Here is a 66,992-nt window from a genome sequence, read left to right as displayed (position 1 = left end):
CTTCCCACAGTTCAGTTTCAAGAGCAGCAAAATCAAACTCCCATTCTCCTTCGTTCATATGGTACAAGAATTTCATGATCAATGTATAAGTGTACAAATTACAAAAGTATCACCATGATAACAAAACAAATTGAAAAGAAGGAATTATCAGTTCCATGGAGACCATAGGTGGAATTGGATGAAAGTGGCCCGACATAGGTCTACATGGTAACAAGCTTCCCTATTTTCTTACTCTTATTCTTTCTGATTTCACTTTTCACTTCCCAATCTGCTACCCAAAAGAAAAGAAGAAGAATCAATATCATAATTTTTTGCTCAGAGATTAATGGAGAGATAACCCAAAAGCCAGTCTCCATGTAAACCCCACAAGACGCAAGGCCCCATTCATCAATCTACAGAGCTATGCAACCATATCATACACTTGCAATTTGAATAAAAGAAACCCAGTTCTAGACTGAGAAGAATCAGCCAAAACCAAGCTTAGAAATAAAAACCCATATAGCATAATTGAGCAAGAGACCAATAAAGACACAAACTTGCCTTTTGAAGCAAAACACTGACAGAATCTTGAAAACAAGCCATCTCAAGTCAAAATTGAATGAATCAGACCCCAATTTAAGAATAAGAAACAAGAATGACGAAACCCATATCTCAAATTTGCAATCTAAACACCTGAAATTATCATACAATCGTGAATTAAAAAACAAATTCTATAACAACCCTAAATCAGATGGATACCTTAGATTAGGCAGCTGGATTCGTACATAGCTGAGAGGCCAATCAACGCCTGCTGAATCGAGTATGAGATCTTGCCCTTCGCGAGGTTACAATCAAAGTGGTGGAGGTCGTCCCGACGATAGTGCGTAGCGATGAGGTTGAACACAGTGTTTTCGGGATATTTGGCGGACATCGAATAGGCCGATGGTGGAGTCCAAGGTCATGGCGATATCGATGATGAAGGAGGCCAAGCAAAGGACAAATTTGGGAGGAGAGACATAAGAGATTTGACGGGGGAGAGAGAGAGAGAGAGCAGAACGAAAATCTATCCGAAGATTGAACCCAATCAAAAAACTAAACTAAAAAACAATTGAAACCCTAAATTGCTTACCAATATCCGAATCAAAAATAGCTCTATTTGTTGCTGGAGAGCTCCATTAATCTAGATGCAAAAGATGAAATAGAGACTAAGAAGAAGAAGGAGAGACAAAGAAGAAGAATCCAGAGAGTGAGAATCGAGATCTGAGAGAGTTGAGAGAGAAGGAGAGAGGCTGGTGTTTGAGTTTTTCGTTTTTCGCGGGTTCTAACTAGGTCAAGCTGAGAGAGTTGAAGGACGAGAGAAAATGACTTTAATTGGGTGTCGAGGTCTATCTCTAGCTATATCAAAAAGTACAAGTCAAAATAACTTGAAAATTTTTAAAACAAGCTTCACACTTAGACAACATTTAAATGTTGTCTGAATGTTGCAACATTTTCAGTCAACTAAGGCTTGGCTATTTGAGAGGGAAAAGACTGCTCAATCAACATTTGGATATCCATCCAAATTTGAGATAGGAAATCACCACCTTCTACAACTACATAAATGTGTAGTTGAAAGCTCACCTTCTTCACACAACACAATTGTGTTGTCTGAGTATCACCCCCATTGACTAGCTAGTCAGCTAGGGTCTCACCATTTTGAGAGGGAAAGGACTAGAACTTTTTGGAGGGAATTCCAAATATTCTCTTAGGGTTAGATTTGAAATATCCCCATATTTTACAACAACATATAAGTGTTGTCTGTATCTAATCATATTTTTAAAATGAAACGATCTTTGAGATAGGAAATCATCATCTTTTACAACTACACAAATGTGTCGCCTGAATGCTCACTATTTTTTCCAATTGAACGAGTATGGTTTTAGTCTATATTCAGACAACACAAAAAAAAATTATGTCGTCTGAAAAACTCAGACGACATAAAACAAAACTTATATCGTCTGAAGTGTGTCGTCTGAAGCACATTTTGGCATAGTGTTATCAAAAGAAGAGAGTACAATGCGGAGGACATTATGTTTACTGAATTAGCTAACTATCTAGTTTACATCTCAAAATAGCCATATTTTCATTCAGTCACATTGTAAGTTATCTCTGATTCCATCATATCTACATTCCATGAAGAGTGAGAATCTGGTTGCTTTGAAATACCTGCCCTCATTCTGTTGGTACATTGGAATTATGTTGTGTACCGGTTTCTTTCATCCAGTGGTGTGGAATCCTTGGGGATAAGAAGGCAAAGGCTATGGCTGATTTTGGAGATAATGAGTACAAACATGTGCTCTCTGTGGAGTCTGCTGCTATTGAGAGACCTATCACATTGAAGCCTGGAGACGAGTGGAGAGGGCGACAGCAGCAAGGTGTGAAAGGATTGCTTTTTGCACCTTTATCTTTTGGTTTTACACTATTATTCCTTATCAAAATGATAACGTCTGGAATTAAGATCAACCCTAGGAGAGTTTTCCTCTCACCCTAGTTTTCTTTTTTTCTCTACGGCTCCCTAGCCTCCATCCCTTGCCTTGCTATCTCTTCCTTGCCTCTCCATCCCTCCATGGCCTCCATAGATGCTGTCACAACAAGTTTTGCTGCTTCTCTCACTATTGCTTCGGGTGGTAGCTCCCCGGATCTGGATAAGATTGGTGGTGGTCCGGTGCGCAAGTCATCTCAGTCTTTTCTACTTGGCAAGCCTCTGACTCGCAAGCCGGTGGATCCCAAAGCTTTCAAGGCTCACTTCCACTGTACTTGGATGGTGGATAAGGATTTTCGGGTTCAGGAAAAGGAGGGCGATGTCTTCTTGTTCTCCTTTGAATCACTTCGTGATCGGAACAAGATACTACGTGGAGGAGTTTGGTCTTTTGATAGAGCCCCTGTGTGTTTTGAAATTTATGATGGGGTGAAGCCCCTGCATGAAGCCCAATTCAAGCATCTACGTGTTTGGGTTAGGGTTTTGGGGATTCCTCCTTTGTATGAAGAACCTGAGAATTTTACTCTTATCGGTAATCTTTTGGGTGGTTTTTTAGACTATGATAAGAAGGAATTCAGGAAGGGTGGGATTTGGATCTTCTTCACCCATGATATCTCCAAACCATTCTTGCTTGAGTGGAAGATTTTCTTGGATGTCGGTGTCGAACCGGTGCTTCAATTTCACTTTGAACATCTGAAAGGGAGATGTTCATAGTGTGGACTGGTCACGCATGCTGGGATTGCATGCGAGGAGCCGCATACTCCTCTTCCGTCATCTAGGGTTTTGAACTTTCCAGGGTCGTCAACCTCAGGAGGGTCGTTTTCTTTTTCGGCTCAGAACAAGCGTGAGTTCCTCACTACTTCCTCATCTATCCCCAAAAAGAAGAACCCAGCCTTTCGTCGTGTTGAACGCCCTCACCCTCCCTCTACTTCTCCTTCCGGGTCGTCTCCTGTTTCGGATCCGGCTGATGGTCTTAGCAAGCATATAACTTCGGGGACGGAGTTTGCTTTGGAGCAGCCCTTGCATTCTTTTGTGGCCCATAATGGTGCGACTGGTTCTGGTACAAGTGAAGCTGCAGCCATAGTGCAGGATATGCAACAAATGTCATGGCTTCCAAGAAAAGGGATAGGAATGGAGGTTGTGATCCCTCTCCGAAGAAGTTCAAGACCATTTTGGGTGGTAAAATTCCAACTTTGCAAGCCGATGCTTTGGGTTTGGTTGGAGACGATAATGATTTTCCTCTTGTCACTCTCAAGAAGAAGATGGGTGGTCACTGGGTAGTAGGAATAAGAGCCAACACTCTGGGAAGAAGGCCGGAGCAGCCCCTCTGAGACTCACCTACCCTGCAGCCGGTGCTTCAGGCTCTAGCCCTAGAGATAAGGGCAAAGGAAACCTTTAGACTTTCCTGGTTCCTTTGCCTACTACTGGAAATTGGGTTCAGTACTACTTTCTTCTTAGTCTACTTAGTTGTACACCAATTGAGGTTTCTAGGCGACTAGGTTTTCTTTTAAAAGGGGGTTAGTAGTGTGAATTTGATTTCTTGTATTCTAGGCTCAATAAGTGAGCATATGTGTTAACAGTGAAGGTACTTGTCTTTTGCTTGGTGGCTTGTGCCATCTAGATTTTAGGTATGAGACAGCATCTGATGTATGTGCCTTCTGGCCTTTAGTTAATGAAACTATCCTTTTATCAAAAAAAAAAAAAAATGATAACGTTTGGAATTGGTTCCCTTGACACTATTATTTACCTGTTGTAAAACAGAAAAATTTCTGAGAGAGAGAGAGAGAGTTTGGACACAGAGAATCAGATTGTGTGTCTTATTCATCTCACCATAAGGAGCCTTATATAGGACTGCATGGTGTACACGAAAGGGTAATGCTTAATTACAATCCAATCACTCCTACAATTACAACCTATCAATCACCAATCTATAGGGATAGGCACCTATTACTCATCATCTATTTACATGATTATCCACAAATATTTACAACACTCCCCCTTGGATATTCCATGTCAATAGTGTTGCATAGGTTGAGCGCTTCTAAGTTGCCTCGTCAAAAACCTTGCCAAGTAATAAAAACCCTGTGGGAAAAAAAACAATCTTGGTCGAAGGAGAAAAAGAGCACAACGCGCTTGAGTGTGGAGTAGCAGTATCACAGCTTCAGAGATAGGTGAAGTCTTCTTATCAGCACCATAAGTATGTAGTATGTCTATGAGAGGGATGCATTAGAGTTGCTACACCAAAACCTTGCCCGGTAAACCCAGTGGGAGAAACCCGTGGTCGAAGGGAAAAGATGAGCAAATGCATATATGTCAAATCAAAGCATCTTCAGGATGTACTATAATTGGGGTGACCATGCTAAAGATGTGCCTCGTTAAAACCTTGCCAGGTAACAAAACCCAGTGGGACAAAATAACCCTGGACGAAGGACAAAAAGAGTACACGATGGTCAAGTGGGTATGCTTCAGGATACTCCCCCTGATTTCGACTCCCCCTGAAAATTACATGTTATGTAATTCAGATAGTTTACGTAGACCAATACCTTGAACATGCTTCTGGAATGCAGACTTTGGTAGTGACTTGGTAAAGAGGTCTGCACAATTGTCTTCAAATCAAATATGCTTAACTTCAATCTTCTGATGCTCCTGTTGTTGCTAATGGTCTACCTCACTTCAGGGTAGGGACATATGACTGGTTAGCCGTCATGGTCGTACCTCGTCCATCTGGGACGACACATCCTACAGGGACATCTATCCTTGCAGGCACATTTGCAGCAGGTATATATGATCTCGTCACTTTAGTTAGATCAGAGAAAGCGTCTGGCATATTTTGGGCTACACTCAGTAGATCTAGAATTCTCCGCACTTCATTATCACATTGTGTGGTTCGGGGATCAAGATGAGACGTAGTGGGGACATGCCACGTCAATTCACGTCGTTCATCAGGAACGGTAACGTTCTTATCTCCCCTTAACGGCGGGAAGACTGTCTCATCAAAGTGACAATCCGCAAATCTAGCGGTAAAGAGATCGCCTGTCAAGGGCTCTAAAGAGCACATAATGGATGGGATTCATAATCGACATGTATGCCCATCCTTTGTTGAGGACCCAATTTTGTACATTGTGACGGCACAATTGGCACGAGGACTGCATACCCAAATGCGCGTAAGTGCGAAACATCAGGTTCGTACCCAGTCACCAACTGTAACGCGGAGTAAGGTTGGGTAGCAGTGGGCCTCAACTGGACCAACATAGCTGCATGCAAGATTGCATAGCCCCACACAAAAACTAGGAGCTTGGTGCGCATTACCAAGATTCTATTTGCGAGACCATCTTGGGTGTGAACATAGGGAACTATATGTTCAGCATCAATCCCAAGGGATATGCAATAATCATCGAAAGACTTCGATGTAAACTCTCCGGTATTATCAAGTCTTATAGACTTTATGGGATAATCCGAGTGGTGAACCCTCAATTTCATGATCTGGGTGAGAGTTTAGCAAAAGCAGCGTTTTCTTGTGGACAATAGTGTAACATGTGATCACTTTGTCGATACATCAACCAAAACCATTAATATTTAACTGGTCCACATGGTGGTTGGATATGTCCACAAATTTCCCTTGCATTCTGTGTAGAAAAATGTTGGTGTATGTACTAGTCTTTGCATATGATGGTCTAGTATGGCATAGCGTGTCATTATATACAAGATCCTTATTCAGAAGGGGGTGCACCTGCGATGAATTGAGGATACGGTGCATCATACTTTGACCTGGGTGGACCAAACGGTCATGCCATAGCAAGCAATTGCTTGAATTAGTTAGCTTCTAGCTAACAGATTTCAATTTCTCCAATGTACGCTTCTGGCCGCACACTCGGAGGTTATGCAAAGATATTACACTCATTTTTCTCAGTGGTTTCAGCGTGATAACCGTTGGTTCGAATATCCTTAATACTCAATAACGTTCTTCTGGAACGTGGAGATTATAAGGCCTCATTAATGGTAGGTTCAGTACCATTGGACAACATATAGTGGGTTTTGCCATAACCCTCTATCAGGTTGGATTGGCCTGATACGGTTGTCACAGAGGTATGAATAGACAATAAGTTTGAAAAATATCTCCGATCTGGGAGTATGGTGTGCATAATAGCACTTTTAACCAGACAACAAACTTCCCCACAGAATATGCCTATTCATTTATTTAATTCAATGGATCACATGTATGAATAAGTTTATTGAATTAAATATATTCGAACATAACCACATTTCTATAATCCAAAATAATTGAAAACATAAATCACCAAAATCTGAAGATGTTTCATTCATTAAGATGAAATAGATATGACACAAGGGATCAATTATACCCATGTCTTCGAGTTCTAATCCTCGGTATTCAGTATGTTCAATAACTGCCTGAAAATCCATGATCTCTAGTGTGGAATCAATAGAAAATGACTCTTTAATAAAGTTGGTATTTCGAGTTCCGCGACCGGCGTAATACTCATCTACTGCTTAGGCTATCGCACAACAGGTGCGGGACCAGCAGTCAATTCCTCCACATTGATAACAAAGATCATGCTGATTCTGGTGGCGACGGGCCAGACCAGTGTTCCTTTCAACTCAGGCTTGTTGAGTTAGGGCATCACGGTTCCCACAACGTGGGCCTTGGCCACGTGGAGCTGGATTACATGCACCTTGGCCTTTTGGGACTTGGCCACGTGGCTGACGGTCATATGGGTTATTTTTGTTCTGCCAATCATGTCTTGCTTCAAGCAAGAAAATGGTCATCTGCTGGTGAAAGTGCTCTTCCAGAGCAACCCAAAGAGTCTGTGTATCCTCTTAATCGGGTACTTAACTTGGAGTGCTCTCTCCATATGTTTCTTTATGAACATTATGGCACTCGCCTCAAAAGCCTCATTGACGACATTGTCAATATCGATTGTTGATCTCATCTTCTTTGCAGTCAGATGAATTTTCACATCTTGAGTTCACTTTAGATAGTTTCTTCTGGAGATCCAAAGCAACAAAGTCAAACATGTTGAGATTTGACATTTCTTACAGGAAAGGAACAAATAATATTAGTGCTTTGGGTAATATCATCCATAAGCAAGTAATGAGAACTTCAGGTTCTATAACATGGTATGAAAAATCGGATTAGACATGTAAAATCTACTGGTTTTATCATGTGTGGTGAATTTATGAAGGAAACTTCAAGTTTCTTAAATGGCATTATCGAAACTACAAGTTCGATTTATGTATGAACTACTGGTTCATCAGATACCTGCATTTTCTACACATATATTCTAATGCGAAAATTTAGACAAGTAACACAATAATATTGAATTGAGCAAATTTGAATAATCTCACAAATTGGATAAATAAAAATCACAAATCAATTGAGATATTAATTGCATGCTAGTAATATAACAGATTAATTATCATACAATTATGTAAATAAATGCTTCTGGCAATTAATTACACATATTAGATATGGAGAATTTATTTACAATATGAAATCATTTTTCCTTTTATTTTGATTCTGCTGGACCAAAGAAGGAGCGGGCTTGATAGTGAAGCCTATCGAGCTTAGTCTGTGGGCTCGTGACCTAGGCTTTCAGGTGCTGGTCAAAGAGTATGTGAGGCCTGCTGGGCTGCTAGGTCCTGCAGAGGGAGAGTGGGCCTGCTGGGCTCAGGCTAGTCTGCCAAGGAATGAAAAGTTATTACTCAACCCTTTCGGTAACTCCAATTGAATACGACCAGGTAAGGAAAGATGAGGTTTAGGTGGAGCGAGGCTCGCTTAAGTACACGGCCTCATCTGAACCTTTCCTTGACATCGCATCCAACTGGATGAGCCTAGTTTGAGAAGATTCATAACTTTTGTCATGGTAATATGTAGTGAGCTTCTATTCTGGCCTTGCAACTTGGGCCTGAGCTTCTGGCTCGAATTTGTTGCTATGACTTTGGGCTTGATTTGAGCTTCTGACTCAGCCTCTATTAATATTCACAATTATAACATAATCAAATTCAATATATGTTATTAAATCGTAACATAAATATATTAATGCAGCGGTTATATACCTAAGGAAATGGGTTCAAATCCCATTAATGCTTCTGGCATTACGTACAGGTAATAAATTTGGCAAATGCTTCTGGCATAATGTTTATGTAATAATCACGTAATAATTTAGCCAATAATGCTTCTAGCATAAAGAATTATAATGGCATAATTTAAATTAGTGTAACCAAAATTTAAGCCCATAATTCTTCTATCATAATTCACGCAATAATTCAGAATTGTCTCAAAGTGATAATGAAGTGATTGTGGTAATGAGCATAAATTACTATGGTAATTGCTTTGGATAAAATCAATCAAAATCAAATCACAGGTTGAATCAATTGATCAATCACCAATTATATGGAGTTGAATCTGCTTATGGCAGTATTAATATTAAATGGTGTTGATAAATTCCAGCTAACCATAGTGGCATAGTGGACAATGTGCTAGGCTAATGCATGATGTGGCTGGGTTCGAATCCCAGGAGCAGCAGAATCCCTTTTCTTTTTGCTTGTTTTTTAATTGGTATGCACTATATGGTACTACTGGACCAAATGCTTCAAATCCAAGAATCCTAACCCTTTTTTTTCTTTTCCAACCAAACAATCCAAAGCCAAAGAAACCAAGACACATAAACGAATATATATAAATATGTATATACCAAATATTAGGGTTCATGCATCATGGTGATTGTTCATATTCAATCATTAGGCTCAATAAACATGAATATGAAATTAGATTTTGGAAAACATTACTTGATGAAGAACGGATGAATCTTCAGCTTATGTGTGCAGAACTGAGAAGGTTGTCTTCTCAGCCAATCCAAGACCTATTCGCCTCTTTTGGTAGGAAATCCCGAATCTCAAAGCTATTCGATCCAAATCTTAGAGCTAGTCGTGAACACGGAGCAGATTCTCTTCTGAACAGCTGCCACTTCAAATGGTGTACAGGTCTCAAAACGACTCCAATATGGCTGAAATTTGGAGGTCAGAGAGAAGACGCAGAGACGAACAACTTTGATGAAGGAAAAATTTTGATTTGAGGTCCCGATCAAGAGGTTTCGGGGCATGCAAACAGGCTGCAGCAGGGGGTTTTTTTTCTGGCTAGGGTTTGGGTTAGAGCTTCGTGCTGATAACGTGTTGTAAAACAGAAAAATTTATGAGAGAGAGAGAGAGAGTTTGGACACAGAGAATCAGATTGTGTGTCTTATTCATCTCACCATAAGGAGCCTTATATATGTGTCTTATTCATCTCACCATAAGGAGCCTTATATATGTGTCTTATTCAGATTGTGTGTCTTATTCATCTCACCATAAGGAGCCTTATATAGGACTGCATGGTGTACACGAAAGGGTAATGCTTAATTACAATCCAATCACTCCTACAATTACAACCTATCAATCACCAATCTATAGGGATAGGCACCTATTACTCATCATCTATTTACATGATTATCCACAAATATTTACAACATTACCATCTATTTTTATGTAAATGCTATAGATTATTTTGGACTAATTTAGAAGTATTGGTATTTTTTTTTTTTTTGAGAAGAAACGACAATTTTATTGAAGCGAAGAGATTAAGTACATTCTCTAGAAATAATCTCCTCTATAAAGGGAGGTGTAGAAGTAAAAACAACATTGCATGACCTATTACATAATGCCCAACGAGCAAGAGAATGAGCAGCAGTATTCCCTTCTTGATACAAGTGTGAGAAAGTACTTCCAGGCAGCTGAGAAAAGAGAGCCAAAACATCCTCATAAACAACCCGGAGCTGAATAGAAGAATCTTGGATAGAATGCATAGCTTGTACTAACAATAAGGAGTCTGACTCTAGACGAACTGGACCCAAACCCTGGTCAAGAACCAGCCTGCAAGCTACTCGACCAGCGAGTGCCTCCACTTGAGCAGGAGAAAAAACCTGATCAAAACTAATGGCCATCCCACAAATAAAAGAACCATTTGAATCACGTACCACAATTCCTGCACCACCAGAATGAGAGTGCACATCAAAAGCTCCATCCATGCAAACACTAAACCAACCAACAGGAGGCTTCGTCCAGGCATGCTGATTGCGTGGGACCTTGGGGGGGGGTGAAATATTTGCGTGAAGATAATTGGCATGCCAAACTTGAGCACCAAGGAGGAGAGATCGAGGCTCACAATTTCTATTCTCCCACACTTTATCATTCCTTGCTTTCCACAAAAACCATAGTTTCACCAAAAGACGGCAAAACGATGATTGAGGTAATTTCTCCATACAATAATTCAACCATTCCTTAAGAGAAAGTGAGGGAGAGAAACCCAACATACCAGGCAAGTGATGAGTCATCTGCTTTGCAATTGGACAATAACGAAAAATATGAAGAGGGGTTTCTTCCTCGTTTTCACATAAGGGGCAAAAAAGCTCCACTTCCATTTTCTTCTTAACTAGATTAGATCTGGTAGGGAGAAAATCTTGACAAGCTTTCCATAAACAAAGTTTCACTTTACCCGGCACCTTGCACTTCCAAAACTTCTTCCAAAAAGTATCAATAAGCTGATGAGGAGAGGAGCTAGAAGTAGCCATGACTGGGAGGATCAAACTATCTCTAGCCACAACATAAGCACTACGCACTGAAAAAACTCCCTTACTATCATAATGCCAAATCAGTTTGTCCTCAGGACATCTAGAACTCAAAGGAATTGAGCTAATAACCTCCACATCCTCACTAGGGAATTAACTCTCCAATAAAGGGACATTCCAACAACCATTAGCCACATCAATGAGCTGGTGAACATACCTCAAAGTAGTAGGGCTCCTAAGTGGTAGCAAGGGCCGAAAACCATGAGGCCTAGGCAGCCACCTGTCCTCCCAAATAGCAATTGTAGCACCATTTCCAACTTGCCATCTTGAGCCTAGTTCAACCACTTTCCTTGCAGCTAAAATGCTTCTCCAAGAATAAGAAGGAGCTCCCCCCAAAGAAGCCTCCCAATAAGTTTTGGAATGAAAATACCGTGCCTTGTAGAGCCTTCCCACAAGTGAGTTTGGATTTTCTATAATTCTCCAAGCTTGTTTGGCCAACATGGCTAGATTAAAAGCATAAAGATTACGAAAACCCAACCCTCCTCGGTCCTTTGGGGCACACATATTATTCCAAGAGCTCCAATGAATTTTTCTCCCATTCGCTGAGTCACCCCACCAAAAATTGGCACACATTTGCTGCAGCTCATTACAAAAAGTTTGAGGTAATAAAAAGCAGCTCATAGCATAGTTTGGAAGAGATTGAGCCACCACTTTCAGCAATAACTCCTTTCCTGCACCACTTAAAAATTTTCCTTTCCACCCCGCTAGCCTCTTCCTCAATCTATCCTTCAAATATGAGAAAGTATCCTTCTTAGAGCGGCCCACAAGAGTAGGCAACCGAAGATATTTTTCATGGTACGGCACCAAATCAACACCCAATAACTCCGCTAAATCCTGCTGCCCTTCTAGTGATAAATTACGACTAAAACAAACACTACTCTTCCCAAAATTAATCAACTGACCTGAAGCAGTAGCATACACTTCAAGAACTTCCTTGATCTGAATACAACTGGCAGGAGTAGACTCTGCAAAGAGAAAACTATCATCTGCAAATAAGAGATGATGAAGAACCGGGGCCCTTCTACATATCTTAATCCCCACTAGAGAACCATTATTGTGCATCCTTTGAATGAGTGAGGAAAACCCTTCAGTACATAAAAGGAACAAATAGGGGGAAAGAGGGTCTCCTTGCCTGAGACCTCTTGTTGGAGTTATGTAGCCTCTCAGATTACCATTGATAAGAAAAGAATACCGAACATAAGTCACACACTCCATCACAACCTGAACCCACTGACATGGAAAGCCCAACCGTAATAACATAGCTCTCAAGTAAGGCCATTCCATCCTGTTATAGGCCTTACTTATGTCAAGCTTTAGAGCAAAGTGACCTCCACCTCCATCTCTCTTATTCCATAGGTAGTGAGCCACTTCATTAGCAACCAGAGTGTTATCTGTTACCAACCGACCGGGAACAAAAGCACTCTGATATGGGGAAATTATCAAGAATAGGCTTCAAACGATTTGCAAGCACCTTGCACAAATCTTGTAAACCACATTGCAAAGGGCGATTGGACGAAGATGGGACATTTCAATAGGATTTTTCACTTTTGGAATCAAACAAATATGAGTGAAATTAACCTCTTTCAACAAATTACCAGTAGATAAAAATTCACGCACAGCAGTCACAATATCATCACCTACAATATGCCAATATTTTTGATAAAACAGAGGAGGAATACCATCTGGACCTGGAGACTTTATAGGATACATCTGAAACAATGCTTGTTTAATCTCATCCGCAGAGTATTCAAGTAATAAGGAGGCACCCAAGTCTAGCGTTATTACCGGTACCACAGAAGAAAGAACCGGCTCCATTTGCACATCAGAAACATTTGTAGATCGAAACAATGAATTATAATAATTCAAAACAATTGTTTCGATACCTCCTGGAGTATCTTGCCAAACTCCAGTTGAATCAAATAAGCCCTTTAAGTAATTTCGCTGCTTTCTGTTAGATGCTTTTTGATGAAAGAAACGCGTGTTCCTATCACCATCCTTCAACCAAGTAGTTTTCGACCTTTGCTTCCAAAAAGTGTCCTCCAGCTCCAGCAAAGTATCCAATCTCTCTTGTAGCAATCGTCTTTCAGGAAGGTCAGACACTGCAAAGGGAACGGACAAAAATTGTTCCAGCTGCTTGCCAATATAGGCCATCTCCTCATGCCGGGCACCAGAAACCTGCCTCTTCCAATTGAGTAAACCCAACCTCGTGCTATAAAGTTTTCCCTGCAACCGAAACTGCTCGAAACCATCCCTATCCGTCTGCCACTTCTTCCGGATCACATCTTCACAAGAATCATCCTTCGTCCACATCTCTTCAAACCGAAATCTGGTTCTGCGTGATGGAAACTGAATTGGAGCCTGAATATGTGCTTTAACAAGAATCGGGACATGATCAGAACAAGAGGGTGGAAGGTAGAGCACCCTATTCAGTCCATACACTTGACACCAACCCTGCGTGGCAATTGCACGGTCTAATCTACATTGAGTCTCTGAATTATGCCATGTGAATAGACTGCCCTCAAACCCTAAATCTGTAAGAGTATAGTCATCCAATACTGTTTGGAACGCATCCATTTTCCTTGAGGGACGAAGACCTCCTCCTGATTTCTCCCTTGAGCTGATGATTTCATTTAGATCACCAACCACTAACCAGTTAGGAGAACCTGGCATGAAGGCAAGCAGACGCAACAAATCCCATGACTCAGAGAGGAGATGAGCTTCTGGATGCCCATAAAAACCTGTGAGTCGCCATCTCCCTCCCTCAGATTCCGGTAGCACAACATCTACATCAATGTGATGGGGTGAGTACGACCGGAGATGAAGATCAATTTCATCCACCCACAATAGCATCAAACCTCCTCCACCCGTATCAGAACACTCTTGCATTATGCCATGATGGAAACCCAAATCGTTGCGGAACCGTTTGAATGCTGGCTTGTCTCTACACTTTGTCTCGATCAAGAACACAATACTAGGACGTCTCTGCTGAATAATTGACGCCAAAGCCCTGAATTTCTTAGGGTCTTTGGTACCCCTGATATTCCATGATAGAATCTCCATTCCCAAACCAGTAAACTGAGCAAAGAACCCTGATCGAACTCCTCTAACCCCCTCCGGATTAAACAGAACCAGAAACTGTGCAACCGCCGGCAACGTTGATACAAGTGCGCCGTACAACAGCGGCCAAGAGAAAAACCTCGCTAGGAGGATTGGGTGCTCGGAGAGCTTGCGCTGCCGAGATAGAACAGCGACCGCCGGAGACCCGGTGCCGCACAATGCAACGGGCGGATGCCCGATATAGGTTTTCTGGGAAGACCCAGACTAGGGTTTGCTGAGAGCTTCAACACCGCTCAGACGTCAATCCTCTAGAAGTATCGGTATCTGATATGAATACAATGTGGAAATGGCTCTCTTGTTAAAGTACCTATGCTACATAGGGTGCTAAAGCATGAAAAAGTGGACTCGAGTTTTCTGAGAAAGACCATCTTCTTAAAAGGATTAAACTTACATTTAAGTATCTAGCGTCTTTCTTTATGCTTTCATTTGCTTTTCAATGAACAAAGAGACCAATGCCCTTTTGCATCTTTGGTAATTAAAGTTTTCTCATTAGAGCTATAATTAGTCTTCGCGTACCTTGTTTTACACAAAATACCGTCCTTGTGTCCTCTGTACACGTATCTTGGTCATTGCACTGAAACTAATTCTACAGGCTGTTTCAGTTAGAATACAAGGATGTGCAATGGTTCAGAGTAGCAACCGCTCTTGGTGCTACAATTCTACATCTGCTGTCTGATAACTCATGTGATGACTGTAACTTGTGCTTTTGTATGTGTGTAGTTAATAGCATATGCATATGGGAGATTAAACTGTTGCATTATTAATGGTGTTATCCTATTTGCTTTCGCGTATCAGTCACTTTTTAACTCCATAGTTTCATGTTTGAATATGATACTTATGAAGAAGCTAGTTAATTTTATAACCTTTGTTGAATCAGGCATATCTCAGTGCAATTCTCATATACCTGTATATTCATGATGTCAAGCAAGCAGAAAAATGCTACAATGATTGCTCCCAGTAAGTAAAAGCTCTAATAGAAACTTCTAGTATAAGATATAGAAGTTTTGTACTTTAAGTGTTATTACATCAGCTTTATTTACTATATATTATAGACAATTAATCAAGGCAGAGCCCAAAAATTATGGTATTTTTCAAAAATTATGGTATTTTTCTACCACTACTACAATAAGTTAATCAGACGACAGTCATTTTGTGTTGTGTGATGACCAGCCTCACTGTGGTCTAAACGAGTGTTGTGTGATTGAAAAATCACACAACGGTGATTTCACCGTTGTGTGACAATACTTTGCTCAACAGAATACCTGTTTCCGTTGTGTGAATTCTGCGCAGGCATGTGCCTGCCATGACATGCGCGGGGATGTGTCGACACATTCAGACAACAGAAGAAGGAATTTGCCGTTGTCTGAGATTCATAACACACAACAGATATAATTCATTATTTGTTGTCTGAGATTCATAACACACAACATATATTACTCATTCTTTGTTGTCTGAGATATGCAACACACAACTGAAGTGAAATTATCTCCCTTGTCTATTGATTACTCAGACAACAGAGATGATTTCATTTCTGTTGTGTGTTACGAATCTCACACAACAGAACTTTGTTTTCTTTTGTTGTTGGTTGTTAGTTCACACAACCACTATATTTGGTTAGCTGTGGTGTGAATATTGTAATCATATTGAGTAATAGTCAATTACTGTTGTAGGAGAAGCCTTAATTTTGAAATCGTTTACAGTCATACAATACATTATTTTGTATTGTGTTGTATGAGATCAATGCTGGGTGAAATCATACAAAATCAATGCTAGAGATTATTACCAATGAGCTATAATTTTATATTAATGCTAAAAGTAACTTTGATACATCAAAACAAACTCCAATCGATTCACTATATACAATTTTATAAGCATTTAAACATTTCATTGAACTAAGCCTTCCAATTTCATAAGCTATACAAGATTGTGTTCGATCCTCACCCATAAGCAATGTTGCAATACGAGCAATCCAATTTCCATCTTGTGCAGCATATGCTTGAGGATTCTGATGGAAAAGTTCATTATCTAGTGCAGCATTAGTTCTAGATTCATCTCCTACATGGAATCTTAGGCCTGAATCCACACCCAACTTGGATGCCAAGGACAGTTGCAGCAGCTGCCTTTGCTGCTGTTTCAGCATCATATTTCTGCATAAAGTATTAGCAAAGACGCATTGTGAAATCCTTAGAAGAAGCCTAGTCAAAGTCCCAGGAAAATCCTTCATTTTTTGTTTCTCTAAAAAATCCAACGAAGTATCAGATTCTTAATTGGTTTCAATACCTCATATCCTTTAGTCCTATATAAATGTGTAACAGAAAACGCATCACCAAGGGCTTGATCAAATTCTGTTAGTCCTATATTAATGCAATTCCATATGCTTCATTATTCTATTCATGCAAATTCCAACTAATAGACGCTTTCAATCAAATCGATTCTACTCTTTCTTAAAAGAATCCATGAAACAAATAGATATCATACAAGCTAATAATTCTTTTGATATCCAAAACAAATATCAATATAAGATAACTATTGAAGCAATTAGTTCACCAGAAAAAAAAAAAAGTAACAAGAAACCTAAGTTAAGATTCATACTTGAGACAAGAAGAAAGAGTGTGGAAACAAGAAGTTCTTAACATACGCCTGCACACAGAGGATTAATAGATAAACTGTTAGAAAAATTTAAGAGACAATGATACCAACACTATCCCCAAAAGAAACAAATGATGCATCCATATCTAAATAACTGAGATATGACAAAAGTACCTGCTTTACAGCCTGCCCATTCATTTCTCATGACCTCTGGGATATGATCAAACCAACATCGTTCAAGTTCCTTCTGAAGGCATTCACGAGACTGCTAGTATGAGACCTGTCCAGATAAACTAGAACATATAAAACTTCAGAAAATTTGGGAAATGTAAATACATGAAAGACAAGATCGTGAGGGTAAATGTGCATTTCAAACAAAGATCTAATCCTACCTCAAAGACCAGTTAGTCTACATCAAACTCTATATAAGTTTATTGGCTACATATAGGTCAGAGAAACCTTAAGGTTTGTCATGTCAAAGTCTGAGCATCTTCAGACCTGAAGCTTAACAACCTGCTCACTGACTAGAGAAAAACTAAATAAAAATAAACTTTTTTTTCCAAGACAAGTTCCTATGCCTAAGAATAAAGAACAAAAATTATCTTCTTTTGTTCATCACTAGTTCACTACAATCATTGATGAAAGCTTAGAACAAGAAGGGAAACTGCTAATACACGACCTACTACTAATGATTTGTATTAGTATAGAGAAAGGTGTTGACTTGCTAAAACCTTCAATGATGCATTTAAAATCTGCAAAATGAAAATTCATGATCCCATAAGAAGAGGACTTGATACAAGGCCATAAGAAGAGGACTTGATACAAGGTATAGGATGAGGGGAGGACACCATATGCATCCGTGACCCCAGACCAAGCTGCCCTTCTCCTCCATATCCCCATCCCCACACCTGTCCCATATCTGAACATATGTCAAACTTTACATAATAGAGCTTCAAGCATCTAAATACCATTCCAGATGGAGTTCGTACTTCATTGATCCTAATTCAAACACTCTTTGATTTCAAAATTTCAGATAAATCAAGAGATGCATGTGCTTTAGGAGATGCTTGTGCTTTATGCTCTTCAACTGTTTTAAGGATGATGCTTTTTCTCATATCATCCTAATTTTCACAAATGGAAGTGCTTGGCATCCTACCAATTATAAGTCAAACCTCATGATCGGTAAGGTGCGTACTGTTGCCATTTCATGAATACAAGAGCAACATATTTTATAAGGGACATGAAGAAATTTTTTTAGAAAGTTTATTAGGAAAAAAGAAGGAAACAAAGAATCTGGTGTTTCAAGATGTCAAGGTTTACACTCATGCATATGAAGTAGATATACAATATTCTTGCATCAAGCAGTAAACATTAAAGCATTCAAATGTAAGTAGACACATCATGAAAAATCGAAAATCCTTAATCAGCATAGTAACTTACTTTGAAGACAGGCCCAAATCCTCCCTCTCCAAGCTTATTATCTACTAAAGTCATTTGTAGCTGCCTTCAGTTCAGAAAAACTGAAAGTGAGAGGTCCAAGATCTATTCCCAACAGCTCTGCAAATTTTTGACAATGAATATGTCTGTTAGCATGTTTCTCTCTCAATCAAATTGCATTCTTTTTTTTTTTTTTTTTTTTGCTTAAGTACAAAGTATGCATCTATGTTTTTCTCACAATCAATTTGCTTTCTTTCAAGTTAAATAAAATATCCTAGTTTACAGAAATAAAACAACAAAAGTAGAAGATTCCACTTATAGCTATTAGCTAATACAATATATAATTATTTTGTCTTTTGAGAAGTCAAACTTTTGTAAATAGTTTACCTTCATCATAGTCATCATCAGTGTTGTGCCTCTTTCTTCCTTGAACAATATATAAAAGCAGCACCACCAGAATTAAAACTCCACAACCAACAACAATTCCCACAATAAGCCCAGTCCTATTCTTCTTACTACTTGGCATCTTGTTGCTGACAGTAGGTTTGAATTCTGTAGAAATTAAAGCTCTTTAGTCAACAGCATGGAGTACAGTGTGAAAGAAAGCATCGATCATAAACTAATAAACTGGTCCGACTATAATTTTCATTTATTTTACCAGGTGTAGCACTGATGGCTGAAACAAGAGGTCCATAAGTACCCTCCTCTGGTATACAGCAAGTCCCCTTTCCAGCCCAGAAGAAATGGATTTCAAGGTAATTCTCTGAAACCACCTGAGCCTTGTATACCTTTTCAATAGCTAGCAAAGATGTCTTTATTTGTCTCCTTCCGTATATCAAAATCTTTAACAACAAGAACATCCTGAAAACAGATAGATGAGGAACATATAAGATATTGCTGGTGATAAATATGACATTTTGGGCAATATAAGATATATGTGATGGTTAAAGGTAATAGACGAGACCAGAAATAAGATCTTGCTGCTGATCGATATTCTTTTCATTCAGTGATTCTCAATATCCATTAGATTTTAAAGTGCATCTTTCCTAGAGCATGGTTTTATTAAAATAATAATAACAATAATTTGAGATGATACAAACCTGGATATATATATATATATATATATATATCAAACACACGTCTTCCAAGACTTTTTCTTTTAAGGGTATCTAGGATAGCTTGTTCTGCAAAATCAAGCTTCACGGTATAGTTTCCATTCTCAAGACCCAAGCCATAGTATCTGAGTGATGAAGCAGAGATCCTTGCACTCTGAAATAGCGTAGGGTTTGAAGTATTTCCGATTGGAGATGAAGTGGATATTGTATATATACTTTGGAATGTTGGTCCCAGTCAAATATGATGCAGCTGTTGGCATTATTGATTAACAAGAATTAAGTTAAAAGTAAAAGCTTGAGCAAGGATAGATTTTCATTTCATACAAGATGCCAGATGATCAACAGGTGGATAATATCTTGACAAAGGTAGTGTGAAATAGAACTTTCTATTCTATACTAGACAATTTTGGCAGTCAAGACATCTATGCACAAACTTGATGAGGAAACTTGGTCTGATTACTAAGAATGTTTAATTAAAATCTTAAGGGTTTAAATTAAACTATGCTATCATAGTGACAACTAATATTATTCAAATGGTACATGATAGCTTAGCTCATGTAAATTACATGGTATATATATATATATATATATATATATATATATAAATATATATATATATATATATATATTTAAACCTCCTTATGGAGGGAAAAAAATGAAGAACTATTACCTACAAACTGTGTTTTAAGACCGACATTGCTAACTCTCCATCTGTTTGTGTCAGTCACATAATATGTAGCTGGACCAAGGGGCTCAATCTCCTTCTCATACACAGTCCCATTGGATATCGTAGCCTGAGGACCACTACAGTTAATTATGAAGTTATAGTCTGTATAAAGATACAACAGAAGTTGTCCCAGAATGTTCAGAGAGGCATTTTAACTTAGAATGTTCATATGAGGTTTGAACTGTACTTACAAACTGGACTACCACGGTGGCAAGGGAAGCCAAATTGAAACCTGCATAAACCAAATACAAACACTCTTCTCAATAATGGATCTCTACAAATAAACCTAAATTTCAATTTCACCAATCAATCCTCAAATGAACTAACAGTAAAAACAAACAACAATTCCTCCATAGTTGCAAAAGTAACTTATTCAAAATTACAGCAATTGAACTAGCAGATAACAAATGCTTACCTAAGTGCCCCACTGGCCTTTCAAGCAAGAGTTGGCATGGAGTCAATGGGGCCATCCCTGCCGAACAACAAGGCCCTGAGGCTGTCGATCTCGCGCTCGTCGTAGAAGTAAATATTGAGGTCAACGATGGGCATCATAGACTGAGGCCGGAGTGTTGTTCCCAGCTGAGTATTTGGAGTAATTGAGGATGTAGAACAAACCCTAAATCTCAAGTAAAGACAAAGCCCCAATCACAGAGATGCAGAAGTGCAGAACAAATCCCCAATCTAAGCAGATGCAGAACCCTAAATCTAATCACAATTACTCGCAATGACAAACCCATAACCCATTTCAATTTCTGTAAACAAACATTTTGGGAGGGGGGGGGGGGGGGGGAGAGAGAGAGAGAGAGAGGTTCACGAGAGAGGACTGAGAGAGTGGGTTCACAAGAGAGAGCAATCTGGTCGAGAGTCCGGGCTATCTGTTGATGGCCGCTCACGCTTGGGCATGTGGGAAACGAAAACTGGAACCCCCAATCTATTGTACTCACAAACCAATCCAATATAGGGTTTGACTAAAACGAAGCCAAAACAAAACCCACCTTCGCCGGAGCATATATTCTTCCCATTTTGATTTCTAGGGTTTCAAGAAATCCGCAGCAAATGGGTTTGATTTCTAGGCTGAAGAGAAACGAAACGGTGTAAGTGGTTAGCTAGGTTTTGATTTCAAGTATATGGGTTGCTGGTTGGAGGGAGCAAATAGGGCTGTTTTGGAAGGAGTAATAGTGGTCATCGGATTTGGTGGGAGTAAATGGGGATAAAGGTTTCAATTAAGTTGTTTGGTGGGAAACTTCAATTTGTCTCAAGTTTTTCCAACAACATATAAATAAAGCACTGTTGTGTGAGTACATGATAACAAAGCAGGCTGGGAGGGAAAATTTGCCGCCTGTGCCTACATAGGTTTCATTAAATTGAAACTTTGCCGCACTGTGCAACTTGCTTCCATGCTCAGACAACAGAACCATGACAATCTGTTGTACAAATTTGGGGATCTTACACTAGGTGTACTAAGTAGGATTTCTCAAAGTTCATACAACATTCGTTGTACAACAGATAACAAAAAACTGTTGTGTGATAGTTCAAATTCCATTTTGGTGAGCTCGTTTTGGGAGGGAATTATGTGCTCATTTCCCTCCATTCTAGGCCTCACATTTACACAACAGAAAGTTCTAAACTCAGTTGTGCAATATCTTCCTAAATTTTTTTTTTCAATTTGCTTGCATTCGCACAACAGAAACAGATTTGTACCGTTGTATGATAGAGTTTGTGTTAACACAGAACAGCAGATTTTTGTTCCGTTGTGTGATGAGTGTTGTGTGTTTCGATTTTTGTAGTAGTGTACATTTCGTATGAAAAACAATTATCAATTGACCTGAGTTGCATCTATATAAGATCCTAGAATGATGACATGAGAGGCTGTGGTTATCTATATTCATATGAAATGCTATTTACTCGAGCTATATATTTGGCCAGTAAGTACTATTTACACGCTTACACGCTTACTACTTTTGGATCTGTGTAGGGTCGATGCTTTTTTGGGCAATGATCATGGCTGATGTGCTAGTAAACTTCTTTCCTTATACACAAAAGGTGATATTGACGAAGTCAAATGACTTGCTCAGTCAAGCACAGTTTCTCATCTTGATCACATGGTAATGCATATGGTTGCATCTCTACCGTAATTGGCATCTGCATTAATCAGCTATGATATATGGATGTTTGGTTAAACCTGTCTTTTTATGAAGAATGGTGATTGTATTCCAATCTTGATTTTGAATATGCTCTTCTGTTCTGCAAAATGCTTGGTTTCACATTTGTTTCACTAAACTGAAATGGCTGCAGGTCAACAGACTCGCCAGGAAACTGCCTACAGGTGATGTCAGTGGACTAAAGAAAAATTCGTCCGAGGAGCAAGAAGAAGAATTGGATGAAGATGACCTTACATAGCCTCGAGACTGATATTGCCCATACATACCCACGTTTACAATGTGTTGATCTCAGTAGATTCTTATACATGGAATTGTCAAGTGGGTTTTTCTATGAAAAAGTGCTTATCTTCTAATGTAAAACCACATTTCCTTGGCCTGTTTAGTATTAGCTCTCTGTGTATTAACAGTTCACATTATTTAAGACTTTTGTGTAATTTGTGGGTCAATATTGACATAGTGGGTTCAGGGCATCAGTATGTACTTGGGTTGAAGGGAAAAAGTTTTCCAGGTATTTGTATTGATGGCTGAACCATCATGCATGTATAATTATGAGATTATATATCGATTTTTAATTCTGTTAAAAATCAGGGGCGTGACAGTTTGGTATCAGAGCGTAAGGTACATATTTGGTGACAATCAGTACTCCTCGAGTGATGGCCCGTCTGCAGCAGATCCCCATCAGATGCTCTTCGCTATTGATAGAGTCATTGGGTATGTAGCGGGGGTTAGAATGTTGAGACGATATGTCACGCCTCGAATTCTTAATAGATAAATTCAAATCCGAAACGCGATAACTTAACAAGCACAAGAAAAACACATAGAAAATTTTTCATTTAAATTAAGCAACTAAACAAACTGAGCTCACAATGTCAATACCGATTCGTTCTGTAGAGTCACATATTACATTACAGATAGTTTACAAATTAAACTGAATGACAATTCAATAAGTAAACACACCCACCACAACTCACTACACAGTGGAAGACTTAAAACTAAGATTACCCTTCGACGTCCACGCTACTGAACGTACCCCTCAGCTTCGACAACGATTAACCGATATTCTAACCTGCACAATAAACCCTACACCATAGAATAGTGCACTGGGTTGAACAAAACAATCCCGGTAAGCTTTTTAAGCCCGTATGAGTAAACTCAAATAAAGTGACTCACGTCACGCATGCTTATAATTTCTCAACTCGTGAGAAGAATTAAAGCAATAATATTTAATTCCACAAAATACATGCTTTCACCATCTTAGTCTAACAAAATAATATGCAATTATCACAACAAAAACGTCAAGTTCAAATTAAACAATAACATGCTCAATAATTTCAACCAAACTAAAAACCCACATGCTCTGTCTCTCAATTCATTTTCCAATCACTACAGATCACAACCCACAACTGTACCCACAATAAGAATTAAGCAAAATCAGTAATCCCTGCATAGAAACTTAGTTCAGGAGATCACATTAAAACAAACAATACAAAATGCAGTAATCCCTGTATATAACTTAGTTCAGGAGATTACATTTAAATCAACATATAGAATGATAAGGAAAATCAATAAGGAAGTCAACAACTCACACTAAAATCGATGATCACCCATCAACCCTAAACACTCAAACCTCTCTTTTAAAAACATGTACTCTTGAGTGCCATAACACAAAGTTATCCCCCAAGAAGTACAACTGCAGACAGACTAGAGCTCTAACTGAATCGTAACCTGTCACCTCGGCCGAGGTTCAACCTTACGATATCATTACACCCAGGTTTACCACTGTAACCTTCGGACTTCAGACCTTTCGGCCCTCAGAACATAACCCAGGTTTACTACTGTAACCTTCGGACTTCGGACCATTCGGCCCTCAGAACATACCCAGGTTTACCACTGAAACCTTCCGACTCACAATTGTTACACCATGACTCCAAATCACTCTTTTATCAATATAAATCATCAAAAGTCTACATATTACAATGCCACACCATCCAGATATATATATATATATATATATATATATATCACGTAAATATATACATACGTAGTCACCCACTCAGGGATGCCACTAATACTAACTATAGTTTTATAAATTATACTTCTTGAAAATCATTTCATATCAAAACCTTGTTTTAACTTACCCATGAACCGTTGTCGATCAAGTTCATATATTTTAAAACAAATAATTTGTTTCGATAAATACGATTTTTCATGCTAACAATTAAATATACTAAATTAAAACATAACTACTTTTTCAACCGAAACACCGTGAGATTTACTCACCTCCAAATCCTGCTGCGTCTTCACACAAACCAAGACAAGCACAAAATCATCCATACTCTGCTCACACAATTTCGTCAATCACCTAATCACATCAAGGTCACATTCAATACAACACAAATCACACAATTCACAAAACACAATTATACGACGATCCAACAGTCGGATCGTCATCCGAGACCATCCAACGTCTTTGGAACACTTCTACGATCAATAAATCAAAACTACAAGTCGATCGGACGGCCAAATCCTCACGGATCGATAACCTAAACTATCAAAATCACCAAAAACCCTAACATGCTCATACGATCTCCAAAAATTACAAACTATATATCGAAATGCTCGTATCGATGAGTAGATCGAAATCAGGAATAGAAATTGTCCCTGAGGTGGCCAGAAACCGCCGGAAAACACCACCACAGTGGCGGCACCGCCACCGGCCCAAAGTCAGAATTTGGCAAAACTTCCAACACCAAAGTTCTTCATCTCAACTCCAATTGAAACATTCATAACTAGCACAAATTCTGAATCGAAGCCATATGGCAGGAATTTACCTCGCAAGTTTTGAAAACCGATGAACCCTAGATTCCCAATTTTCAAAATTCGACCTCCACACTTTGAATCGTTGCAAGCCGTCTTATGGAGAGTATCTACGTCCTCTGGGCTTCAAAAGCCCCTAAGGATCACCGGCTATGGTGGCCAGAAACGTGATCTCCGATCTGGGCGATCTACAGCTCCACCGTGCGACTTCTCGGCCTTGTAGCGTCATGCACGGTGCTTCCCACGACGAATCACCACCACAGACGTGTAGAGGGGACTGAGGCGAGCAGGATTCCCTTTAGAATCGCTCCGATTGGTGGCCGGAGGAGGGAGAACTAAGCCGGCGAAGGGGAGAGGGCGAAACGGGGGTCGGGACCGAAGAGAGAGAAAAGTTTCCCAAAATGGAAACTCTGATTTTTCTGATAATTTTTCGGAAAAATCCCATATATACCAAAATGGAAACTTTTTCCGACGGCCATAACTTCTTCATACGAACTCCGATTTCTGCGTTTCGTATGTCCACGAACTCGTATCGACGCGCTCTACAATATCCGTGAAGGAAGTTTTCACAGAATCCTAACGTATAAAAAGTCAACCCTTGAATCAAAGCTTTCAAAGCGAATAATTGCTCGAACTAATTTCCACTCCACCCTCGAACCACAAAATAGCTCAACGAACACTTAATTAATTCCTGGAAACCATTAGAAATTAATAACGAATTTTCAGGGTCTTACACGATAGAGCGTGTCGGCTCAGTGAACAAAGTGTAAGAGCTTAAAGTAGCTTCTAGGAGTTATAATCTTTTGAGGAATGAGGAACTTTAGATTTAACTCTTGTTTACGTAAGGGATAGAATTGTATCTTCTGACGTAGTGTACGTTATGGTTGATTTAGTCATAACGTTGACTTATACTTGTGGTTGTGAGTTGTACAAGTATTAATCACAGGTTGTTATGCTCCTTAGGTGATGGATTCACAAGGAGGCCGAGCTAGGGGTCGAGGTAGACCCAGAGGTAGGGGTAGAGCCCGAGGTAGGGGCAGGATTCCTCCTCCTGTTGAGGAGATATTCGAGAATGAGGTTGAAGCATCGAATGTTGAGCTGCCCGTTCCACCTGTTGTAGAGGTTGTCAATGTTGCGGATGCTACTTGTTTGTCGAAGTTGGTAAAGGAGATCTCGAGGCTGGGATGAGTTCCATTCCAGGGAGGTACAGATCACATGTTGGCAGATCAATGGATCGAGAACATGAAGACCTACTTCGAGATGGTCGTCTGCTACAACATTGAGAAGAGTTTATGCTCCAAGGTGATACACGGGTATGGTGGAGCGGCACACAGAGAGTTATGGATGTGTCCACCATGACCTGGGATGGTTTTGTGGAATTGTTAAGGAAGAAGTACTTTCCGCCTTCAGTGAGGGAGCAGTTGAAAAGGAAATTCATCTAGTTAGTCCAAGGGACTAAGAGTGTGAGGGATTATGAGGCTGAGTTCTCAAGGCTGTATCGGTTTATGAGACAAATGGATGTTGAGAGTTTAGCTATGAAGTTTTAGCGAGGGCTGAATGCTTCGATCCGGCGCGATGTCGCAGTTCTGGAACTGAAGGTGATGGAGCTCATTTTCGCTAAGGTTATGGCCATTAAGCAGGAGAACCAGACTTTCCAGGAATATGAGTCGGCTAAGAGGGACTCCCGAAGGAAGGGAAAGGAGACTGCTGAGAGCAGTGATGGGACAGATAATCAGGGTGGGTCCTAGAAGAGGCGGAGGACTCATTACCAGGCGCCAGCTAGGGAAGCAGCTGCACCTGTTGGGCAGGGAGCACCTATGAGATGTTATAATTGCAAGGAGATTTGTCATTCTACCAGGGCTTGCCCAAAACCGAAGAACTTGGCATGCTTCACATGTGGCCAGACAGGGCATTTCTCAAGGGATTATATCCAGCAGCAGGGTAGGGGACAAGGGAACCAGCAAAGACAACTGCCTCAGGGGCAGGCTATGGTGTTTACTATTGGTCAGTAGAATACTGGGGAAGAAGGTATGTACCTTATCTAATTCTGCTTGGGTTGCTAGAATGATGTGTGATAGTTGCATACTTTTTTCCGTGTGTTGTGTTGTGTTGGGTTTTGCCTGTTAGCAATAGTTAGACTTTTGAGTGTGGTATGTTGCAGGATGCATCCTTCTTTGTTGTGTAAGTAGAGGATCTATACCACTTTGATTGGGATTACAATGACAGGGGATGATTTATGTGTGGGTCAGGTGGGGCCAGATCTTAGATTGATTTTGTGTCCCAGGATGGGTAGACACTTATTGAGTTGTGATGCATAGGCTATGGTTGATTTGAATTGAAATGACTGTTTCATTTTCAATTCTTGTAATGCAAGGGTTGCATTATCGATGAAGTGATACAGATACTGTCGTGATGACAGGATTCTGGACTCTTGTGTGATTTGTGTGTAGTGCTGCAGTTATAGAGTTTTATTGCGTAGTGTACGCGGATGGGATCCATGAACTGATTGGGTTACCACCAAGTGGTGTGGTAAAGATTCATACTATTGTGATACTAGGTGGGGTACCTATATCCATTATTGATAGAGGTAAGTTGTACTTTGAGATGAAGGCATTTCCTGCTGAGAATAAGAATTAGATTTGAGCATGATTTATTAGTACTTGTAGGAGTGGTACTGTGGTGACCCGGAGACCTGATTACCACAGCGCCGCCTCCCCAAGGAACCCTACACCCGCGACACTTGGAGTAAGTGTTTTGGGCCTAGAATTCCTCAAAGAGACAAGGCCTTTAGGTTGGAAAACAAGAAATCTATAAGCCCGGAATTCTTAGGCTCGTATAGTGGGTTTGGCTCGTAACCACAAGATTACGAACTAGGCGAGGAAGAGGAAAGGAAGGTGGTGTTGTGTTGAGTTTTAGAACCTATGTCATTTTTTTAATTCTTAGCCCAAGTTTGCAGGTCAAGTTCATTGAATGGTAATTTACGTGAGTCTTCTAGGTCTAGCCCACTAGGACCTAAACTCAAATAGAGGTTCTAACCCTAGGGTTCCACTTTGGTGGTAAGCAATCACACACATCATCAACCATACATAACATTACAAAAATTTAAAGAAATCAAACAAGCCAAATAAAATAAACTTTAAACAAAACAAATTTTGGCCTCCAAGAATTATCCTCCGTACCCAAGCTTCGACAACAACAGCCTGCAAAACAAACTAAAGAAGGGGTTAGACTCCTACATCCAGTCATTGCCCATGCCCGCCCCCATATCTAAGTTTAAAAACAAGAGTTTTCGTTTTGAATAAAAGAAGTAGATAAAAACCGGTTTGCGCTTCCACGTGATCGTCACCACATAATTACAATCCCACGGCAATTGATCATCTTTCACACTTCCATCACAACCGTCCATCTAGCCAATCACTTTCCGGAATTCAATAATCACAAGGCTAGAGACAAAGGGGAGTATTCAATAACAAGGGCATGGTGCACACTGCCCACCACCGGTGGCTCAAGGAGGAACTGACCTCTCCTTACATCGCCATCAATTGCCAACACATCAATCCAACCCACGCAAACCATTTCAAGTTGTAAAAACAGATAATTTCCAAAAACCATGCAAGAGGCCTCATATAAAACATAGTATATGCAAGAAAAGCATAGATAGAGTTAAAGGCATCCCCTACCTGGAACTCAAGCTTTCTCTTGCAGCACTTGGCCTCAATGCAACCTCACCACTTCACAAGATCCTACCAAGATATCAAGCCTAGACCAAATAAGTGACATTAATCACGATAAACTAGGCTAGTTATTCACTCACATTACTCTCCGAAGAAAACCTTTCCTTTAACCTAATTACTAACTAATAACCAGACCATTAGGGCTCTAAGGGAGAGTTGGTTTTTCAGGAAAAAGTGGCAAAAACACCTTTAGAAGACAAGTTGTCAAAAGCTGGAAACAGAGTTCAAGTAGGAACTGTTAAGGGCCAAGGAAGAGTGTCCAAAATACTTGAGGTGATTCTTCGAAAATTTTGGAAAGAAGATGGTTTAACAACCAACTCAGTAAGAATGAAATGGTTATAGAATTTTGAGTGAAGCCATGTGAAGAGTAAAGGTTTCAGAAGCTAAAGTAAAACAATGTGCAGGTTTTCTCCAGAAATAACAGCTTCTGTCTACCTATTTCAAAATTGCATAACTAATTTTAGAAAAATGCTTTTGGGGTGATTCAAATTCTAGAATGTTCATATATGTGTTTACTATCTTTCTACAGAAGGAACTGATCCCAAATTATCAACATTTCAGCTCCAGTTTTGAAAGGAATGCAGCTGGGTCAGATTATACTGGAACTGAAACTGCAGAAATTGGTTCTTTTGTGTAAAGCTCGTTTGGTACCCAAAATGGCTGGTTAAGTAGACTCTAAGACACCTATAGAAAGTATCTAAAGCTTCTAAAGGCTTAAAATCTCAGTCACCCTTCAATACTATAAGGGGAAGGTCTTGTAGCTCACTAACATGATGTTTTGAAGACATGGTGTTTGGACAACAGTAACACAAATAAACTCTTTGATCAGGCATCATTTCAATGTTCAAAATAACCATGTTCTAGCACAAATCCAACACACTTAAGAGGCATGTCTAATGCTCCTAATGATCTATAGCTCAGGTTACTTTCTAATACTATATGGGCAGGTGTTTTAGCTCGATGACATAATGCATTGAAACATGATATTTGGACAGCTACAAACAACAAATAACCTTTGAACCAAATACGATTCTAATACTCAAGGTGTAGCCATGACCTAGCAGAATCCCTAGACATTAGAATAGATGAAAAATCAAAATTAAGGCAGCAAGATACCAACAACAGCAGTGACAAGTTCATAATCTTCAAGGATTCGTAATAACAACAAAAAATACAGAGTTTTATGGAAAAGATGATACTCACCAAAGACTAATAAAAAAGGTGAGTTTTTCTTAAGGGTTTCAACAGGAAAGAGAGCTGAGGGAGCTGATTGGATCGAGTCCAGCCGTAGGCCAAGAAGTTCGCTCAATCTCGAACATGCAGAGTGCAACAGAAACTTCTCAATATGTGGAATAGTTGTTTTGAACGTATTGAGCCTAAAAATTGAAGAAAGAAAGGGGAACTTGATGGTTCCAGAATCTTACCAAGTGTTTGTATCAGTCTCAAGTAAGATGTGAGGGATTCAGGTGGAGCAAGAGAGGGAATTCAAGCAAAAATCCGGAACAGGCTCGTTTCAGAACAGCTTCTGATTTGAGGGGTTTACAGGACTCAAATATACTCCAATTGAGCTGAAATTTTGAGGCTAGATAGAGGAGACATAGACGAACAACTTTGGTGAAGAAAGTTTTTTGATCGGAGGTCCCTAATCAGGAGTTTTGAGGCACGCAAGCACACTGATGTGCCCAGCAAAGAGAGAAAGGGCGAGAAGAGGAGAGTGAATGACGTTTTCTGGCCTGGGTTCTCCCTTTTAAAGGTTTGAGATGATGTTCTTGGAGGAGTTGCCATATGCATGCTGGCAACGTGGAAGGGAGTTGCTGATTGAGGTTTTCTTTCTCTCAGCCCAATTCTGACGTGAACAAGAAAAGAGGAAAAGCTCTTTGCGTGTAAAAACAAGGAGTTGTAAAAACCAAAGTGATGGGGAAAAATAAAAGTAAAATAAGTAAATGCAAGTAAACTCAAATTAAGGTGTTGGCAAGACCAAATAAGGATTGGGCCTCACCAAGCTTGTATTTGGGTAGAAAAATGGCAAAGTAGATTTTGTCGGAATTTGCTTGAGTTTGAAAAAACATAAGGAGCAAATAAATAGTTTTTTTTTTTTTTTTTATAAAGTCGGAGGGATGGTTGACGAGCAAGTGTCGGGAAAGGCGGGTAGGAATTCAACTAATGGTTAAGAAATAAAGTAAAACGAGAAATCGTAAACGCACGCACAAGTATATTTCAAAATTATGCAAAGATGTTATTATGAGCTACAAGAACCTTATTAGATCAAGAGAGATGTTCGGGTCAAATGTCAACTAACTTATTGGGCTAGGTTCACTAGCATATCCGTCTGTTGGGTGTCCAAAGTAAATTTTGGACTCTAACCTTATGCTATTCTTGGACCCAAGGCCCAAGCCCAAACTATTTCCAAAAGTCTTTGACCAAACAAAGGTCACGAAAAATTATTCCGTCAAAAAGTGATGTTCGGAATTTTATGGGGTTTACAGGTACGAGTAAATTTTGGGACGAAATTTCTTTAAGGGGGGTAGAATGTGATGCCCCGAAAATTCGTATTTATTTTCCGGAATCTAATTTGTGGTTCGTGGACGGAGTGGAAGTGTTTCGGACGAATTATTAGTCGAAGAATATGGTTTTAGGGGGGTTGCAAAGGTTGACTTTTTATACGATAGGTTTCTCTGAAAACTTTCTTCATGAAAGTCGTAGAGCGCATCGATACGAGTTCGTGGATATATGGAACGCGTCAATCGGAGTTCGTATGAGAAAGTTATGGTCTGTGGAAGTTTTGGGAAAGTTCTATAAATAGGAGTTTCCATTTTCGGAAACTTACTATTTTCATTTTCACATTTCCATTTTCGGAAACTTTGAGAACTCTCCGTTCTCTCTCCTCACCCACGTCTGACCCGACCCGGACCCGGTGTCCCGACCCAACTTTTCCGGCGATCTCTGGCAGTGAAACTTTCCAGATTAGTTCATCTCCACTGTGCGCTCCTCCCTGTGGAATCCTCTAGCAGCGATTCTCACCCACGACGGCGCTGTAAGGTAGCGAAATTTGGTGTATTCAGACCTGGTCCGAAAACACAGTTCAGGCGACGTCGTCGCTTCATGCTTCCTGTTGTGAGTTTGTAGGAGCCTCCCTGATCGATCTGTGGTGGTTGTTTGGATCGATTTACGTGGAAGTTGGTTCAACTCGGATTGAACAGTGATTCACGGTTTATGAGGTAGTTTTCGACCCTTTTTGCTTAGATTCTTACTTGAGGCTAGTTATGAAAGTTGATAAGCATGCTGAGATGAAGATCTTTGATGTTAGGAGTTTTGTGAAATAGTGAGTTTTGGCCAGCGGCTGTGCGCCACCTCCTGTGGTGGCATTTTGGCAGCGTTCTGGCCGTTTAAGGGACTGTTTCTGGTATTATATATCTTCTACTCGTCGATACGAGCGTTTTGATATATAATACGCAAATTTTGGAGTTCGTATGAATTTGTTATGATTTTTATGGTTTCGGATCGTTTGATTTATTCGATCCGTGAGGATCCGACTATCCGATTGACTTGTGGTTCTGTCACATTGATCGTAAAAGCATTTCGGAGACATTGGGTGGCCTCGGATGAGGTTTCGCCTCGATTGGCGTTACTCTCAAGGTTGTTGTTCGATTTGGGGATTCAAACTTTAATAACTTGGTGATTCGTAGACTGATTTGAGATCATTGGTGAATATGTGCTTCTAAAGGTGAATTGGACGAGTTGTTGGTGTAAGTGTTTATTCGGTTCTGTATAGAAGACCCAGCGGGATTCTGAGGTGAGTAATCTCACAATGTTTATTTATGAACGAAGTTACCTTTGTCATTTTGAGAGTTATTGATTTAACTGCAAACTATAGTTGGTATTAGTGGCATTCTTGAGTGAATGACCACGTGTATATATATATATATATATATTTACGTGAAATATATATGTGTGGGTGAGTTCATTCTCGTTTTGTGATGTGACTTTTCGGAAAACAATTATGGTAGGAAATGATATTTCTATTGTTTTGAAAAGTGTTTGAGGATTTGGGGAGTTGCAGGATGTGATTTCTCCTTTTGGGTTGGGTAACATTTTTAGGTCCGGTATGACCATTTTAAATGTTTTAATCTAACGATTGGTAGTCTGAGGATTTGGGGAGTCACAAGTTGTGAATTCTTCGTTGATTTGATTTAACATTTTGGGTCCAGTGCGACTCGTTTAATGTTTTGACCTGAGAGTCAAGTTGGCCTAAGGATACGGGGTTGCAGTTGCATCCTCAGGCAATGTTATATCGTAAGGTTGAACCTTAGCTGGGTGACAGGTTACGATTCAGTTAGACCTTTAGTCCATCTGCCAGTGTAATTCATGGGGTAACAGTGCGAGGTTATATCTAACTCATGAATTTGTGTTTTAAGGAACAAGCTGTGAGTTGCTTTTTTATATATGATTTATAGGAAATCAAGGTGTAAGTTGCTTTCCTTATTTCGTGAATTGAAAGAAAACAAGGCGTGAGTTGCTTTCTTTAATTGGTGTAAGGAATCAAGGTGTGAGTTGTTTTCCTTAGTTTTGGGTGAGTTGTTTAGTGGTGATTTTGAGTTACTCATACGAGCTTGCAAAAGCTTACCGGGTTTGTTGTGTGGCAACCCGGTGCACCATTCAAACGGTGTAGGGGTTAATCCTGCAGGTCAGGATAATCGTGGCTGAAGCTGAGGTAGCGCCTTTACAACTTCACGGTAGGAAGCCATTTTTGTGACTTTACCGTTGATAAGTACTTCCGTTGTGTAGTTAGCTCTAAGGAGCAATTATGTTTTATTTTGTTGTTGACAATTTAATTCGTAAGCTCATGTAATATATGACTCTATGGTGCGGGTCAATATTGACATAGTGGGTTCAAGGCATCAGTATGTACTTGGGTTGAAGGGAAAAAGTTTTCTAGGTATTTGTATTGATGGCTGAACCATCACACATGTATAATTATGGGATTATATATCGATTTTTAATTGTGTTAAAAATCAGGGGCGTGACACACACTCTCTTTCTCATCCTCCAGAGCAGATCGGAGATCTCTCTCTCTCCCTCCCTCCCTCCCTAGTATGACGCTGGCACTGCCCGGACCAGGAGTTTCGGAGCTTTCTTCGCAGCCAGCGTCATACACAATGGAGCTTTTATCCTGTTGCAGCGGAGACTCGGCTTGGACCAGTGCTCCGGCATCAACCGCTTCTTCACGTGCTTCGCCGTTCCCTCACTCTCCTTCCACTTCATCTCCGGTTGCAGCGAGGAAACTCGGCATCAAAAGCTTGTAAGGATTCTATCTTAATCTTTTGAAAATTTGTTTGAGTTTCTAGGATTGTATGATTTTGATTCTGGTATGCGTTTGGATTTTCGATTTGATTGAATTTGATTTGTGGTGGAATGAATGTATAGGAGCCTGATTTGGAGGAGTTGGAGTGCACGGTGTTTGTTTTCGACGGCGGAGGCAAGAGCTGACCTTGATCACCGGGATCGGCCCTTGGTCTGCAACTGGAAAGAAGGGAGAAGAGGATGTGGGTGCCTAGATCATTTTTATGGGTGCCCAAAACAAAATATTTTTTTAATATTTTTTTTATGGTAAAATGAGGGCAGAAGGAAAGGAAAAAGAAAACAAAAAAAGTTTTATCCTGGGGGCAATAAAGGTTTGTTAAAGGTCTATTAGGGGTAATAGACAGCTATTGTGGGGCAATAAATGTTTTGAATTGATATGATCTCGTTTTTTTCTTAATTAAAGTTCTATTTGTCTATTTTAGGGAGATTAGTTCCCATTCCGGTTACCGAAAGTTCTATTGGGGGGTAATAGACGTCTATTGGGAGCAATACATGTTTATTCAGGGGGCAATAAACCTCTTCGGCCCCATATGAGATCTACAACAACCTCTTTGGAGACTTCCGGCGAGATTTCATAAACCTTTATTGCCCCCAATAGACGTCTATTGGGAGCAATAGACGTTTATCGACGACCTATGAAAACTCCGACGACTTCTTTGGGGACCTCCTTGTAGATTTGCAGAGAAGTTCGGTAGGCGGCTGCTGGTGACCAGATTCCAGTGACCGGAATCTAGCGATCGTTGGCAGAATTCTGGAGATCGGTGACAGGGCTCCGGCAAAGTCTACTATGGTTTCTCTCTCTCTCTCTCTCTAAGTAACAAAAGGGTGAGGGTAAAATAGTCTAAAAAGAAAAACTTAATGGGGTATTAGGGAAGACTTCCTTACAGTGTTTTGGGTATGGGGGAATTAAAAAAATTTAATGGGGTAAGTGGGAAAAAAAATCCATAAAAATAGGGTAAATGGACAAAATCCCTTTTATATGACTCAATATTGAAACATCAGTTGATACGTGCGTTATAATATCGCCCTCACAACTTGCGAGTTGCTAGACCCACGGCCTTCTGGGGTCTTCTTCATTCATATACCTGTACTGGAGCGAATCATCCATATGACGATTCATTAGGATGATGGCTTTCGCTTTATTTTCCTCCAAGGCTGCTCTATTTGCTTTCAAAGCTTGAGCTTGCTCAACAGTTAGCACGTCCTGGCTAGGCTCAAGAATCGTATTCAAGATTCAATCGGCCTTGAGATGCTGGCGGGCATCACGAACCCACTTGTGATGTCTAGAGCCAGTTGTTCCTAATGGAGCGAAGTCCAATTTGTTCAGGTTACTCATCCTGAAAGAGAACAAGAAAAAAGGTTAGTTTCGGAGCGGAAAAAGCTATCACGAAAACAACAGAAATTTCTGAGCGTAATCGCTTCCAAGAAATTAGGAATTTCTGAGTGTAATCGCTCTCAAGAAATTCGATTCCAAGAGGTATTGGATTAGATCAAAACAATGATTTAAGTGGTCGATCATAAATTCTCTACAAACTCTAAGTTTGGAGATCTCAACAAGCTCCAAACTTGGAGATAGCATGAACCCCCATAGTTCGGCTTAGGTCTCCCCATGAAAGAAGAAAATAGGGTAGAAGAAAGGAGGCTGAAAATCCCCGAGAAAAGAAGAGAAATTGAAAAAACTCAAAAACGGAAACTTTTAGTAAAAAATACCTCGAAATAGGGTCGCCAGGAAAGTCTCCAGAGGTCGCCTGAGGTGGCCGGATCTTGACTGGAGCCGGCTACAGGCAAGGCTATCAGGCTGTGTGTGTGAGCGTTGCTGGCATGTGCACTGTCGTGCGCGTGAGACTGCTAGGCAAGTTGTACAGGGCTGCTGCGAGGGGCGCCGAGAGTGAGGCTATCCTGCTCGGCAGATTGCGACAGAGATTGAGGCTAATGTAGGGGCGTGTGGCTGGCGTGCATGGAGCAAGGCTAGCATATGGGCAAGCAAGCTTGTTGTCGAGGCAAGGCTATCCTACTTGGTAGCTATCGAGGCTAGCTGACGCTGGGGCAGGGCTGTTAATGTGAGCAGGCACGTGCTGCGCGGGGATGCGTTGTGCAAGGCTGGGCGAGGCTAGCCTAGCGAGGCTAACCTGATAGGTTAGTGAGGCTAAATGCTGTAGTGTGGAGGGCTTAAGGGCGCACTGGGGTCGACAGGTGATGCGCTGGCGAGGCTAATGAAGTGAGGCTAACCCAGCCGGTTTGATTCCAGTCGGTTCCGGTGGTTTTGCCACCGGTTATAGGCTCCCGAGATCAAGTACTTCAAGGTGTGCGGCGGAGGAAGCTAGGGTTTGAAGGTTACGATTTTAGGGTTTCAGGATTAGGGCTTCATGCTGATAATGTATTTTAGGATAACTGAAAATGTGAGAGAATTTAGTCATGCGTTCATTGATAATAGGGGTCTTTTTATATAGAGGATTACAAGTATAGAATCAGAGTTGTACACAGAAAGGTAATCGTACAATGATGGGATATCTACAGATATCTCCGAGAATATCTCTAACATTGCACAAGTAACCTAGAGTTTAGGCCAGACACATATTTTGGATTTACTTGAACATTTTGAGGAATAAAATGAGGAGATTTTGTCAATTCAAAACTTTTTATTGGGGGGCAATAAAATTTTATTGGATTTTATTGGGGGCCAATAAATATAGTTTTGTTACCGGCATAGTGCCCGCAATTGTTTCCCTTTTCTAAGAGTTTTACTGCGTCAACAAATTTGGTGTTTGTGTGTGATGTTTTAGTTTCTGTTGATGGTTTGGTAATTCAAAAAAAGTCATAACATCATTAGAGATATTGAGATCGATCTGCAGTTTCAATTAGGATTCAAGTTATTTTGCAATCCTAATTTAGGACTGAAATCACTCTGCAATCCTAAATCATAAGTTGAAGTTGTTGGCCAGATTTCTTATGAACCAACCTACACTCGTAAGACTGATTCCTAAAGTTGTTGACACATTGACTCATTTCCATTAGTTGGAAAATATATACCCATTCTGTAATTACAACTGGAACTCTGGTCTTCCTCCCATTTTTTGTAATAAACTTTCCCTCTATATGATCAGATATGCGATTGGTAGAGTTTTGATGTATGATCAATTAGCTCTGAATCGTAAAGATGGAAAGCAGAGGATCAGATTCATCATTGATACTCAATGGAGGTTTAGGGTTTTTATGAGCTTTTCCTTCTCTGTTTTTGTGGATGTGGAACTATCTATTGTGTATGAGAAAGTTAGAGGCTTATGCCATGATTGTGGTATCCTTCTGGTATCTTTCAAGATCCCACTAATAGGTGATCAACAATTTATCAAAGAGAAGGAGGCTGTTGTTGCACCAGTGAATACAATGGCTGGTTTGTCTCTTGTTGCATCTGCAAGACCATCTAGGGTTTTGGGCAGTTTGGGAACTGATGCGAGCAATTCTCGTTGTATCACATATGCTTGGATTGCAACCCAAGATCCTAGGTTTCGAAAGGATCATGGTTTCTGTCTTCTGAAGCAGTTAGCCATGCTGCACAACACCGAGGCTAAGCTACCTTTTTCTCGGAGCATCTCAATTCTGGTTTACAAGCTGTCGGGTTGTTGAAGCAGTTAGTGAAACCAGTGCCTCCTCCTATGGAAAACACACATGGTTTGATCATCAATGGTGTGATGATTAGCAGATTTTGCGAAGAAAAGGCTAAGAAAAGGCTAAGAGTGTTGCTGTGATGATTAGCAGACAGAAAAGGAGTGCTGAGATCCCGCTTATACAAGCAGGTAAAAAGATTTTAGCTTACCTGCTTCTGCAATGGACGGAGTTGAAGATCTGTCACTTTCTATCCCTCAGAAATGATCATCTCTCCTCAAAAGAAGAAACCCGATCATCCCAAAGGCTCCAAGAACAAAGTCAAAGCAACTTCTATGGAGTCTAAGAAGGCTTCTCGAGTCGAAGTCAAAGGTTGAAAGAGTTTTCTCAAACTTCTTGATGATGTGGAGGTAAGCAGGGCTCCTACTGTGAAGGAAAGATTTGAACCAGCTGAAGAAGTGATGCTTTTAGCTATGGAAACTAAACCAATTGAAGAAGTGATGACTTCAGTTGGTGATACGTACGCAGGTGCCTGAGGAGGAGAAGGACTTAATGGAGGAGGTGGAAGAGCCATCTAAGATTAGTGCTTTTATTGAGAAGGGCATGATTCTTGTTGAGGAGGTGATTACCTCTACTAAGGAAGACGAGGCTGTTTTGTTTTATGCTTGAGTGGAAAATATCAACAAGTTACTAGTAGCTTTATATGTATCTTTATTTAAATTTGGAGTTATGTAGTTTCTTATTTTTGCGCTTCATCTTAAAAGGTAGGTGTGTTAGGGTTGCACTTAGAGGTACAATTCTTTTACAGGTGTGCTTGTTTTGTATACTCTGCATAATGACTTTTTCTTATGGCCCTATAGGCAGACCATTATTGTATAGCTTGCTGAAATGCATATGGGTTGACTTTTTCAACTAAAAAATGCTAGAAATATAAAGACAATATTTCAAGAACTTTCAAGTCATTTGAACCGATGGCTAAAGCTTCTGCTTCACATGAAGCAACATAAAGCTTCAAAAAATTAAACATAAAGCAAACAATGCATTTAATTTTCAATCCTTTAAGCACTTTTACTAAAGAGAATAACTGAAAACGATTAACTTTCCCAAACTAAGAATAAACAACAATATATACAAGGTTTACCCTTCAATGTGCAACCAATAAGCTAATGAACATTACTCTTTAGTACAAGACATATTTGGACTTACTTCACTTATCCTTTTCGACCTATGTTATGTTAGGAATTCGACCTAGAATTCCTCTTGCGGAAGCAGATAAGTGCAAAACAATATAGATAAACGATCGAGAATACAAACTAGAACACACGAACTTGTTAACGAGGTTCAACAAAGAATTTTGCCTACGTCCCTGGGCTGCTTGGGTTTCACTATAGAAGAAGAAGAATACACGAACAAGAATACAAGAATCTCTCACAAGAAGTTCTCACCAACTCTCAAGACCTCACTTGCTCTCTCTGTTTAATGCTTCAAAGACTTGATCTACTACTACAACCTATGCCCCTATTTATAGATATCTAACCAAAACCTATAAGGCATTGGAAACCTATTAGACATAGAAACCATTACTAAGTAGGATTACGTAAGTAGGTAGGAAACAATCAAAGCTCCTCTTTGATCAAGGATTAACAAATCCTTATCCTATGTGGAATCTGATCCACACACCCAACATGTTATACATCTTTTTTAATAAATAAAAGATTATACGATATTAGCTCCTCTGTGAAAGCCGATTTGGGACATCAAGCGTCAACCCACAATATTGAAAGAAATGAGGCCATCACATTTGGAAAGCCATCACCCATCTCTCTATTTAAATTTATTAAAAAACAAAAAACAAAAAACAAAAAAATACAAATATTAGAAGGGAAAAAAACCAAAACCTTCCCCATGAAAAATAAAAATATAAAGGGTTATTATCACAAATGGTACCTGAACTATACCTCAATCTTATCGATGGTACCTGAACTTCAATTTTGATCACTACCAGTACCTGAACTTTTCGATTTCATTTTAAATAGTACCTAAAGCCACCTCCGGTCACTATTCTGACTAAAAACGGCATGTGAGGCGGTCATAGTGATGATTTTTTTATGATTTCAATGGTTGCGATCATATATAGTGATGATTTATTGGTAATACACTTGCCTTGAACTTTTTTTTTAATTTTAGATTTGGCTTTTTTGGCCGGAATAGTGACCGAAGGTGGCCTTAGGTACCATTTAAAATGAAATCGAAAAGTTCGGGTACTGGTTGTGATCAAAATTGAAGTTCAGGTACCATCGATAAAATAGAGGATAAGTTCAGGTATCATTTGTGATAATAACCCAAATATAAAACAAAAGGAACCCATAGTCAATGAGGGTGCCAAACAAAAAGAAAATAGTAAAACTAGCTAAAGCTAGTGCAAAAAAACATATAAGAAAGAGAACAAATGATCAAGGAAACCATGAAGATTGGCATATAATAAATAAACCTGATCAACTGTTAAGAACATATAATAAAAAGAGAACATGATCTTCAATTTTGTTGTTTTCTGCATCTAATTCTTTTTTTTTTTTTTTTTTTTGGGCCAATAGGTATTTGGATGGGGGAGGCAACCCACCAGCCCAGGAACATTATGAAACACCCATAGCCTGCAGGAAAGCAATTAACATATGGGTTCAATGTCAATTACCATGTAAGAGCAGTCAGAATCCGCAGGCATCTGGCAGTGCGGGACCCCAGTACTCAGCAACCTACCAATGAGGAATTTGTGAATGTTGAGGCTCAAACTTGGGTGGGGATTCTACTCAAGTAAGTGCCTTGTCATGCCTGTTAACCCTTATTGACCCTGACTCTAATTTCTAAGATAAACATAATCGACAAATAAGTTAAGACTAATAAAATGAGAAGTGAGAGTTTCTAATGAGAACCACTAAAATGAGGACTTTCTTGTGAGACACACTTTTCGAACACATTTCCACAAATCAGTTAGATGTTTAGATATTCATGCGTAGATCATTTATGTAAATTTTCAACCAAATTGAAAATCGTTAAGGCATTCATAATCGTGATTTATCAGTAATGAACATGAATGGTTCAGGTTTGATAAATTTGGTTCGTCTATTGATTTGATATAGTTTGGTATCTTAACGATTAGCAATTTGGAAGAAAATTTTCATAAGTGATCTACTCATGCATACATAAATATTTAATGATTAATTTGTAGTAATGTAATTGAAAAGAGTATCTCTCAAATTGTTGATCAGAGAGTTCTAATGAATTCTTCATCTTCATTTTAGTGGTTCTCATGAATCACATTCTTGTATTGACTTGTAACCACTAATTTCCTATTTTATACAGATCTAAAATTAAACCAATAAAAAAAGTTCTTTTTTTTTTTTTGAAAAGAAAAAAAAATCTTTTAACATTCTAAAGTTGTGTCTAGCACTTTTTTTTTTAGATAAAAAGTTGTCTCTAGCACTTGATCTTTATTGTTTCACGCAGACCGTAGTAATGTAATCGAAAAGAGTAGCTCTCAAATTGTTGATCAAAGAGTTCTAATGAATTCTTCATCTTCATTTTAGTGGTTCTCATGAATCACATTCTTGTATCGACTTGTAACCACTAATTTCCTATTTTATACCAGATCTAAAATTGAACCAATAAAAAAAAAGTTCTTTTAACGTTCTAAAGTTGTGTCTAGCACTTTGTTTTTTTTAGATATAAAATTGTGTCTAGCACTTGATCTTTATTGTTTCACGCAGACTGTAGTAATGTATTCGGAAAGAGTATCTCTCAAATTGTTGATCAGAGAGTTCTAATGAATTCTTCATCTTCATTTTAGTGGTTCTCATGAATCACATTCTTGTATCGACTTGTAACCACTAATTTCCTATTTTATACCAGATCTAAAATTGAACCAATAAAAAAAAGTTCTTTTAACGTTCTAAAGTTGTGTCTAGCACTTTGTTTTTTTTTAGATATAAATTTGTGTCTAGCACTTGATCTTTATTGTTTCACACAGACCGTAGTAATGTAATCGAAAAGAGTATCTCTCAAATTGTTGATCAAAGAGTTCTAATGAATTCTTCATCTTCATTTTAGTGGTTCTCATGAATCACATTCTTGTATCGACTTGTAACCACTAATTTCCTATTTTATACCAGATCTAAAATTGAACCAATAAAAAAAAGTTCTTTTAACATTCTAAAGTTGTGTCTAGCACTTTGTTTTTTTTAGATATAAAGTTGTGTCTAGCACTTGATCTTTATTGTTTCACGCAGACCGTAGTAATGTAATCGAAAAGAGTATCTCTCAAATTGTTGATCAGAGAGTTCTAATGAATTCTTCATCTTCATTTTAGTGGTTCTCATGAATCACATTCTTGTATTGACTTGTAACCACTAATTTCCTATTTTATACCACATCTAAAATTGAACCAATAAAAGAAAGTTCTTTTAATGTTCTAAAGTTGTGTCTAGCACTTTGTTTTTTTTTTAGATATAAAGTTGTGTCTAGCACTTGATCTTTATTGTTTCACGCAGACCGTAGTAATATAATCGAAAAGAGTATCTCTCAAATTGTTGATCAGAGAGTTCTAATGAATTCTTCATCTTCATTTTAGTGGTTCTCATGAATCACATTCTTGTATCGACTTGTAACCACTACTTTCCTATTTTATACCAGATCTAAAATTGAACCAATAAAAAAAAGTTCTTTTAACATTCTAAAGTTGTGACCAGCATTTTTTTTTTTTAGATATAAAGTGGTGTCTAGCCCCTTTTTTTTTTTTTAGATATAAAGTTGTGTCTAGCACTTGATCCTTTATTGTTTCACGCACCTTAGGTCTGCCACATAATCTTTAACGTTTCACCATCTTTCTAAAGTTGTGTCTGCCACTTGATCTTTAATGAAACATTAATTCAAAGATTGGGGTGGAAGCAACGCCAACGTGAGCCCCGGTCCAAAAATACTGCTGACCACCTTGTCGACTGACCCCCTCCGTTAGCAGTAAGAATTTGTTCCGTTATAGTGAAAACTTTACATGGATGGTAAGAAACGCTCGGAGATATATATCTGCCGGTTCGTCATCGGCTAGTCGCGAAGACGAAGAAGAAGACGACGGGTCGGTGAACTGCAACAAGTTTTGTCCAAATGCTCGAGAAGGACCCTTATGCGGCGGCGAGGGAGGAGAAGTGGAAGATCGCTGTGGCGGAGCTCTCGCAGAAGCTGATTCAGAAATCAGAATGCAGCAGCGGATTGTTTAGTGGAGAACCCATTTTTGTTTTTTCATTCTTTGTGCTCTTTCTAATTAAGCCTTTTCTATATGAGGAAATTACATGTGGTCTCAATCATTGCTTTTTCCTCCTTAATTCTCATCATCTTTCTTCCTTTGGATACTAATTTGGTTAAACAATCGCAAATGGGAATTAAATTTTGAGTTTTTTTTTTTTTTTTTTGGCAATGAGTGATAGCAGAGGAGCAACCTCTCTAACACTCCAATTTATTAAGTCAAAAAAATGCGAATGACAATGGAGGGGGACCTAACCAATACCTCTATAATAAACAAGCAAAACAAACTAGTCAACGAAATTTAAACTGTGGAATACCCAAAACACCACTCTCATAGAACGACAAGAGAAATGAAGAAGGCATATCCCACCATACAGGGGCGGCCCTGAGGGTGTGCACATAGTGCCGCCGCACAAGGCCTCTTGAAATGGGCGGCCTCTGGCTTCGAGTTGCAAATACATATATATATATATATATATATTGGTACAAGAGGAATATACTAAAGTTAGTTCCCCATATAAACTCAAAGGCTTGTGTAGTCCAGTTGGTAGGCTAGCAATGTCTCGCGGGCCATCATTCCCTTTTCACGGGTTCGAATCCCAGGCTCTGTACTTTAATCTTCCTTTTTTATACTTTCCGTGTCCCTATTTTTTTTGCTTTTCTCTTTTTCTGTTTTAATCTTCCTTTCTTCTTTTCTCTTTTTTTTTCCTTTTTGTTTTAGGAAATCAGAAATTGATAGAAATTCGCTGTGTATTCTCATTGATAATAGGGGCCTCTTTATATAGAGGATTACAATACATAGAGATAGAATCATACAAGGAAAGAGAATCTCTAGATTCTTCTAATTGAACCCTATTAACACTAGGTCAAGTAACCTAAAGTTTGGATTAAACACAAATAGAGACATCCTTAAACACTCCCCCTTGTGTTGTCCAAACGCGGTGCTTCTCTTGTTGCCTCGTTAAAAACCTTGCCGAGTAACAAAAACCCAGTGGGACAAAAATAACCTAGGTCGAAGGGGAAAAAGAGCACAACACACCCTTCACGTTTCGAGGTGAACATGTAGACATCTCCCCCTGATGTCTGCGCCTCCCCCTGATGACTACGATCATGGGAGTTCAGATAATTTCCGCAAGCCAATTCTTGCCACATGTTTCTCGAACGTGGATTTGGGCAATGACTTAGTAACAAGTCTGCCTCATTGTCCTTAGATTGAACATAGTTCACTTTGATCTCGAGGAGAGTCTGTTGTTGCTGATTATGCTTGGTGTTATCGCTTTTGATGTAGCCTTGCCTCATTTGTTCAAAACAAGTAGCATTATCCTAAATGCTCGTAGGCTCATCTGTGGTAGACTTCAAACCACAATTGTTCGAACATGCGTAATTATGGATCCAATCCATATACATTCAAGAACCACTTCGTGAAGAGCAATGATCTCTGCATTGTTCGAAGATAGAGCGACTAGGGTCTATTCTGTAGACCTCCAAGATGTCACGGTCTTTTCCCATGGTGAACACTTGACCGGATTGGGAATGACCTTTGTGTGGGTCAGAGAGATACCCAACATCAGCAAAACCTTCCAAAACACATGTCGTTTTGGGATGGGGGTAGTGGACGCAGGCCAGTGTTGGCAGCGTACCTGGTGTGTAATGGGTCCGAATCCATCATCTCTTTGTAGGGATAGAGCACGCCCATATCAATCATACATCTCAAATATCGAAAGATATCTTTTACACCAATCCAATGGCATCGCGTTGGCGCAGAGCTATATCTAGCTAACAAGTTCACAACATATGAGATGTCCGGTCTTGTGCATTGGGATAAGTACAATAATGCGCCTATTGTACTAAGTAAGGCACTTCTGCCTCTAGCACATCTTCGTCATTATCCTTTCGACGAAGGGGATCCTTTTCAGGATCAAGACTATAGACGATCATGGGGGTGCTTGAAAGCTTGACCTTGTCAAAATGCCTAAGCATCTATCGACACGATGCTCAAGTTCTAAACTGAGACATAATCGTGTTCTCCCAAAATCCTTCATCTCAAACTCGGATTTCAAGTGTTCAGCGGTTTCCCTTAACTCTTTAAGGGCTTCTAATGAAGATCATGTCCAACATGAACCGCGATAGAATCCGAAACTTGTCATAGAAACGCGTGGGCATATCCCTTCCCAATCAAGTAGTCACTTTAGTGAGCGTTTCAATCTTATTGTAAACGCGCTCCATGGTCTAGAGCCTCTTGACTTGGGTAAATGAAGTTCACCATGAACCTTCATGTATATTCCGTATCTAGATCCCCATAGAGATACGGAGTGACCACATTTGTAAGCTGCATGTTCAGTTATTCGGAAACTACTAAACTGACAAGGTAGTGGAGTGCAATGACATCCATTACGAGAGAATATGTCTCATCGTAGTCGATTCCAGGGGGTTTTGTGAGAAGCCTTGCGCCATAAGGCGAGATTACCATCTCTTTTTCTCATCACGCTTTCTAACGAAGACCCATTAGTCAATAGGTTTTATGTCAGGAGGTGTTAGCATCTCTAGCTCGAAAACCTTCCTCTTCGTTAGAGAATCCATCTTAACCTGGATCACATCTTTCCATTTAGGCCAAATCTCTCTACGTTGGCATTCATTCATCAACGGAGCGTGGTTCGATATCATCTGACTCAACAAACTCATGCGCAACGAAATACGCAACTACATCACCAATTATGATGGAGTTTCTATCCCACGTCTCATGTACACTAGTGTAAGTTTCATAGAGCTTTATATTCTCAGGAATAGGTTCTGACGTTGAGGCGTCCCCCAACGATAACCATAACCCAGAAGATTCTCATAAGATGGATTTTGAGTCTTGATGATCAAAGGATTGAAATGTGCCAAAGTATTCTTCGAACTCACGGGCCTCCCACGCATCCTAGCTGGGGCCATGGCCTGTAACGCCAGAGTGCCACTCTCTTTGGCGTTGGCACCATGCCTACCTCCGTGTAGGGTGGCGCTATGTCCTCTCGTAGGGACGTACTTCCTTGCAGGCATGTTTGCAGCATATTTGTGTGATCTCGTCACTTTAATAGGGATCAAGATGAGACATAGTGGGGACAGACCACGACAATTCCTGTCGTTCCTGTTGAACATCTGTGTTCTTATCTCCCCCGAACGACGGGAAGACTGTTTCATCAAAGTGACATCCGCAATCTAGCGGTAAGGAGATCGCCTTGCAAGGGCATTAAGTGGCGGAAGATTGTTGGAATCTCAAATCCAACTGAGTTGCCCATTCATCTGTAAGGACCTATCATAATGCGGTGTGGCAGCGCAATGGGCACATAAATGGCTCACTCAAATGTGCGTAAGTACAAAATAGTTGCACCCAGTCACTAGCTGTAACGCAGGGGTACATTGAGTGGCGGTAGGTCGTAGACGAATTAGCATAGCTGCATGCGATATTGCATCACCCCAAGCGGATATAAGGAGAATGGTGCGCATTACCAATGTCCAGACTATCATCGTAGTCGTTTCCGCGAGACCAATTGGGGTGTGCATGCAAATATGATGTCCAACATCAATCCCAATGCAATAACCATCGAAAGTCTTCGATGTAAACTCTCCAGCATAGTCAAATCCAATTGACTAAATATGATGATTTAGGGAGTGCTAGGAGTGTGATATGTAAACTCTCCGTTGTAAACTCTCCGTTGACTAAATATGTAAACTCTCCGTTGACTAAATATGTAAACTCTCCTTTGACTAAATATGTAAACTCTCCGTTGACTAAATATGACTAAATATGATATGTGCTAGGAGTGTAGCATAAGCAGCATTACAAGTGGATAATGGCATGACACGTGACCAGCGTGTTTGCGTTGACTAAATATGTAAACTCTCCGTAAACTCTCCGTTGACTAAATATGTAAACTCTCCGTTGACTAAATATGTCAACCAACATCATGAGATATTTAAACGTCCGCAAGTTGGTTGAATCAGTCCATAGAATCCCCATGGATTCGATGTAAGAACAGAATGAGTATTTTCATATCCTTTGCGTAGGACGGTCTCAGTCCTAATTTCCCGAATGAACTGGCTTTGCAAAATGAGCGAGAGGCCTTAGAAGAGACCAATGAGGATTTTGGTTGGGCCTGAGCGTCTGTAGCGCTATTAGAAGCAAAATGTGTGACTACATCTCCCATCATGGCATTAGAGCCATGGAAATTAGCATGTATGGCGTCATGGCCACAAGGAGGAACAACCATGGCGTTATGCTCATGGTTGGCGCCTTTTATGGCGTCATCAGATTCTTGCTTCGTTTTGCTCAAAATGATGGATGTCCGAGTGAAGTCTTTAGTAGACGGATCATCATATCATGACCAGGATGACCTATCCTGTCGTGACAAAGCCAATATGTGTCTAAATCCAAGAGATCTTCTCTCATAACTTTATTGGATTTAATAGCTCCAATAGTGACATAGAGTCCACTAGAGAGACACATAAACTTCTCTAAGATGCGCCTTTGTTCGCAATCGTTAGAGGTATTCGCAAAGGAACTCATCTCCGTTCTACATGCGTTTTCGCATGGAATCCATTGGCTATTTATAGGGCAATTTTCCCTAAGAGCGTAGAGAGTTTATGTGACAGTAATTAAGGTGCTATTTGGCAAGTGGAACTCGGGCTATTCCATGTCCTCGAATTAATATTGATGGCCCAGCCATCGTAGTCACAAAGTAATATGCTCAGAATCAAAATTGAGTCATAATGAAAAGAACTCGAAATTTTATTCATAAGCCAATGGAGTACATCATTGTTTCTTTGATCAAAGGAAATCTAATCCAATAAACATGGCAATTGCCTACATCTCTTGAAAAATAAAAGGACTTAATCAAAATCGCCAGTTTCTGGGTCTTGATCCTTATAGTCTTCCACCCTTAGATCGAGATTGCCATCTTGATCTTCTTATTCCATGTAATTTGCTTCCCTTGCTTCACGATACGTCTTGTATGCGTTTGCAACATTCTGGGGTGCTGTACATGCTTTGGCCCAATGTTCAGTTGATCCACATCGAAAACAAACATCATTATGGTCAGGCTCCCTTGATCGAGGCGCCATTGGGGCGCGATTTGGACGACCAATGCTCTTGGTGGCGTTACCACCATGGTCGGAGGCTCCTCCTCTCTCTCTCTTCACACGTTGACCTCTACGGTTCCGTGCACGCCTCTCTTGGCGATTTTCTTCCTCTTTTGGGCGAACATATGGACCAGAATGTCCAGAATTGTCCCTACTCTTAGGGTTTCGCTCCTTGCGTCCTCCATTGAGGGCGCGACTATAGTTAGACTCCGGAATAGACTTAGTTTCCACGGGTCTAGCATTATAGTTCTTCACAAGAATATTGTCGTGCTTTTCAGCTACGTTCATGGCACCAATGAGCTCATGAAACCTTGTGATACATCCTGCATTTACATCAATCCGATAATTCTTTGAAATCATCAGTGCAGAGACGGGGAAGGTAGAGAGAGTCTTCTCGATCAACATCGTATCAGTTATGGCTTGGCCACAAAACTCCATCAGAGACTTGATACGAAGGGCTTCCGAGTTATAATCAAGCACAGACTTGAAATCACAAAAGCGGAGGCTATGCCATCGCACTTCTAAATCAGGAAGCAGGGAGTCACGAACGTTGCCAAATCGCTGCTCAAGTTCTACCCATAGCTTTCTTGGGTCTTCCTCATTGAGGTATTCATTTTGGAGCGCGTCATTTATGTGCCTTGTCATGAGAATTATGGCTTTAGCTTGTTTTGCTTCGAAAGCAGTAGCTTGCTCAATGGAGAGCACGTTCTGACCAGGCTCTTGGATGGCTCCCAGAAGTCCATCAGCCTTAAGATGTTGGCGCACATCTCGGACCCACCTATGGTATCCTGCGCCAGTTGTCTCTAGTGGAACGAAGTTCAACTTGTTCAGGTTACTCATCCTGAAAAACAACACAAGATTAGGGTTAGTTTCGGAGCGAAAAGGCTACCACGAAAAACTATTAAATTTCTGAGCGTAGTCACTTCCAAGAAATTAGGAATTTTCTGAGCGTAGTCGCTTCAAATAAAATCCAATTCCAAGAGGGGTTTTGGATTAGATCGAAACAACGATGTAAGTGGTCGATCATAAATTCTATACAAACTCTAAGTTTGGAGATCTCAACAAGCTCTAAGCTTGGAATGAGCACGAACCCCCACAGTTCGGCTTAATTTGGTCTCCCCTATAATGAAGAAAGGGGGGTAGAAGAAGGGAGGTTGCAAGTCCCCGAAAAAGAAGAGAAATTGAATTTAAAAACTCTAAAAAGCGGGAACGTTTAGTAAAAAATACCTCGAAATAGGTCGCCGGGAAATTTGACCGGAAAAAGTGGTCGGAAAATGGCCAGAAAAAGTCGCCGGAAAGTTGTTGACCAGAGGTTGACCGTTGACTGTTGACCGGCGCTGACGTGACACTAGTGCTGACATGTCAGGATGATGTGGCTGTGTTGCTGACGTGGGAGATGACGTGGCGATCTTGCTGACGTGGCAGCAGCTGTGGGTCAGTGGGCCTTCTTATGGTAAGTGGGCCTTCTTACCACTTCTGATGGTAAGTGGGCCTTCTGATGGTAAGTGGGCTGTGGGGCCCTCTCTTCCTTTTCTTCTTCATATTCTATTGGGGACCGTGCCCTCTGTTCTTTTCTTTTCTTCTTTCTCTTTCTTCTTCTTTTTTCTTCTTCTTCTGGGCACCGTGCCCTCCTCTCTTTTCTCTTTTCTCTTTCTTCTTCTTTTTCTTCTTCCGGGGCCCGCTTCCTTTTCTTCTTCTTATTCTATTGGGGACCGTGCCCTCTTTTCTTTTCTTTTCTTCTTTCTCTTTCTTCTTCTTTTTTCTTCTTCTTCTGGGCACCGTGCCCTCCTCTCTTTTCTCTTTCTTCTTCTGGGGCCCGCGCCCTTTCCTTTCTTCTTCTCTTTTCTCTTTCTTTTCTTCTGGCCAAGCATGTGGCCGGCTCTCCCACTTTTTTTTTCTTCTTCTGCTGGGAGGTGGCAAATCGGGCAGCGGGCGGGAATATTTAGGGTTTGGCTATTAGGTTTTTGGGTTAGGGTTTCGTGCTGATAACGTGTTTTAGGAAATCAGAAATTGATAGAAATTCGCTGTGTATTCTCATTGATAATAGGGGCCTCTTTATATAGAGGATTACAATGCATAGAGATAGAATCATACAAGGAAAGAGAATCTCTAGATTCTTCTAATTGAACTCTATTAACACTAGGTCAAGTAACCTAAAGTTTAGATTAAACACAAATAGAGATATCCTTAAACACTTTTTTCATTTTCGTTCCTTTTTTTTCTACTTTCCGTGTCCCTATTTTTTTTGCTTTTCTCTTTTTCTGTTTTAATCTTCCTTTCTTCTTTTCTCTTTTTTTTCTTTTCTTTTTTTACTTTCGTACTTTATTATACCCATTTATTTATTTTTCAGTCATTATGCAATGTTCTTCAAAAAAAAAAAAAAGTCATTATGCAATGAACACAAGACCTTGGTTAAATTTTCGCACTGGGTCTCTGAATTCTCAGGACCGGCCCTGCCACCATACTTGCTCCGACAAAAATGTTCCATGGTGGGTTGGCAAAGCCAGCAGAATACCTGCATAAATAAAAGGGTCATGCATGTTATGTGGGCAAGCATGCATGTGATGACCAATCTATCTATCTAATCCCAAGTTCAAGTTGATATTCTTGTAAGTTTAGATTCTGATATTTAAAATATGGAGGAGAAGTGAGTGGTAAAGGTCTGGGAACTAGAGGCACTAGACATGGCTCGAAGTCTATTGCCATGGATTGAAGTCCGGGCTTGAAGAATGCAGCAGCGGCAATTCGCCGTACCAATTGGGATCAAAGACTCAAAATAAATGACAGAGCTTCAGGACAATAACAAAGTCGTGATAGAGCATTTCTTGATCGCCGTCTCCAAAGCCCGGACTACTTAGCCGGTCGCTGAGTCGCTGACTATGCAGCTCAGGCAGTTGGGCACATGGCCGGAAGCAAAGTATACGACAAGATCACAGCTCTCTTCTACAACCGTACGACAATTTCACCCTTTTTCACGTTGTCCCCAAATTGCCCATAATCTAAGAAACCAATCCTTGTCCTATGTCATCAAAAAGAGAAATTCTTGCGCTGTCGCACCACGTGGCGGTGCGGCTCTCCAATCAGAAAAAAGAAAATTTTCTCTCTTTTCTGAAACTGCCCCTGGTTTTTAATGTGAAATAGCCAAAATACCCCCCAACTTGGGCACTGATTGGGTCATAGCACTGCCACGTGATGCGGGTGCCGTACAGAAGTCTCTCTCCATCAAAAAAATCCTATCTTGTATGAGTTGACTGGGTCAACTTCGTCGGCTGACTAACGGACGTTGGGGGTGTTTTAATTGTTTGGTGGCTTTCAGTTAGACTTGTAAATAGACCAGATTTTGATTCAGACCCGCTTCGGATCCGTGGCTATTGGACGGGTTTGGATTGTAATGATCCGAATTCGTTAATCCGTTTATTTAACGGATCAAATACGGATTTAGGTCGATCCGATCCATTAATGATCCGATCCGTTTTTATAATAATAAAATATTATTTTTATTAATACATTATTATTTTTTGAAAAATATAAAATATAAGATATTGAAAATTTCTTAATACAAGTTTTTTGCAAAAACCTAAGAGAAAGTCTTTATAAACAGAGTCTATCAGTCCATCACCTAAGAAGCATTATTGATAAAGGCTTTGTTTAGTTTACCAAAAAGTTTAGAAGGTTGTGGAAGCACAATTAATCTCATCTCTTGACGTCTCTCTTAATTTATCGGGTGTAGGGAATATTTTGATAATGTAATTCTACTTTCAGTGATGCCCTTCATGTTATTTTAATATTTTATTAATATTTTATGAGGTATCATCATATAAATTTATACTATTTAAAATTTAAAAATATTTAAAATTATAAACGGATCTGATTAACGGATCAGGTATCCGTTAATCCGGCGGGTACGGATTTAGATCAAGCTATCAATGATCCGCCATGTTAACGGAGCGGATTCGGATTGAATTTTTATATTAGTAAACAGATTTGGATTTAGGTCGATCCGGTCCATTTACAGGTCTATTTCCAGTTTTGCAGACTACAACTCCATGTTTTTAAAGATGGTGATGGTTAACATTAATTTTTTCGTCATTTGGTGTTCCTTGTGGACATGAGGTTGTACTCAAACATGGTCAGTAGTCTCAAGTTAATATTCTTGATAGTCTTATCAAGCTTGTGGAATTGTCATGCTGCTGCAAGCAGGGACACGCTGAAACCAGGTGACACTCTCAATTCGTCAAGTTTCTTAGTTTCTTCAAATGGCAAGTTTATTTTTGGTTTCAATGTGTCTGAGAAATCCAACTCCAACTCCTCCTACCTTAGTATCAGTTGGGAGAAGAGTCAGAATTTCGCTTGGATTGCCAACCGAGACACGCCTATTTTGTACCCTTCAGGCGTTCTTACCCTGGACAAGAACAAAACCTTAAAAATTACACACACAGGTGGTGATCCTCTGGTCCTCTACTCAGCTGCTGCTTCAGAAAATACCTCCAGTAGTAACCCTAGTAATTTTGTGGCTACCCTGTTGGATTCGGGCAATTTTATCCTACAAGAGGTGAGCTCAGATGGATCAACGAAGCAACTGCTGTGGCAAAGTTTCGATTATCCTGGGGACACCCTTTTGCCAGGTATGAAGTTAGGCGTTAAACATACAACTGGTCACATTTGGTCGCTTTCATCATGGTTAACCGAGAATAGCGCTGAGCGAGGCGCTTTTACCCTTGATTGGGACCCTGAGGGACATGAATTGAAAATTAAGCGACGAGGGGTGGTTTACTGGTCCAGTGGAGTCTTCAGAAATAAGAGATTTCAATTCATTCTACCGCATGGATCGAAGCACCTCAAGTACAACTTTAGCTTTGTCTCAAATGAGAATGAAGACTACTTCACTTATACTAGGATATTAGATGATGATGATCAAAGTGATGAAGTATCAGAATGGGTGCTAACATCATTGGGACGACTATTGGACATGACATCAAAAGTTGATATTGCACGAGCAGATAACTGTTATGGCTATAACACTCCTGATGATGGGTGCCAAACGTGGCGGCAACCAAGTTGCAGGCATTTGGACAATACATTTGAGGAAGGAAATGGTTATTTTGATACAACCACCATCTCTAATGCAACAACAACTAGTGATCCGAATACAAGTCTCAGCACTAATGATTGTAAGGCTGCTTGTTGGGAAAATTGTGACTGTGTTGGATTCAACTTTCTATTTGATAATCAGACTGGATGCAAGTTTTGGAACGGAAACTGGGAGTTCACTCAAGGCCTCTCTGGTTATAGTAGTTCAACTAATCTCTATTTTCTAACAACAAAAATATCTCCCAGTGGTACGTAATTAAGAAACTCAGCAATTAAGTTTTTTATTCTATACTAATCTATACAAAAGAGCCCTACATATAGATACGTATAACAAAAATGAATTTCACTGCCATGCATATGTAGTTATATAGTTAGAAGTATACTCAATGATGATCACGTAGTTCACGTACTTGGGGTAATGAAACAGCATGGTTCTCTGAAAGGAGCTCATAATTGTTACTAACTAAATTGCTACATGATACTCCATACAGGTGCAAACAAGAGGCTTCGTCCCATCATTATCGTTTCTGTAGTTGGTATAGTGGTTCTTTTACTGCTTTGCATCGTCTGGTTTGGTTTAAGAAGGAAATCTGCAATTTCAGGTAGACTATTCTTTAACCACAACTTAATTATTAGTGTGAACCTGTTAGGTAGACTGAATTTAAGATCTTTGGCAACTAATCAGTAGTACTACAAATCCAAATAGGCAAAAACGGGACAAGGATTGAGAATGAATTGCTTGACTTGATGAAATCTGATAGATCTATCGATAGTGTCGAGGGACACGAAAATGATGGAAACATGGGACATGGTCTAAGAGTATTTAGCTATGCATCCGTCTTGTCTGCCACATGCAACTTCTCAGCAGAAAATAAGCTTGGAGAGGGTGGCTTTGGACCTGTTTATAAGGTAAAATTATAAGGCTTTAAATCATATAGAACATGCTTAATATCAAGTTACCATTTCTTACATCAGTTGAGAACTTGAGATATAGCTGATCAGATGACATATCCATCCAATTCAGGGAAAATTGATAACCGGACGAGATATAGCTGTGAAGAAGCTTTCAAGGCGTTCCGGGCAAGGAACCCTGGAGTTTAAAAATGAATTGATACTCATATCTGAACTTCAGCATAAAAACCTTGTTCGGCTTTTGGGATTTTGTGTTCACTGTGAAGAGAGGATGCTAATATACGAGTATATGCCAAACAAGAGTCTGGATTTCTTTTTATTTGGTTGGTAACTCTTTGATAATTATAAGCATTCATTTCGTTTGGTGTATAAAGATATAGATATATGTTTTCTGTAATATTATAAGTTGCCAAAGTATGCATAGATTTATGAATCTAATTAATTTGAATCTACGTACAGATTCATCCAGAGGCTTGCTACTAGATTGGAAGAAGCGTTTCAATATAATTGAAGGAATTGCTCAAGGATTACTTTACTTGCACAAATATTCAAGATTGAGAGTAATTCACAGAGACTTAAAAGCTAGCAATATACTACTGGATGAAAATATGAGCCCGAAAATTTCTGACTTTGGTATGGCAAGGATTTTCACCGGTGATGAACTGGAAGCAAATACTAACAGAATTGTTGGGACATAGTAAGTGCAGTACTCTGACATTTCAAGTTTGTTTAATTATTATGCAATTACATATATTGTTTTTGTTTGTTCATTTGTTACAGCGGTTACATGTCTCCCGAGTATGCCATGGAGGGAATTTTCTCCATTAAATCTGATGTCTACAGTTTTGGCGTGTTAATGCTGGAAATCATATGTGGTAGGAAAAACAATAGCTTCTACAATGCTGATCGAGTACTCAATATAGTAGGATATGTATGTAACCGAATCTATTATGATCAATTTTTCTTCTTAAATGAGAGATGTTGTTCTCTTGGTATATATCCTAAATGACTTGAAACCATGATTTATTTTGTCAGGCCTGGGAGTTGTGGAAACAAGGTTCATGGCTAGAATTAATGGATTCAACAACGCTAGGCGATTCCTTTGTAAGAGATCAGCTGTTAAGATGCCTCCAAGTTAGTTTACTATGCGTAGAGGAAAATGCAGCAGATCGACCTACCATGTCAGATGTCATATCTATGTTGACAAAAACTGAAAGTGTGCCATTACCTATACCTACAAAGCCAGCATTTTTTACAGGAAGAAAATCTGTCAGGGCTGGTGTAGATAGATCGGAATCAGAGATTTCATCAGTAAATGCATTCTCCAATTCTGATTTTGTTGCACGTTAGGGTACCATATGAGGAGCTGCAGGGTATTCATTTCGTTTGTAAGAGTGAATGAGAGAATAAATTTTTGAAAGGGGAGACAAGTGTATTAGAACTGCAGAGAATAAGCTGTACTTACAGAGGTCTCTATTGTCATTCCATGTGGTGCAAGATATTTAAAAAGGCTTAACTTGTTTTGGATCACATCTAACTCTTCCTTATTTAGCTGTTGGTATTTGCTGGCAAAAAGGTTAGAAGAAAAACCAGTTCATAATCACTCTCTCAGTCAGGATTAGCCTATTAGGAGCTACTGATATAAATACATGCAATTCACAGCTTAGGATTTATAAGCAACTTATACAATATGTCTAAGGAGAAGGAAAAAAAATTTCTCTCAAAGTTTTATTCTTAGAACAACCGCATATACATATACAACTATATAAGTATATATGGAGTTCAACCTCCAGCAATATTACATGGAAAAGGTCAGGAAACCAAAGAAAGAAAAGAAATAATGAGGACAATACATAAACTCACTCATCCCATAATGAAAAGGTAAAACTAAGTGTATGTGTCTGGTTCTTCAACTTTGATTCAGCTAATCAGTAAGCTCTACTCAGATTCTGGATGAGAAAGTGACCGAGAAAGTGCATGGATGAGACTATGAGAGAGGCCGAGAGGAGCTGAAAATGAGATGACAAAAATGATGAAAAATGTTGTAAAAAAACGTCCTCTTTATGGTAATTACAAGGTCTAGGAACACATTTACAAGTTTATGAATCATTTTATAAAATTAACAAGGTTCTAAAAATCGCTAGGCGCTAGTCGGGCGGTGGCTAGGGGAGTAGCGCCCAGGAGCCTAGGCGGGTGCCTAGGCGGTTTCACCATTTTTAATTTTAAAATATTTTTATAGCATATAAGAATATAAATAAGAGTATATATGGACATTTATATACAAAAACTTATTATAATCTATCAATTAGAATAATAAAAAAAATTCTTCTATAAGAATATATTTTATATTCTTATTCCCCGATTCCAATGCCGGCCTGTCGGATGGGTTCTTTATTCATTTTTTTGATCTAAATGGGTTCTTTATTCAACACAAACCCATGGAGTCAGCTTCTCAACTTTGTACTTCTCTCTCTCTCGTTCTTTACTGTCTCCGATTTGAGCAGCGGTGCAGAGCATCCGAGCTAGCACCTAGCAACGTAGATCTTCAAGTCGGGTTCTCACGCCGGAATTTATGGATATAATATTTCAGGTTCTCCGATTTTTTTTTTTTTTTTGCTGGTGTGCATGTAATCTACACTTGAACAGAATGTAATCGTAAGCGCCTTTGATCTGGTGGAGAATGGAGTCTCTGATATACCGGTGGCCACTTTTTTGTTCGGGTCGTCAAGTTAGGAAAAAGGCGTTCAAGTGCAGGTTCGGCAAGCATCCAAATCTGAAGGAGCTCGAACACGTCGCCGCCATGAATTGGAATGGTCCAAGGAGCTTGAACCCGCCTAATGCCTAACCGCCTAACCCCTCCCAGGCGCCTAGTCACTTGCCTAGGCCGCCTAACTCCACTACTCCAGCCCGCCCAGCCCTCCCGATCGATTTGACATTAATCGAGTTGGACAGCTGCCGCCCAGCCCTAGGCGGCCGATTTTTAGAACAGAGAAAATTAAAAACGAATGTGTTGTTTTTGGTGGTAAATCTTCATATTTTAAACTAAATAGAGCATGTGTCCTCATTCACGTAATAAAGCTCTCAATTGTGTAATTGGGTGGTACTTTGTGTAATGTTATTGAGAAAGTAAGTACATCTCTGATAGTTATTATTACGAATATAAGGACAAATGATCAAAAATATTGTAATAAATGTCCTGTTTGTGGTAATTACATGGTCTACGACAACATATACCAGTTTATGAACTATTTTACAAAATTGACTACAAATGTGTTCTGCAAGTGGTAAATCTTCATATTGCATACCAAATAGAGCATGTGTCCTCATTCATGTAATGTAGTTCTCGATTGTGTAATTGGGGTGGTACCTTGTGTAATCTTCCTCATTGAAAAAATAATTACATCTTTGACAATGCTTATTACGAATATAAGAACAAATGATTAAAAATATTGTAATAAATGTCCTGTTTGTGGTAATTATAAGGTCTAAGACAACATCTACCAATTTATGAACCATTTTACAAAATTGACGACAAATGTGTTGTACAAGTGGTAAATCTCATATTTCATACCAAATAGAGCATGTGTCCTCATTCACGTAATATAGTTCTCGATTGTGTAATTGGGGTAAACATTTTGGTATTTACTCCATTTAGGACAATATTTACAGATATAGAGACAACTAGGTAATGCCTCCTGCGCGATGCCGCAGGTTTGTTTACTTGCTTAACTTTATCGATTTGTTGTACAAATTTTTACCTAACCAGCAGTGACTTGCAAGCACTAACTTCACTAAAGACTTGAAATAGGAGAAATAAACAAAGCAATAGCACACAATTTGCAATCACAATTGCATACATTAAATCAAGCACAACATCTATTTGAAAAGTTCCAAATTTACCAACTATACCTCAAAAGATTAAACTGAGTAGTAGCAAGTTTGAGACTTTGAGCAGGAAACGTATTTCTATTTCTTTTCTTACAAAGTTAACAAAGAAAGAGAGAGTTTGCTTTGGTGATAGGAGATAAGAGAGCTGTCGAGGCAGAAAGAGGATTCAACCGCCCTTACACCAAGGTAATCGTCACAAACTGTGGCCTGATGCAGTAAAAGAACACTTTTCCAGCCTTTTTCTTGTTCTACATTTTTTTTAAGAAGAGACACTTCCAAGCCATATATGTAATAATAGTCTAATACAACTGCAAACATGAATAAACAGCTGTAAACAGCCCCAAACTATCTCCCTACTTCAAATAACCATACAGAACATCGCCACATTAGTACATTATATGATTAATTCATTCTGTTTCTTTCCCTCTTGATAAGTTAGCAAGCAATTAAACATTCTTTCCATAGATGATAATATCATGGCGTCATATAGAGTCAAAAAGCAATCAATTACCCTGTAACATGAAAATACATAATGATTAAGCATAGGAACCACATGCTAACAGCTTCGAAGTTTTACTGCTGGAGATTGTGAGTAGCAAAAAGAACAATGTCTTTGCTTCATCCACATCTCTTAGCCTTATTGAGCACGTAAGTTATGAAGGAATCAAAATCCAAATCAAACAAACCCATTTATATCAGTAGGAGTGTACCGAATCCATTTATATCAGTAGCAAAAAGAACAATCTTTCAAAATCCAAATCAAACAAACGCATTTATACAAATCCAAATCCAAATCCTACTGATATAGTTATTAGTGATTCAGTTCGGCATACATCTAGTTTTCAATCTGCAAAATATAGTTACCTCAGTGTCGTGCTTCCCACCATATTTTGAATTTGTTATATCAAAGGCACCATCTTGGGTTGGAGTTGTGGATGCTAACAGTGAGATCAAAACGCAAATCAAAAACAATCTGAGCAAGGCCTCCATCAGCCAAACCCCAAATCAGTAACATATCAAATTTCACAGCGATTTTTAAAGTATTTGTTGGAAAAACTCATCCAATACCTTTCTCTTGGAAGCTCCGGAGCTGACCTTTGTCGCACAACTTGGAATTTCGATGAGAGTGGATCGAAATCCCAAAGGCTGTTTCTCTTCATTATTTTCATTCATCTTTTCCTTTCTCTCCTCTGCCTCTGCTTTCCTTTGATTCTCGTCTCCCTTTTCTTCGTCTCTTATATTTGTACTATCGAAGAGATGCTTCTCCTTCTCTCTTCGATCAATCTTGTGATGTGAATTTCCCTCCTCTTCTTTCGGTGCATGTTTCTCGCAGAAGACCCAGAAGACCTCTTATCTCCCAGTCTTTCTTGCTCTCTCACTCTATGAAAGTGGAATGGCAGCGTTGTAATAAAGAAACAATGAGGGGCAAAAAAGTAAATCAATATGAGAGTTACTGCTCACGGAGAGTCAGCGCTTTAGTATAGGTAATATTACAAATTAATGACAAATGTGTTGTTAAATTGGTGATTTTTTTTAAAAAAAAATTTCATGTGTCAAAATTTGAATGGGTAACCTGATGACCAATTAAATTGTTATATATTAAAAAAAAAAAAGATACGGGATACAGGTGGGTACTGTAGCTTGTCTCATCATGAGATAACCAGGCAACCTTATGGCAAAAGAACATACAACCCTTGATAACCAAGAGACCAGTATAAGATTGTAGCATGCATATTTTATCAGACCAAAAAAGAAAAAGAGATTAAAAAGATGAAAGATTATAGCACATTAACTAGTTATTAACATTTGAGAGGTAAAGTACCTTGGTGAACTTGGAAGGATCTTTCATGGCCTTGTATAAATTAGGAATGACAATATGTCCTGCATAGCTGAAGATATAAAGGCCAGATATTGCAGAAATGCTTTGAATCTGAAGGACTGGTATACTATGATTAGCTTTCACCCCTCCAAAAATGCTTGTGCATGCCACTGATGAAAAAATGGCAAGTGACATGAGAACACCACCAAAGGAAAGGAATGATATGGAAGAGAGATCTCTCAACCAGGGACTTGGCAGAGCAACCAGAACCGCCACCAAAGTCAGGAGCTGAGATCTAGATAACTTGGCCCATGGAATCTGAACTTGGGTCCCCTAGAAAACTGTTGGGTTTGTGGATCTGATTCCACCTAGGATAAGGATTTGTTAATCCTTGATCAAAGAGGAGTTTTGATTGTTTCCTACCTGCTTACATAATCCTACTTGGTAATGGTTTCTATGTCTATTGGGAATAGGTTTCCAATGTCTTATAGGGTCTAGTTAGATATCTATAAATAAGGGCATAGGTTGTAGTAGTAGATCAAGTCTTTGAAGCATTAAACAGAGAGAGCAAGTGAGGTCTTGAGAGTTGGTGATAACTTCTTGTGAGAGATTCTTGTATTCTTGTTCGTGTATTCTTCTTCTTCTATAGTGAAACCCAAGCAGCCCGGAGACGTAGGCAAAGTGTGACGTCCCGAACCCGAATTCACCGGTTTACTAGTCATTTGGACGGTAAACAACTTTTACTTTCACTTTTACTGTCGTTTCAATGCTTTTAGGGGGCCCTAAAAGTTGACTTTTTGTTCGGGTCAAAATTGGAGAAAATATTCTTCATGAAAGTTGTAGGGGACGTTAAACCGAGCGCGTGCATATGTGGTACGTAAAAATCGGAGTTCATATACGAAAGTTATGGCCAAAATACTAAAGTTACTGTTCATAGTAATTTTCTATAAATAGCCGAGTTACTGTGGTAAGTTTCCATTTTCGGAAACTTACTGAGCCCTCTCCTTTCTCTCTCCCCGATTCTCTCTTCCTCTCCGACCTCGTCACCTTCTTCCGGCCACAACTCCTCCATCCGGCGACGGATTTTGACGTGTAAGATGTCGTTGGAAAGCTCTCTTCCTTCTCTTCATTTCTGGGTTCGTTTCGTAGCTTAATATGAACTGTGGAAGGTGCAGCAACGAGAAGAAGATGACGGTCACTGTAGCAGTTTTGAGGCAGCGTCGATATTTTCCGATTCCGGCCATCTCCGGCCACCAAATCGGCGTCGAAGGAGCGGTTTTTCCCAAGGATCATGTTGCCCCTAGCCTTGAGCCATGATTTGCAGTGTGGAGGTCGAATCGAAGGTTTGAAATTCTGAGTTACTATTCATGATTCAGGTCCAAATTTCTCTTTAATTGTTGAGGTACTTCCGCTGATTTTCTAACTTGGTCACAGTTGAGAGAATTAATGGGTGTGTTGAGAAGGTGCTACTGCCAAATTTTGGTGGCCATCGGAGATGGTGGCGGCGGTGCCGCCACTGTGGGCGGCGGTAGCGGTGGCTAGGGTAGCTTTTTAATTTCAATTTCTGGCTAGTTAAATTATATAATTATCATAGAGCTTGTATGTGAAGTTTGGTGAATTTTGGAGAAGCTTGGAATTAATTATGAATTTTTGAAGTTTAGGGTTTCGATTATCGAATTACGAGAATCCGACCGTCGGATATCTCTCGGTTCTACCTTGGAACCTTTAAATTAACGAATTGGTATTAGTGGTATAATTTGGGTTGCATCCAAGGAGAAGTGGAGATGTAATTATGAGGAATTGATTTTAGGAATCGTATTAATTTGTCGAATAACTATTCACGGAATATAATTGTGTACAGGGCGATGTACCGAGCTATTGCTCGACGAAGGAACTCATATGCATGGTCGCCTAAATAGTACTGTGAGTGGACATTTGTTTTTAAATTAATTCCGCATGCAGTATTATTATTATTTTCTTCCAAATGAGATTTAATTATGTTTTGAATATTTGAGATTTAGTTTATCGAGATTTATTTATGGATTACGAGATTAGTATTGAAATTCCTTCCTGTACATACATGTCCATTTGCAAGCATAATTAGCTATAATGAGCCACGCTCATGGTACCACCAGGGGTACCAACGCCCACCATATGAGTGACTGGCGTAAAGACAGTTAGCCGGGTTACCGCCTGAGCCCCGGATCAACCCCAAAGCACCGCCGACGCGCCGCCACGCGCCGTGTCAAGATGGCATCAGAAGCTACTGAAACTGGGAACTGAAGCACCATCAGTCCCACATCGAAAACAAAGAGAAGATCATCCTCTTCCTCACCTATAAAAGGTTCTCTCCTCTCTCCTCATTAATGACGCATTCAATACTTACCTACTGTTACTTTGTCAACATAAATACATTGACTAACTTAGGCATCGGAGAGTTGAAGACCGCCCGGCGCGGTCTCCCTCTGACACCCATTGTATTTTATTTGACAGGTAACGGGAACCACTCACAACAAAGGTATCGATCCGCCCGCCGGATCAGCGTTAACTAAGGTCCAGCTACCGCTAGACTTTTAGACATTAACATTGGCGCCGTCTGTGGGAATCCTTGAACAGAAGGTCATCCCATCACAATTACCATGACTAACGGTAGCGGGGGAAATATCGGGGAGCAGGCAGACCAGTCCGCCGTTCCCCAACCCGCCCGCCCAGCGGTAAGCATCAACCGCGCACTATTCAACACCCCGGTCAACCCAGGCGGTGAAACAAATCCAAGCAGCAGCCGTCCCCCAGGTCAGGACCTCACCGCCTTGTATGAGCTGGCGCTGGCGGACCTCCACAAAGCAAACAGAGAGCGCGAGCAGGAACGCAAGGAGAGGGCGGAGGCCCAAAACCAAGTGGCCACGCTGATGACACGTTTCGACGAGCTAAGGCGAGCGCTGGACGCAAACGCCAACCCTGCACGAAGTGAGCAGTCACACAGCACCAGACACAGCCGGCCTACCGCTGGTATAGGACCCATCGTGCAAATGCAGGTACAGCTAAGCCCACCTGAGCTGGCAGGAATGGGACCACCCCCTATCCCACAACTGCCGGAGCAGGAGGCGGAGTCATCGCTGCGCACCCACCACTCGAGGACTAGAACAAGGACTGAGGGTAATCTACCCATTCCCGGGCGGGGGTTCGCTCCGCGGAACGCCCGAGCGGGCCCTGCTGGCGACGCAACCACCCAAATTTTGGAGAGAATGCAGCAGTTAGAACGGAGATTAATCCTGGCGGAGGCAGGCACCCCGGCGCCAGCCCCAAACCCACTCTTCGCGTCCAGGCCAGGCCCATTCACCGCCACAATTTTGCAAGCCGTCAGACCAGCGTTTGCAAAGACCCCAAAAATGTCACATTATAGCGGTAAGACCGATCCCTTCGTCCACATGGACACGTTCAAGAAGGTCACCAACAACAAGGGATTTGATGACGCCACCCTGTGCCACTTGTTCAGCGAAACGCTGGATAGTGAGGCAATGAGTTGGTTTTTCGAGTGTCCGCCAGGGTCCATCGACTCATTCCACGCATTATCTCATGCTTTCCTCTCTCGATTCATCTTGTTGTCCGCCGGTCATCACAACACGAGCCAGTTGTTTGGCGTCAGACAGGGAGGGGACGAATCATTGAAGGCATTCGTCACAAGATGGCGAGCGGCAGCATCTCAGTGCCGCGATCTCGACAAAACAATGGCTTCGGCGGCTTTCAAGCAGGGACTCCTTAAGGGACCATTCCTCTATCACCTCAACTACAATCATCCAAATGCGGCGTATGATCACCTTATGAGTGAGGCGGTCATTCATGCCCAGGCAGAGTTTATCACATATGGAGAAACCCCACCGCCACCAGCAACACCAGCAAAGTCATCTCAACCCTCCTCCAGCCATCAAGAGACCGCCAGCAAAGCCCCCACTGCACCGCCAGCCGACAAGAAGAGGGAGTGGCAGCAGGGCGGTTACCAAAGCAAGAGGCAGAAAGACAACCACTACAAGGGCAACCGCCAATCCCATGGGGACAATCGCAACAAGCAGACGGAATCCTCTCAGCGGTATGCAGTGTTCACCGTCCTCACAGCCTCGTACGAGGAGATTTACAATCAGTGCAAGGATCAGATACCACCGCCACCCTCACCGAGATTCCCCAAAAAGGGTAAGCCAAGAAACACCGGCATGTGGTGCAAGTACCACGAGGACAGCGGTCACAATACCAACAGTTGCAACGCTCTCAAAACAACCATTGAGACCCTATACCGTGACGGCAAGATGGATCAGTTCAAGGTGCGCCAACCGCCACCTGTGATTGCCAACATTGAGCCACTGGGCCGCATCAACACCATCGACGGCGGGGCTCCAATCACCAACATGTCTCACAGGGCAAGAAAGCGTTACGCACGCGCCAATCACCCAAAGGAAGTCTGTAACATCCGCTACGAGAGATCCACCAAACTCCCAAAGTCTGGTTGGGAGCCCATCACCTTCTCAGAGGAGGAGGAGCGCGGAGTACATCTACCCCATGACGACCCATTCCTGATCGATGCCATTCTCGACAGATGGTCAGTAGGAAGAATCTTGGTGGATAGCGGATCTGCTGTCAATGTCATATTCAGCGGTTGTTACAACAACCTTAAGCGGAACAAGAAACTACTACAAGACCATGAGCCATTGCTTAGCTTCTCCGGCGATATCACTCAGCCGCTGGGTTCTGACTACATGCGGTTAACCATCGGCTCCAGTCCATGTATGGCGGAGGTACATACCGAATTTATAATTGTGGACTGTTTCAGTTCATATAACGCCATCATAGGACGGCCGGCACTCAACAAGCTCAAATGCATCATCGCCGGATACATGCTTCTCATGAAGTTCCCCACACCCAACGGCACGGGCTGTGTCAGGGGAAGTCAGCAACTGGCACGAGAATGCTACTCTACCACCATTGCGCGGTCAACCCGCCGCCACGAAATCCTAACGGTAGGAAATCAGGCACCGCCACCAGATATCTTCGAGGATCCTAGGGATGAGGAGGAGAAATACGTAAGGAAGGAACCGGTCAATCCTGAAACATCGTTGAAGGTCATCAGCATCTCTGACGAGCACCCAGAGCGGACAGTCCGCATAGGAGCTCAGCTAGACCCAGAAGTAGCCGCAGAACTCACTCAATTCCTGCGGGACAACGCCGCCGTTTTCGCATGGTCATATGCGGACATGCCAGGTATCTCTCCCGAAATCATCACACACAAACTAACCATTAAGCCATCCTTCCATCCCATCAAGCAGAGGCGAAGGGCCTTCGACGAGGAGAAATACCGCGCCATAGGAGAAGAGGTCGCCAAACTCCAGGGCATTGGATTCATCCGCCAGGTAATCTATCCCCAATGGATCTCCAACCTGGTCATGGTCAAGAAGCCTAGCGGCAGGTGGCGGATGTGTGTCGACTTCAAAAATCTCAACAAGGCGTGCCCAAAGGACAGTTTCCCTCTCCCACGCATTGATCAGCTGGTTGACACAACCGCCGGGCATGAACTCCTCAGCATGATGGACGCTTTCTCCGGCTACAATCAGATCAAGATGCATCCCAGCGATCAGGAGTGTACCACCTTCACCACCGACAAGGGCCTCTACTGCTACAATGTTATGCCTTTCGGTCTGAAGAACGCCGGAGCAACTTATCAGCGGCTGATGAATGCTATGTTCGCTGAACATTTGGGCAAGATAATCGAGGTCTACGTGGACGACATGTTGGTCAAGAGTATAAAGGCCAGCGGACACGTGGCAAACCTCAAGATCATAGTTACCATCCTCCTGGCCTATGGCATGCGCCTCAACCCAGAAAAATGCTTCTTTGGCGTCACCGCCAGCAAATTTCTGGGTTATATCGTCAGTGAACGAGGCATCGAGGCTAACCCGGACAAGGTGCAGGCCATACTCGACCTGGCAGACCCTGAGTATAAGGTACACGTCCAATGCCTCCAAGGCAAGTTAACCGCCCTCTCTCGATTCATCTCCAGGCTCACTGACAGGTGTGCCCCATTTTTCAAACTCCTCAAAACAACTCACAAGAAAGTCATCAACTGGAACCCAGAATGTCAGGCGGCGTTTCGGGGCTTGAAGGATTATCTGGCGGCAGTCCCACTACTCTCTATCCCTGTGCAAGGAGAGACACTGTTCATATACCTAGCGGTATCGGTATCAGCGGTGAGTTGCGCCATTGTCCGGCGGGAGGGACAGGACGAGCTCCCAGTTTTCTACGCCGGCAGGGGCATGAACGGGGCAGAAACAAGGTATCCACCCTTAGAGCAGCTAGCTCTTGCACTCATCGTTGCCGCCAGGCGCCTCCGCCAGTATTTTCAAGCGCACACAATCCACGTGCTGACCAATCAACCACTGAGACAGGTGATGCAGAACCCTGAACATTCAGGGCGCCTCAGCAAGTGGGCCATCGAGCTCAGTGAATTTGACATAGACTACAAGCCAAGAACCGCCATGAAGGGTCAGGCGGTAGCGGACTTCATCGCCGAGCTCACTGAGCGTCAGCCCAGTCCCAGCACGGAGAATGAGCCCGGGACGGAAATGGTCACCGCTAGGGAGCCAGCTCCCCTACAATCAGATTGGAACCTGCATGTGGACGGCTCCGCCAGCGCCAAGGCCAGCGGCGCAGGGGTCATCCTCACAGGCCCTGGGGGGCTGAATGTGGAATACGCACTAAAATTCAACTTCAAAGCCTCCAACAACATGGCGGAATACGAAGCACTCATTGCCGGCCTACTCCTCGCCATCGATTCAGGGGCTGACAGCGTCAACATCTTCAGTGATTCCCAGTTGGTCGTTAATCAGGTCAATGACAGCTTCCAGGCCAAGGACCAACAGTTAGCGGCATACTTGGGGTACGTTAAGACACTCCTCAAGAAATTCAAATTTCATAACATCACACAAATCCCCAGGGAAAAGAACGCCAAGGCTGATTCACTGGCAAGGCTAGCAACCGCCCAGCCAC

General features: G+C 40.6%; 3 protein-coding genes and 1 long non-coding RNA gene across 5 annotated transcripts; 1 reads left to right on the top strand and 3 right to left on the bottom strand.

The window, feature by feature from the left end:
• Positions 1–17,133: 17,133 nt before the first annotated feature.
• On the bottom strand, positions 17,134–19,339 carry LOC121053027 (probable LRR receptor-like serine/threonine-protein kinase At1g56130). Its single transcript, XM_040519334.1, has 4 exons — positions 18,980–19,339; positions 18,709–18,873; positions 18,325–18,441; positions 17,134–17,164 (listed from the first exon to the last, which is right to left on the bottom strand). Exons 1-3 carry the CDS (start codon positions 19,179–19,181, stop codon positions 18,362–18,364), a joined length of 447 nt encoding a protein of 148 aa, XP_040375268.1. The 5' UTR covers positions 19,182–19,339; the 3' UTR covers positions 17,134–17,164; positions 18,325–18,361.
• A 182-nt stretch (positions 19,340–19,521) lies between these two features.
• Positions 19,522–20,638, bottom strand: LOC112199164. 2 transcript variants are annotated; one of them, XM_040519336.1, is made up of 4 exons: positions 20,579–20,636; positions 20,355–20,395; positions 20,107–20,230; positions 19,522–19,686 (listed from the first exon to the last, which is right to left on the bottom strand). In XM_040519336.1, exons 1-4 carry the CDS (start codon positions 20,631–20,633, stop codon positions 19,541–19,543), a joined length of 366 nt encoding a protein of 121 aa, XP_040375270.1. In that variant the 5' UTR covers positions 20,634–20,636; the 3' UTR covers positions 19,522–19,540. The 2 variants fall into 2 exon arrangements, 1 of the variants encoding a protein (XP_040375270.1); XR_005810537.1 differs by lacking the exon at positions 19,522–19,686 and having other exon boundaries at positions 20,146–20,240; positions 20,579–20,638.
• An 8,232-nt stretch (positions 20,639–28,870) lies between these two features.
• LOC121053029 lies at positions 28,871–30,354 on the bottom strand. The gene is made up of 3 exons (XR_005810539.1): positions 30,301–30,354; positions 30,080–30,186; positions 28,871–28,885 (listed from the first exon to the last, which is right to left on the bottom strand). It is a non-coding gene; the product is annotated as an uncharacterized LOC121053029 (long non-coding RNA).
• Positions 30,355–52,271: 21,917 nt separating this feature from the next.
• Positions 52,272–55,783, top strand: LOC112196200 (G-type lectin S-receptor-like serine/threonine-protein kinase At1g67520). The gene is made up of 7 exons (XM_024336515.2): positions 52,272–53,589; positions 53,833–53,943; positions 54,048–54,250; positions 54,366–54,576; positions 54,713–54,950; positions 55,034–55,184; positions 55,289–55,783. The coding sequence occupies exons 1-7, from the start codon at positions 52,359–52,361 to the stop codon at positions 55,601–55,603; spliced, it is 2,460 nt and encodes an 819-aa protein (XP_024192283.1). The 5' UTR covers positions 52,272–52,358; the 3' UTR covers positions 55,604–55,783.
• Positions 55,784–66,992: the final 11,209 nt, after the last annotated feature.

The sequence above is a fragment of the Rosa chinensis genome, chromosome 4 (genome assembly GCF_002994745.2).
Source record: "Rosa chinensis cultivar Old Blush chromosome 4, RchiOBHm-V2, whole genome shotgun sequence".
Taxonomy (NCBI): Eukaryota; Viridiplantae; Streptophyta; class Magnoliopsida; order Rosales; family Rosaceae; genus Rosa; species Rosa chinensis.
This window is presented reverse-complemented; position numbering and strand designations above follow the sequence as displayed.

Bases quoted from the DNA above. Each gene is read 5' to 3' on its own strand.
- LOC112196200 (XM_024336515.2), top strand. From the start codon at position 52,359: ATGAGGTTGTACTCAAACATGGTCAGTAGTCTCAAGTTAATATTCTTG. The intron at 54,577-54,712 runs GTTGGTAACTCT...ATCTACGTACAG, and splicing joins TCTGGATTTCTTTTTATTTG to ATTCATCCAGAGGCTTGCTA. The intron at 55,185-55,288 runs GTATGTAACCGA...TTATTTTGTCAG, and splicing joins TACTCAATATAGTAGGATAT to GCCTGGGAGTTGTGGAAACA.
- LOC112199164 (XM_040519336.1), bottom strand. From the start codon at position 20,633: ATGGCCCCATTGACTCCATGCCAACTCTTGCTTGAAAGGCCAGTGGGG. The intron at 20,231-20,354 runs GTAAGTACAGTT...AGTGGTCCTCAG, and splicing joins CCACCGTGGTAGTCCAGTTT to GCTACGATATCCAATGGGAC. The intron at 19,687-20,106 runs GTAATAGTTCTT...TAATGCCAACAG, and splicing joins TCTTAAAACACAGTTTGTAG to CTGCATCATATTTGACTGGG.
- LOC121053027 (XM_040519334.1), bottom strand. From the start codon at position 19,181: ATGTTCTTGTTGTTAAAGATTTTGATATACGGAAGGAGACAAATAAAG. The intron at 18,874-18,979 runs GTAAAATAAATG...TAATTTCTACAG, and splicing joins AGCCATCAGTGCTACACCTG to AATTCAAACCTACTGTCAGC. The intron at 18,442-18,708 runs GTAAACTATTTA...AAAAATTTGCAG, and splicing joins TGATGATGACTATGATGAAG to AGCTGTTGGGAATAGATCTT.